This window comes from Camelina sativa, chromosome 13 (genome assembly GCF_030686135.1).
Source record: "Camelina sativa cultivar CO46 ecotype springtype chromosome 13, ASM3068613v1".
Lineage (NCBI taxonomy): Eukaryota > Viridiplantae > Streptophyta > Magnoliopsida > Brassicales > Brassicaceae > Camelina > Camelina sativa.
The window spans coordinates 21,783,224-21,854,227 of NC_141892.1; the positions used below are offsets into that span (position 1 = coordinate 21,783,224).

Consider the following 71,004-nt stretch of genomic DNA (forward strand, 5'->3'; position numbering starts at 1 on the left):
ATCTTTGCAAGGAACTCATCCTCTTGTTGGTCCTCACCCTCTGCAATCTCACTTAAGTCGCCCACAGGTTGGTCAGCTAAGTCACCTCTAAAAGCCAACTCTTGATCAAAAAATTCAGCAGCTTTATATAACTCAAAAACTTCCTCATTCCACTGAGTTGGTTTACTTTGAAATTCATCTACTGACTTCACATCTCCATGATGATACCAATCACTATGCACCTTGTATGCCTCATCCATCCCTCTTATTACAAGATGCTCAACCACAACACTGTTTAACTGTCGTACTACATTACGACAGTCTTTACAAGGACATATTATCATTTCTATGTCACCTAAAGCCGCAGACACATCCCTTACAAATTTCCAAGCTCCACTTTTATAACCAGGATCAGCTCTTCAATGGATAATTAAAGAAAAAAATCATAACTAAAAGAACATCTTAAAGTATCCAAACCCAAAATAAAACCTAATTATGAAATATAATTCCTTACCTGCATAGATGCACCCATGCCTTGTCCAACATTATATGTTATAATATAAATTTTAACCTTTATAGATAAAATAGAGATACATATTATACAAAGCTCACATTAAGCAACAATTCAGACAATACTGCACTACTTCAGACACATACAGATGCTCTTAAACCAATATCTAACTGTGTAAAATCTCACTAATCTAATCACTATTTATACGAATCAGACTCAAAGGACAAAACATAGCAATCACCAATATTCGTGTGTAATAATAATGTTTAACTATTGGTTGAGTGATACTAACCTGTTGTGTGAGTACAGAGAAATGAGAAGCTTCAGTTCCCCAACATTTCAATCACCAACACTTGGGAAAAAAAAAAATCGTTCAGTTTATGAAGGCGCAAATACTCAAATCCAAAAGCTATTTTTGAGTCAAATCTGTAAATAATCGAACCCTAACAAAACAGATGGATTCGAAACTCCACATTCTCAAAATCTGTAAATAATCGAACCCTAAAAAACAGATAACGAAATAAATCTAGATAAATCGAACCCTAACAAAACAGATAACTAAATCTGACCCTTATCGAAATCAAAAGCTGTTTGAAATCACAAATAATCGAAACAAATAACGAAATTAGGAGGAAGAAGAAAGACATGCCTCAAAAATGGATTCGAGCTATCAATTGCGATGGATATGGAGATTTAGGGCGAAATTGGGGCTTTTCACAAACGGCGAAATTGGGGCTTTTCACAAACGGCGATAAAACTGAAGAATTGATAAGAAATTTAGAAGAATTTGAGCACACACAGAGAATTTAGAAGAAGAAATCTTCTTAGGTTGAGCTTAGGTTGTAACGAGAGAGAGAGAGAGAGTGTGTCGAGTTTTTGGGTTTTTTTTTTATTTGGCGATTAAGTGAATAATTTCACTAAGTATTGGCGGACAAAAGTCACTTTTGTTTCCCGCTACATAATTTTCCTATCATAGCGTTAATAAGATGCTATTAAAAAGTAAGCGAAAAAAAATCTCATCTTTCATAGCAGTGACGGAAAATGAGCTATATCCGTCTGCTATCAATGTACATATTTGTTGTAGTGGCACCGTGATTAGTTTTTTTTTTTTATTATCGGTAAAGCGAGTTTGATGTGAAAGTTCTTTAGATGCCTTCGTACAAGCCCTTTTGTGAACGAACATGTACGAACATGTATGTAACAAAAAGCTTTGTTTCGGGTTTAAGGTTTTTAAGAACTTGGTTTGTTTTTATGAAAGTTTAGATGACTATTGCGAGCTGAAATCTTTGTGTGTCTGTTTTTATGTCAGTCTTTGTCCCCAAATTCTCCTAGACAACCATAAGTCGCTAGTGATTTATAAGCGTCGAACGCTTAGGCCGCCGACTCAATCTTTCTAACTGATTTAAATACTATTTACTTCTTAATTATTAACAAACCGACCTTATCCAGTTGGTAGAGCGGAAGCCTGTAATTGTTGCTGTAATATTTAGGTCGCTCGTTCGATTCCGGCAGGTCGGAAATTGTATTTTTGTTAATAAACATAATTCCCATTTTTCTTCTTCCTCTTTTTTTTTGTTTTCTTTTTCTTTTCTTTTTCTTAATTTTAAACCTTAATTTAGGCTTTACTCGTTCAGTATTTGTCACTGGACTAATTAATTAATTATAAATATTAAGATTTGGTACAATCTTTTTAATTACTCAAATTGTGTCCTACTATTAAGAAAAATTATTGGGTTCATCCCTAGGGTAAACAACTCTCATTCACCCTCTCTTAATTAACCAATTAGAATACAACAATATACAAAACAAATAAAAAGAAAAAACAAATTAAGGAAACAAATTATGTAGATCCTTTATTAAGGAAATTATGTTGCTTGAGTTTATAAAACAGGATTAGGGTTTAATGAATTTACTCTTCAGCAAAATATCCACGAACTTACTCTTCAACAAAATATCCACAAACTCCACTACCATCTCAATCGTTTCATTACCACTAGCTATTTACGATGGTTAAGTTTAGTTAGCCTCTCCGAATTAAACAACAACAATACAGCAAGAATGCCGCATATCAAGTTGGTGGCGGATTGCGTGAGACGAGCGAAAATGTGTTTGCTTTGATGTGTACCGCCTCTTGGGGTGTCGCTTGCAGTTTCGACCATCCTCAATCTCATCTATATCGTTGTAGCAATCGTTCTATCCGTGTCACTATCTGAGAGATGGTATAACTAATCAAGGGATGATCAAGATTCAACATTACTTATGGTTTAACTACTGCAAAATCTGATTCTTAGCTCTGTTTTCATGTTACACCATAACTAAACAACACCAATTACGGAGACGAGTAATTGTTACAATATATAGATTATAAACGTTGCAAAAGTTGGGGGATTGATCCTCACCTTCTAAAGAGAATGAGGAAACAAGTTAAATAACCATTAAATAAATGGACATATTTGAGGTTCTGAATTTCTCATTTTAATATATATTCTCTAAACACATAATAATATCGAATACTCTAAACACATAATAATGTCTAATACTCTAAACACATAATGTCTCATTTAAGAAATGAGCTGGTTTCATTATTTTACAAGTACTTCTTAATTTTCTGTTTTCTTTATGGCTGCAAAATATGAAAACTAATATGACTATTTTAAACACAAAAAATCATATCGTCTTCTATAAAACCTCCAGGTTTAATCCCTAGTATAACTAAAAGATATAAACACAAGACGACGAAGAAGATTGAATAAAGCTAAAAGGCTTTCCAGCTTTGGTCCTTTATTGGTAGTATTGATTAAAAAGTCAGACAACGAAGAAAGCATGCACGTCACGATTGCTCAAAATCCTTACCCACTCCAGCAAGAATCATGGTGTGTATATACTACTTCCTCTAATTCTCTTCTTTCTATCGCTGCTTATGGCCAAGAGGAGATGCATGCACATAGGAATTTGCCTTTCTTCTGCCTTCAAAAGGCTTGTAGAACATATATAATAAAAGATCAAAACCAGCTTTACTTCTCTCTTAGTCTTGGTTGGTACTTCAATAGTCATTTCCCATCGTGCTTGCTTGCTAGAAACATATTGGGCAATCAATACCCCTAGGCCACATCCTAAAATTATTATTATTATTATTTTTATTTTATGTTTAGATGTTTTTGTGTTTAAGTGTTTGGAACTACAAAATTGATCTTTATCGCATTTTCATCTTTTATTGTATTCAATAATTGATGCAAAAGATTGTACATTTTATTTCAACTCTAGTAAAATTCATTTAAATATTTAAATTAGACTAAGTTTTTTTTTCTAAAATAATGAAAAGACCACATTTTAAAATTTAGCTGTATGCAGCCTCTCGAACCATAAGCATCACATAACCTAAAAAAAAAATCTGTAGATTATGTTTAAGCGTGAAGAGCTAATAATTTGTTACCATTTTCAAGTTTAGTATCTAAAATTACTTTTGTTGTTGCATTTTTTTTTCTGCTATTAACGGAATTGTGACTAAAATAATACGAAAGCATAGTAAACAATATTAGTTGGACATTTAGTTTTGCGCACTGTAGCACTAATAAAGTCCCGTTTTATTTGCACCTAGAAAGCAGATACATGGATAAGACTGATATGTGGTATGTTGAGTACCTTATCTCATTTCCTAACAGTGATTTTTTGTCTAATCTTAAAGCAGTTTGATAGGGGAAAAATAGATCTGTACTGATGTGTCTGTATTTTATAGGTTTTAACCATAGTTTTTACAATTGTTTTGAGTCATTTATTGAGTCAAAGTGTGCTTTTAAAGTTTTTTAGTCGTTTGTGAGTCTGTACAGGTTCTAGGTTGCTTTTTAAGAAAACTGAGTGTTTTGGTGATGCAAACGTGCATCTGGAGCCAATTTGGTAAAGACTGATCGGACTAGCAAGCAGATGGAGCAAACACAGAAAAAGCGTCCAGGATCGACCGATCCCGTACCCGAAACAAATTTTCCTTTTTCATTTAAACAAAATTTTAGGGTTTTATTTTAGTATTTAAGCACGTGACTCGACCTCTAGAAAGATAACTTTTATTCTACGCAGATTCTGAGTACTTGTAAACTTTGGGAGAAGATCTCTAATCCTCTCTAACACTTTGGAGAAGATTTCTGAACCTTTTTTTTATTTCTTTTGCAATACAATTATGTCTTCATCATCTTTGATTTGCTGTTTCTGCCTATGTCTGAGTAGTTTCTCTGTTGAGTTTCGGGTTTCAAAGGGGTTTATAATTCTCTAACAATGGTGTTTTAGATTGAGGATTGATTTATTTTGTTCTTTATCTATTGTTGTTCTTAAAGCCTAAACTAGATTAGCTACCTAGTTTATGATCATAGGTTAAATTTATCATGGCACCAAAAGTGTTGTTGAGTTACATGAAAAGAACATAGGTGAGCAAGGTGATCCTTAGCCAACAAGAGTTGAAGTTAAGATACCTTGTGAACTAATCAAACCCGAACTTTTTAATGCTTGCTTGGTTTGCTAGATTCAAACGAGAGTTTAGGGTTTAGTAAATTCATTGCTTAGTTAGATAGTTAACTCTACGAGAGTGGATAAGCTTTACAACCATGATTTAAGTTTTAGAACGGTGTCTAAAGCGTCCCCATCTAATCACCTTAGTCCGAGAATTATATTCCTCGTAGATTCCTTTTGCCCAATATTTCCTTTTTGATTTAAAACAGCTTATTTACTTTTCGCTTTTGATAGTTACTTGTTTCACAAAACTTCCTCTTTTATCTTAGCTATATTTAATTTTCATAATTTCACAGTGCAATTAGTTGGTCTCTGTCGATTCAATCCTGGAGTGTTATGATGACACCACTAGATCGTGGTTGAGTGCACATTAGATTTTAATTGACCTTCTGATCATGTACTCATTATGCTCTCCTTTTAGCATGGTATTTGGAATGTTGAGTATCATCCTCTACGTATGTGCACACTATGGAATATATAATAGGAATTTTCCTTCTTCTCTCTTGAAAGATCAAAAGTCTCGTAGTATTGGTTGGATTTTCAGTGGTCATTACCATTTGTGTCTCTATACCAGCAATTTTAGTTAAAGTATTTTGTATTTGTATCAAATTCGCTTTGAAAACTGACATTAAATCAATATTGTATGTTGGTGATGAATTAACTACAATATTTTCAATTAATCTTAAAAAAAAAATTATTAAGTTTGTAGGGTATAGTTTTGAGATAGAAGGGTTAGTATTTAGAAATTAGAGTTTATTTTTGAAAGTTTAATTGCATGATGTTGTTTTTGAAATTTATAAATGACGTGCAAAATTTAGAAACAGAACTTATTTTTGTTGTATTTGTGAAAATTGTCTCTTTTTTTTAATCAAAACAGATTTAAATATATATTTCTCATACTTTTTTTGTTTAAGGATCTTGAAAACCTCAGGCACAATAGCCCTTACAAAATCCAACGCCTTTGGGTTCCTTCAGGCTTCCGCTTCCTTATTATAGAAATAAGATGTTGAAGCATGTGCCGAAGTTTTTTTGACATCGTCAGAAATATCTTTTAGAGTTGAGATTAGTTTAATACGTGGTACGATTTATAATGGTTAATTATTTGTGAAAAGTTAATAGTCTTATGACTAGTTAGTTATCTCTCTACTCTTTAGTAAAGTCAAATTCTTTCTCCATTTTAGTGAAGTTAAAAATCTCATTCCATTTACATGCTTACTTTTACCGATTTTAAACACACAATCAAGAAAATTTTACATGAATAGACTTTTATCTCCATCTTTTCATATCATAATAAATAAATAAGTTGTGGAGGCTTCATCTACTACAATCAATAATCTTCAGTCTCACCAACTTTTGGATAGCTGCATTTAGACTTCCAAAAGCCTGTGTAAGAGAGATTGACAAGTTATGTTCAGCTTTTCTATGTGTTGCCTCTTCTTTAAACCCTAAAAAAGTAAAGGTTGCATGGTCTGATGTCTGCTTGCCTAAGAGTGAGGGCGGTTTAGGTTTACGCTCCATCGAAGAAGCAAACAAGGTGTTTGTCCACAAGTTGATTTGGCGATTTCTTTCTGTGAAAGGTTCATTATGGGTGAGCTGGGTTAAATGAAATCTCATTAAAAGTGGTTCTTTGTGGGCAAAGCAAGAACCATCAACCTCTGGTTCGTGGATTTGGAGGAAACTACTAAAATACCGGACCATAGCAAAACAGTTATATTGAGTGGAAGTACACAACGAGAGTCTACCTTCTTTTGGTTTGATAATTGGTGCGCTTTGGACTGTCTACATGAGAAACTGGGTGACAGAGGGATAACTCTTGGGATACCACTCTCAAGTACAATGGAAGATGTTATGAAAATGAACAGGCAGAGGAGACATAGAGAAGCTCTGTTAAACCAAATAGATAAGGTGATTTTGAATCATAAACTTAGTCGCAATGGGGAGGTGCAAGACGATGCTCTCTGGAAAGGAAGAAATGATTGCTATAGCACGAAATTTATAACCAAGGACACATTGTCCTTCATCCAGGTTTCTCACCCAATTCTGGAGGCCTCTAAAGTGATTTGGTTTCCTTTTGCAACTCCGAAGTTTGCTTTTCTTACATGGCTACTAGTAAAGAACAGACTTACAACATGCGACAAAATACAAAGACGTAATCCAGGTTCTAACCCCAGCTATGTTTTTTGCAGGGATCCATTGGAAACTATTACGCATCTCTTTTTTTAGTGTCCCTTTTCACAACATATCTGGTATTGATCAATGATGTGAGATCAGTAACAAGTGATCCTGTGTCTGTACGACTGTCCGTACAACTGTCCGTACAAGTAACTAATGGTCTGTGATCCATATGAGAGTGTGGTGAAACAGAGGCCCTATTAGTACCAAGACACATTGGAATAGAAGGATCTAGATGATGGTGATTTCAGGTCGTTGTGGGCAGAATTCGAGATGGTTAGACCAAACACCATGGACCCGGCGGTTCTTAATGAGAGAAGAGAACAAGATAAAGTCTTTTCTCTCCTCCTAACTCTCAATCCAACCTTTAATGACCTTATTAAGCATATCCTTCGGGCGGACAAACTTCCTAGTCTCGATGATGTCTGCTCGCAAATACAGAAGGAACAGGGCTCGCTTGGTTTGTTTACAGGAAAAGGTGAACTTTCAATGGCAAACAAAGGAACCTATCGACATGATGAGAGAAGATCAAAGGGAGGATGTGAGCATTGTAAGTGTAAGAACCACACCAAAGATAAGTGTTGGTTTCTGCATCCTCACCTAAGACCAAGTATGACCAACAAGGAGCCCAGAGCCAACATAACCAAAGTCAAAGAAGAGCAAAGTGAAGTGGATACATCACAGACTGGAGAAGGGATGGTGTCAGGAGATTATGTGAAGAAATCAGACCTGGAAGCCTTCTTCAAATCTCTAGCTGCCAATAAAGACTCTGGTAAAATCCACTTCACTCATAGCTCAAATAGGTCTCTTGTTGTTGACTCTGGTGCATCACACCACATGATTAATAACTCAAACCTACTTGATAATATAAAACCAGCTAGAGGTAATGTCATAATAGCTAATGGTGATAGTGTTCCGGTTCAAGGAATTGGTAGCTTAAGGTTATTTGATAGAAAATCAAAAGCTTTTTACATGCCCAAGTTTACCTCCAATCTCCTCTCTGTGAAAAGAGCAACAACTGATCTAAATTGTTATGCTATATTTGGGCCAAATGATGTACTATTTTAGGATATTGAGTCTAAAAAATTACTTGGAGAAGGTGGTACCAAAGATGATCTTTACATTCTTGATGACACATCACCAAGTGCTTCTAAATCTACCTTTGCTAGTTGTTTGAATGTTTCTTTAATGCTATGTGGCATGCTAGATTAGGCCATCCTCACTCTCGAGCCCTTGAATTAATGCTTCCTAATGTTCTGTTTGATCACTTTAGATGTGAAGCTTGTATTCTTGGCAAACATTGTAAAACTGTTTTTCCCAAGTCTACTACTATCTATGAAAATGCTTTGATCTACTTCTTTCTAATGTGTGGACATCACCATGCATATCTAGGGACAGTAACAAGTACTTTTTGACGTTTATTGATGAGAAATCCAAATATACTTGGATTACGATGCTTCCATCAAAAGATCGAGTGATTGATGCATCCATAAACTTTCAGAATTATGTATCTAACCAATTTAATGCTAAGATCAAAGTATTTAGAACAGATAATGGAGGTGAATATACAAGTACTCGATTCAAAGAACACCTATCCAAACACGGCATTGTGCACCAAACAAGTTGCCCATATACTCCGCAACAAAATGGAGTTGCATAGAGGAAGAACAGACATTTGATGGAGGTTGCACGCTCAATGATGTTTCACACTAATGTTCCTAAAAGATACTGGGGAGATGTAGTGATGACAGCATGTTATCTCATCAACCGAATTCCAACAAAAGCGTTGAGCGATGTGTCACTATTCGAGGTACTGAATACTGTAAAGCCACCCATTGATCACCTAAAAGTATTCGGTTGTGTTTGTTTTGTGTTTATACCAGGAGAGCTTCTAATCAAGTTGGAGGCAAAGAGCATGAAGTGCATGTTCCTCGGCTACTCAACCACACAAAAGGGATACAAATGCTTTGATCCCACCAACAACCGTATGTTTGTATCAAGGGATATTACGTTTCTGGAAAATCAAGGCTACTTTGATAAAAAGGACTGGAGCGACTTGGAAAACTTGGCAACACCAACTGATAGATCAGCTAGTCTCAAGTTTCTTCTTGATCATCTTGGAGCCTCGTCAGGAATTGAAACATCACTGCAGATACAAGGCGACACGGTCCCTAAAATTGCAGAGGAAACCTCGACTAAGCCTCAGGAAACTCCACATAATCCACCTGCAACCCTGATCGACTTAACGGTTAGTGAGTCAGAGGGGGAGAATACAAATACAAATCCACCTGAAGAAGTAGAAGAGGTGGAGACAGCTCACCAACCATTAAGACGTAGTGCTCGTACGAGACCTCCTATGTCGACTTGGAGAGATAAAGATTTTTACTATAACAATCAAGTCGTTGCTCATCTGATCCAAGTAGTATGTTCACTAGCACGACTACCAGCTGATCATCAGGCCTTGAAGACACTATTGCTCCTGGAAAAGTGTTACAACTAAGGAAAGCTATATATGGCCTGAAACAATCCCCAAGAGCTTGCTAAGCACTACACTCCTAAATCATGGTTTCAAGAAATCTCACATGGACAATACTCTGTTTACTCTTCAAAGCGCTGAAGGTATTGTTGTTGTTTTCATTTATGTTGATGATTTAATCATCTCTGGAGACAACACAAAAGGTATTAAAGAGGTTAAGACCCATCTTAAGTCTGTTTTCGATATAAAAGATCTTGGAGAACTTAAGTATTTTCTTGGGATTGAAGTATGTCGATCTCTGGAGGGTCTATTCTTATCACAAAGAAAATATACTCTTTACTTGCTATATGAGACAGTAAAACTAGGAGCTAAGCCAGTAGGCACACCACTTCCTGATGGATACCAAGTTGAGCGAAAGGGGGAGAGGAAAGATCCATCTTATAAAGATCCCTCTCGCTACCGGCGACTTGTAGGTAAGTTAATATATTTGACTCTGACTAGACCTGATCTTTGCTATGCGGTGAACCAGGTGAGTCAGTATATGAAGTCTCCTACAACGTATCATTGGAGTCTTTTGGAGAGAATACTCCACTATCTTAAAGGAAGCCCTGGACAAGGAATTTGCATGGGAAAGAACGCTAACACTGAACTTGTGGGCTATTGCGATGCTGATTGGGGTGGTGACAAGACGGATAGAAGATCCATCCAAGGCTATTGTACTTTCATTGGAGGTAATCTAGTCACATGGAAAACAAAGAAGCAAAAGGTAGTCTCGATGTCAAGTGCAGAGTCAGAATATCGAGCAATGAGGAAGCTTACAACCGAACTCACATGGCTAAAGGCACTACTAGAAGACTTAGGCATCACGATTTCAACTCCTATTACTATGCATTGTGATAATCAAGCAGCTATCCACATCGCAACCAACTCAGTATTTCATGAGAGAACCAAACATATCGAGATAGACTGCCACAAAGTTCGAGAGAAGATTGAGGAAGGAGTTACTCTTCCCTGCCACACTCCAAGTGAAAACCAATTAGCTGATATCTTCACTAAGGCTGCAAGTCTCAAGGTTTTCTCACATATCTCCTTGATCACAAATCCTCTCTCCGTGATAATCACACTCTTTTTCCCTTGATATATTTTTGTCCTACAAGGTTTTCTATATCGAGGTTTTTAACGAGGTGATAGGTCACGGAGCTCCAAGTTTAGCCACTACTTAGGCTAAACTTGTGGGGGAGTATTGATCAACGATGTGAGATCAGTAACAAGTGATGTTGTGTCCGTACGACTGTTCGTACAACTGTCCGTACAAGTAACTAATGGGTTGTGATCCATATGAGAGTGTGGTGAAACATAGGCCCTATTCGTACCAAGACACATTGGAATAGAAGGATCTAGATGATGGTGATTGCAGGGCGTCATAGGGAGAAGTCACATGTTGTTTTGGTGAACGAGCTCAACGAGTCAAACAAGGCAACACAAGTCGCTTTCAATATGAACGTATGTAACAAGTCTATGTTCTGTCCCTTTCATTCTTAATGTCTAACAACGACAACATGTGTAGTTGTAGACTCTCTATATATGGTCTGTAATTTACAATTGACAAAAGGTTAATCTAAGTATTCTATTCTCTTTTCAGTTTCTCTTTACACAAATTCTACTTCCGCAATTCTAACATCTGGGAGACGCTAGCGAAAAAGCTTCTTCTGAACAAGTATCACACCGACTAGCAAGAGATTATGGCAATGTTTGGCGACGAGGACCTCGACAAGACCACAAAGCTTATCATCGGCTATGCTTTTCAAAACGCATTACACTCAATCTGGCTGGAGAGAAATGACCTGTTATGGAAGAGGGGCTAATAAAACTCATTGATAAAAATATCAGAAACCGGGTCCGCACCATTCAGAACGGAGAGGGTAGAGGCATCCAAATTTGGATTGCTGCAAGATTCTACTAAACATAGTTACATGAATTTTTAAGAAGTTTTAAAAGGGTTTTACCACAAGCATTGTAAAATGTTTATTTTTTTTCAATATAATTTAATATTAAATTAAAAAAAAAATAAGTTATGGAGAATTTTAGTTTTACATGTAAAACAATAGAGATAATCACTTTATGAAGAGATTTGAGCTCATTTTATACATGCGTTGCCTGTAACTACAATAATGAAACTTTCACTTTTGGCTTTGAGATGAAAATATCCTTCACAGAAGAAAATGAAAGGACTTGAGAATTTTTTTTATTTGTAAGGCTGCTAGCTATCTTAAGAGGCAAACCAAGACATCTGATAATTCCACCATAGATCTTTCATTTTCGATCCAGCTTTCAGTTCAGCTTTTTGCTTTCAAAATTTTGGTTTATAAATATATAAAAAAAAACATCCTATCTTTTGGTGCACACTCATCTTTATAAAACTTTATAAAGTCTTTATAATTTTTTTAAAAAGTTTAATCTTTATAACAGTTTTGAGATTATCTAAAAAAAAATTAACACAACTTTTTTTTTTTAAATTACAAAGTGATAAAACTGAGATGATATTAAAATTACATCACTCATTGAAACAAAAGAAAAAAGCAAAAGATGATTTAACAACGTGGGATAAGGCGTACATATAAACCACCACCGAATTGGTGGCTCTCGTTCATTTTTAATCATATTTTCATCTTTTATATTATTTTATAATTGATGCAAAAGATTGTACATTGTTTTTCAACTCTAATAAATTTCATCGTATCTATATATTTGTTGATACATATTCTTTGTTCACCTTCACATAGTTGATTACAGTATATATAATATATATAAAGGAAACATTAAGGTTTTGCATGTCTCATGGCTATATTATATATATATATATATAAGAAACATTAAAGTTTTACAAACATTAAATTAAATCTATAATCTCGATAATCATATACTCACTGAATCCGTCGGATCATTCCGATTCTCAAAACATAAACGTAAACGGTATATTGGATCAACACACACGATCGATATATATCGAAAACACCATAGACCTATTTGTTATCAACTTATTGATACTTTGTTTACACTTTTTTCTTAGACATTTCACCAATTGCTCTATTATCACTTTGTGATGACACATGACGTCATTTAACAATGGTGGAGTCACAAAGGCTAAAGAGCTATACAAACATTCAAACTTTTATGGGGCAAAAGTAAATAATTCTGATCTCCTACCACGCATGTGTATGATTGTTTCGATCCAATCTTCAGTTCAACTATTTCAATTCGCATTTCTTTATAAAAAACAAAACGAAATACATTTCAGTTTCGGGTTCATTTCATAATTAATATATTAATATATGTATATACCTGAATCCAAACATAAAGAAAAAAATATGAAACCAAAACTGACATTTGTTAGGATTCAGATCTACATATATTAATTTATGACATATATAGAGATTTTCATTAGCTAGTATAAGAAAAGAAAAACTAAAAACAAGAATGAGAGTAAAAATATGTGTATGTAGATATTTTCTTACTTATCTAATAATATTTTAAATTTTTATGTCAGTTTTTTTCACGTTCTAAAGTTGGTATTGTGGAACACAAAAGTCAAAACTCAAAACCACAGAATAACTTTTTTGTTTTTTTTGTTAAATGGTTTGCTTCAATTTATGGAATGCAGTATTACTTAAGATGTTGCTTTAAAAAACAAAGAAAAAGGAATACAGGATCACAACTGAGAGAAGTACAAAGAGAAACAAAAAAATTTCAACAACAAAAACAAAATTAAAAGCAGTGAAATTGAGCATTTACACAAAGAATAAGCGCGAAGTGAGTTAATATGAAGAGACACACGAAGGATCCTTTCCCAACCACTGCCCGTGGGAAGATATGAAGCCCAAGTAATTCCAATCAGGTAGTAACTAACATTTGGTTTGGAATCATTTATTAATATATAAACCTACTATATTGACAACTCGAATAAAATTATAATTATAAAATTATAGTCTACGTAATAAAATTATAATTCATATTATCATCTCATAATAAAGTACTTTTCAAAAGTGTTTTGAAGATTTTCTAAGAGAGTAATTTATCTCTTTTTTTCTTTTCTCAAAACATTTAGCCATGGTTTGTGTTATCATCAACTGATGTTTTTACACAATGACAATTGCCGATCGGTTGTTTTGTTTCTACTTAAGAAGGTATGTCCAATTAGAGTTTCTCAGTTGAAGACTAGACTTCTTTTGTTTCTTGTCTTAATGATCTGGTAATCACTATGTGTTGGAGTTTTAGGTCATCTTGATTAGATCTGCAAATGATTAGATAAATAAACCCAAAAAGGGAACAAACAGAAGTTTACAAAAGAAGACTACGTACAAGTGAGAAGACAACAAAACAAGGATACAAAGGAAAAATGATTTCTTTCTAGAGTGTAGGATATGATCTGGCATAACAAATAAAATATTAGAACTTTAATATTACTAATTAACCGGTGATATGCCACGAAACACATGTAGCTCGTGGAGTCGTGTGGTAACTGGTAATGAAATATGGATACACTAAATAATGATACTTAGTTTAAGAGTCATTCGACATTCACCCAAAAAGTATGCAAATTACATTTTTATTAGTTTACGACTTAGTTTACATTTTTACATTTTATGAGAACATTTAAAATGGTCTAAGACAAATGACATGAGCTGATTGGATTAGTAGAAACTGGTATGATTTATATTCAACGGTCTGTTTTAGTTAAGTTCTCTTGTGGTGAATCTCTCTTTCAAAGTGATGTTTTAACTAAGTTTTCTAGCTAAAGTTTTATAAAATCTGTGGAGTTCATTTTTGATAAGAAGCTGTGTCTTCTTCTACATAGTTCCTGAAAACTGAACCTTGATACAGTTTGATTCAATTAAAGGTTTACATACAATTAAGAAACATGCAATTAGTTTCTCTAATGAAAGGGTGATTTTGTTAGTTGTTAGTGGGTTGTTTTGATTGGTTTAATTTTGAGAAATTTAGATTGGTAATTACACCTCCAATGAATTATATAATTAGTTTAATTTAAATCGATAACGATCTCTAATTATATAATTAGTTTAATTTTTATCAATTTAGATGGGTTTCTCTAATGGATATGGTCTTATGGATATTACTACCAAAAAGAGTCATCTTTTATTCACAAGGAGTTTAGGGATTCAAGATCAAGTATCTAATTTAAATAACAGTAAATCAAATAGTAGTCAACCCAATAATTATTTAACCATCCACGTGATTTCGAAATCTTTATATTCTATTATTAAACACCAATTTCGGCATTCTAGATCAACAACCCAATTATAGGTGTCTATCACTTTTTTTTTTTTTTAATGCCCAAAGAAGGAAAGCACCTGAATTATTATGAATAAAAAATAAAGGTTCCCAAACCCCTCTTCATGCTCACAACAAAATCAGTAATACTTGCATATTGTTCTACCCAAACACTCTAACTATGGCAAAACAAATCTACAAACAAGTATTATCCTCCTTGATCTTCTTGTCTGTTTTACTTTACCAATCCAACGCCGTCTCATCTTTTCGAAAATCACTCGACCTAGTGAAACCATGCAAGCGTTTCGTCTTCCACCTCCACAACGTTGCCTACGATGGTGATAACACTGTTAATGCCACATCAGCAGCAATTGTCAACCCTATCGGACTAGGAGACTTCAATTTCGGGAAGTTTATAATCATGGACAACCCTGTGACAATGGACGAGAACTATCTCTCCAAACCGGTGGCTCGTGTTCAAGGCTTTTTCTTCTACCACGGTAAGTCGAAATACGACACTTGGCTCTCTTGGTCAGTAGTATTCAATTCAACACAACACAAAGGGACATTGAACATAATGGGGGAAAATCCGTTTATGGAGCCGACCAGAGACTTACCGGTCGTTGGTGGGACTGGTGACTTCATCATGACTCGTGGGATCGCTACGTTCACGACTGATCACATTGATGGCAATAAGTATTTCCGTATCAAAATGGATATTAAACTCTATGAATGTTACTACTAAACTTACTAAGTAATTTATGTTTTGGGTTTGATGTTTGTGTGTTGGAATTTTACTGCTTTTCTCTGCTCGTAATCCATTGCATAATCAATGTCATTATTAATAGTATGTCGAACAATTATTATGTAAGTTCCGGACAATTCAACTATCCAAAAAAAAAAAAAATGAAAACAACCTCTTAATGTACGTAGTTCACGTTCACGGTAAAGATCTCATCCCATTTTCATGATTTTCTTCTTCTTGAGGTGCATTGACGAATATTAAATTCACAACCAAGAAAAATTAGCATAAACAGATTTTCATATATGAAATAATAGTTTTGTAAATTGTAATATTTTATGGCTCACAAAGAGTAATCCTGCCATACATATAAGACAGTGGAGATACTCACCTTATTCATTACCTGCATAAAGGAATCTTTAGCAAAAGAAAAAATAAAAAAAGAGAAAAAGAAGAAAATATCTTTCATAGTAGAAAATGAAAGGACTTGAGCAAAAAAATAATTAAATAATAATAATAATAATAATAATAATAATAATAATAATAATAATAATAATAATAATAATAATAATAATAATAATAATAATAATAATAATAATAATAATAATAATAATAATAATAATAATAATAATAATAATAATAAAGTGGTGTTATTGAATCCCTAAAACATCAACTAATTTGACAAAAAGCCATAACTACTAAAAACCATAACTACTTTTGAAATGGATGGAGTAATAATTTTTCAATTATTCACATGATTTTGAAATCTCCATTCATATGTGTCATTCTCATATTTTTTTTACTTTTTTCAGCGCAAAAAATGATAGCACGTGATTATTATGACTATAAATGAAGGTCCCCAAAGCCCTCTTTCATACTCACAAAGTCACTAACACTTGCTCATATTTTCTATCTAACACTCTTAACTATGGCAAAACATATCTACAAACAAGTATTCACATCCTTCATCTTCTTGTCTGTCTTACTTAACCAATCCAATGCCGTCTCATCTTTCCGAAACCTAGCAAAACCATGCAAGCGTTTCGTCGTCCACCTCCATAACGTTGCTTACGACGGTAATAACACGGCTAATGCCACGTCAGCAACAGTCGTGAAGCCTGTAGGACTAGGAGACTTTAGTTTCGGGAATTTTATAATAATGGACAACCCTGTGACAATGGACGAGAACTATCTTTCGAAACCGGTGGCTCGTGCTCAAGGCTTCTTCTTCTACCACGGTAAGTGGAAATTTGACAGTTGGCTCTCTTTTTCAGTAGTATTCAATTCAACAAAACACAAAGGGGCATTGAACATAATGGGTGAAAATCCGTTTATGGAGCCGACCAGAGACTTACCGGTCGTTGGTGGGACTGGTGACTTCATCATGACTCGTGGGATCGCTACGTTGACGACAGATCTCATTCAAGTCCCGAAGTATTTCCGTATCAAAATGGATATTAAACTCTATGAATGTTACTATTAGAGTTACTAGTAATACATATTTCTTGTGCTTGATGTTTCTGAGTTGATAATCTTGTTCCGATGTGTGTTTGTTGGCAATTTATTGCTTTTCTCTGTTTATGTACGTTGTTCCAAGTTCCAATAAATGTTGTATTCAAATCTGTTTGCAACGGGCTCTTTAATAAAACAGTCTCTTGTTTTACCAAGTTTTAAACATGTAAGGTGTGTCAAGGGAAATAAATATGTTCTTATGTTGTGTTTGAAACTTTGGAAAATTGGAAACATATATGTTTCCAAAATATGATATTTGATGGGCCGTAACATACTACTCCACTAAAGAGCATGTTGTGATATGCTTCACCAGAAGAGTCTTATGCTTTTTTAAAAGGTAATACAAATTTTGGTCAAAAAACTAGACTAGGCTAAATCTGTCTTACTTCTGTTACATTTTTTAAAGTTCATTTCCACCTGATTATAAGTAAATTCTATTAGAAAAAGATATCTAACTTTGGAATAATGCCTACGATTGCATGATTTCGGGATCGGATTAGACAAAATAATCACATGGTGTAACATCCCTACTCATTAATGTAAAGATTCAAACCAGTGGTAGGGTTCCATTTCGTATAAGCTTTCTAAAAGACTATCTTAAAAGTAAAAGCGGACAGGTTCATAATATTCATTGATTGGTTTATTGACGTGTCCCACTTTTTTTTTGTTTCTTAAACATTTATTTTCTTATATAATATTATTATTTATTGACAGTAGAAAAAGTAATATGACTCATTTCTTATTATTTAGTAAAATAATTTCTTATATAAAACCCACTTTTTTATTTGTAACACTTGACATCATCTATTCTCTTTTGTACATCATAATTAAACGAATAAATCATTTTTTCCTTTTACAATATTTTTGTTTAATAAAATTACATCACCTTATCCTACTGTCCACCAATTTTATTTCATATTTTTCACTTTATTCATGTTTACTTTTTGTGATCACATATTATTGATCATAATTAATATCAAATGAAATTCAAATACGTAAAAATTAAATAATTTATCTAATAAATTTGGAGTTTCTCTGACGAGCAGGAGTTGAATAATCATCTTCATTTGTAATGGTTTCATAAACACCACTCATACCACCAAGAGTCGTTTGTCTAGAAAATTCGGAAAATTCAGCTTCTCTCACATTCGTATTAGTTTCACTACCCATTCGAGAAAAAGAATAAGAGGGTGTTTGAGATGAATATGACATCATCAATCCATGATATTGACAAAAATTTGGAACAGCTCACGGCATGAAAAAATTTGGTGGATATCCATAGTTTGGTATATGCTGAGAATGGTTGGGAGATTGATTTTAAAACTGATAATTATTGGGATTTGGATAGTTTAAAGGGTAATTAGAAGAATTTTGGGAGCTAAAAGGGTTATTATTAAGATCCATTTTACAAAAAAAAACGGGTGAAACAAAACAACAAGAGTTTGTGAAGGTAGATAGCAAAAATATAATAGAAAATATGGGTTTTTTGTGTCCAATGAGTTGAACCCGAATTAAATGAAACAAGTCTATATTTATAAAGAATGAAAAATGATGAATTTTGGTATTAAAGTTTTAAAATATTTTTTTTGAATTCTGTGAGGTGATCTTAGTGTAGTAGCCAATGGAACGTCCAATTGTAAAAGACACCATCACACCAAGGGTCAAGTCTCGCTCTCTACGAATGTAGGGATTTGGCTAATGGAACGGCCTGTTGTGGCCTAATGATTGACAAAAAACATGGATTTTGTAAGATAATTGATCTCAAATAATTGGGTTGGATAAAAAATATCTGAAATCTTCCCATTCAATATAAACAAAACATATTTCTTTATCTAAATATTATCCTATGATTAAAAATTAACTCTTCGGAACATGCCACGTGGTGAGCAAACTCACCACTTTTATATAAGTTTAGAAAGCTTTGAATAAAGAATAACTCTCTTTATTATGTTTAGAAAATAACTCAAAACTAAACACCAAAGCTCTCAATCCCTCGTACCTTTGATCACAACTCAATCAAAGATATTTATAGTCATAATACAACTTTGTTATTCCTATTTTGATAATGGAAAACTTCTCTTTTCCTAATCCTAATACAATTGGAACTTTTCCTTTTAAGCCTATCTTGTCATTAACCAACTTGTTAATGATATCTTGGGCTTCAAGACACAATCTTCTAGAAGCTTACCTAACAATCACCCCCTTAAGCTTCAACCTTGTCTTGTCCAAGTCTTGAACACCTAACAAACTTCTCCTTTCCTTAAACTTGATCCATGCCAACGCTTTAGTCAATATATCCGCCTTTTGTTCCACACCCGGTACGTGTTCGACATTAACAAACTCGTTCTCAATGCACTCTCGTACAAAATGATAGCGTTTATGAATATGTTTGGTTTTACCATGAAAGACGGGGTTCTTAGTGAGTTCTATTGCTGATTTGTTGTCAATGTGAATGGTGATCGGCTTAGTCTTCCATCCGGTGATCTCGCTTAGTAAATCTTGGAGCCAAATGGCTTGTTTGGCTGCTTCCGTTGCTGCCATGAACTCGGCTTCACATGACGAGAGTGCAACTGTGTCCTGTTTCTGTGAGCACCAAGTTATCGGTGACGACCCAAAGTAGAAAACGTGACCAGTAGTGCTCCTTCCATCGTCTGGATCAATGTTGTGGCTACTATCACTAAACCCTACCATCTTCTTTGATCCTCCACGATTAAACTTCAGACCAAAGATAACGTAGTCTATGCTTCATTACCTCACCTTGTGATTTACGAGGACTTTGCATATACCTGCTAGCAACTCCAACAGAAAAAGCCAGGTCATGTCTTGTATATAATAAGTATCGCAAACAACCTACATTCCTTCAGTATTTTGTCGCGTCTATCTCGATTTCTTCTTAAGCTTTAGAAACTACCAATCCAAACTCCATAGGTTCTTGAGTTGAGTTGTAGGTTTCTAAACCACCTTCCCTTAAAATTCTTTGAGCATATCCCTCTTGCTTAATTTCGATTCCATCTTCGACTTGAAGCACTTCGATCCCGAGATAGTAACTGAGTTTTCCGAGATCTGACATCTCAAACTTAGAGGACATCCCAGCCTTGAAATCACTTATCACTTTTAATGTGTTTCCGGTCACAAACAAATCATTGACGTAAATGGCAACGATAAGAAGTGTTCCTCCTTCTCCCTTGCGATACACAGAACTTTCTTTCGAGCATTTTATAAATCTCATCTCTTTCAAAATCTGATCTAACTTCGTGTTCCAAGCTCGTGGTGCTTTCCTTAAACCATACAAGGCTTTCTCCAGCTTATAAACCTTGTGTTCTTCACCTTTTACCTCGAATCCTTCGGGTTGATCAACATAAACATCTTCTCTTAGCTCTCCATGTAAGAATGTTGTTTTTACAATTAAGTGATGAATTTCCCATCCATGTGTTGCCTCCAATGCAATCAACAACCATATGGTCTCTAATCTAGCAACTGGAGCAAAAACTTCATTAAAATCTATGCCGGATTCTTGTACGTATCCTTTAGCCACAAGTCGCGCCTTGTACTTATTTATAGTACCATCTGCATTTTTTCTGAGTTTGAAAATCCACTTGAGACCAATCACCTTTCCACCACTTGGTCTATCAATTAAAAACCATGACTTGTTTTTATTGATAGAAACAATCTCTTCTTTGCATGCTTCTCTCCACTTTGTCGAACCTTTTGCTTCTTCAAAACATCTTGGCTCATTGTCAATCGAAAGTAGGAGTTTCTCACATTCTACGGCAGCTTGTAAAACGTAATCATTAAGATAAGTTGGTTTGTTTACTTGACTTCCAGACCTTCTTAGTTGAGGTTGTTCTTCTTGTTAAGGATGTTAGTCATTCTCATGTGGAATTTGCTCGTCGTTGTTCACGTCCTCTTGATCACTATCGTCATCATTACTCTCGGACTCGTCATGTTCATGATGTTGATTGTTTTCGATGATGACGGGTCCTTCTCCAGCATCTATTATTTCTCCCCACCTCATGTGAAACATCCCAGGATCCCTACTTGATCCATCTCTTGTTTCATTCCACGTCCAGCTTGCTTTCTCATCAAAAACCACATCTCGACTAACAACGATCCTCCATGTCGTTGGGTTGTAAAGTCTATAGGCCTTTGATCCAGGCTCCATTTCAAGGTGAACTAGAGGCTTCGATCGATCATCGAGCTTTGTGAGGTTCGCAGATTCAACCATCGAATATGCTAAGAAACCGAACACTCTTAAGTGATCAAGACTTGGTTTCTTCTCTTGCAAGCATTCATACGGAGTCATATTTTCAAGGGCTCTTGTTGATACCCTATTGATTACATATGTAGAGTGTCGAACCGCTTCTCCCCATAAGTAGTTTGGTATCATCATAGCCTTTAGGATACTCCTTGTCATCTCCAATAGTGTTCTATTTCTCCTTTCAACAACACCATTTTGTTGTGGGGTGTAAGATGCCGTTTGATCCCGTTCGATTCACATAAATCATGAAACTCTCTTGAAGTAAATTCTCCTCCTCTATCGGTTCTTAGTGTCATGATTTCTTTCCCAAGTTCCTTCTCCACAACACTTTTAAATACCTAGAACTTACCAAAAGCTTCACTGTTTTGTTTTAACAAGATAATCCACATATATCTTGAGAAATCATCAATAATAACAAATATGTATTTGTTATGAGCCAATTTTGATGGGGTTATCGGTCCACAGAGATCAGCGTGTCAGAGCTCTAGGGGCTTTGACGCATGATACATTGTTGCTTTTGGGAAACCTTGTCGTGTTTGTTTACCTACTAAGCACGATTCACACAACCTTTTTTCTTCTCTTACTTCGGGTAGACCGTAAACCATCTCTTGGTTGGACATAGCTTTGATTGTATTGAAGCTTACATGTCCTAACCTTGCGTGCCACCTCCAAGTATCGTCTTCTATGTTTGTGTGCAAGCATATTGGTTTTCCAACGGATAGCCCAATTTTGTACAACATATTGGCTGAACGTGTAACTTTAACCAACAATCTTCCACGAGGGTCGTGTAGAGTTAAATAATCTTGTCGCATTCGAACATCATACCCAACTTTCGTAGCTTGCCCCAAGCTAATAATGTTGCTCTTGAGATCGGGAATGTAGTAAATGTCAGTGACAAGAATTTGCTCATCCGTTTTGCTTTGAAATAGAATAGATCCCTTCCCTTCTATTTCAACACATGAACCATCTCGAAACTTAACCTTCCCTTTTATGTTTTTGTTGAGTTCGGAGAAATACGTTTGATTACTGGTCATGTGATTACTTGCTCCGTTGTCGAGATACCAAATACCGTCTTCAGCTTCATAGTTCTTTGGTATCACCTTGTCTTCGTTTAAGAACACTACTTCATGCATATAAAGTGCTGGGTCGGCTTCTTCCGTCTCAGTTTTATGCGCCTCTTTTAAGTTTTATGTTCTTTCTGGACAGGTGGAGGCATAATGACCAGGTTTGTCACATCGGTAACAAATCACTTTCGAAAGATCCTTCTTCTCCTTAGCTTGATTAGGATCCTATTGATTTATTGTTCTTTCTTGATAATTGAATCTTCCTCTTTCTCGTCCTCTATATCCTCCTCTGCCTCCTCCGCCACGTCCTCTCCCTTGTGATGGTCTGAAGTCTTGTTGTTTAAAATTGGAGAACAAAAACTTTCTTTGTGTATCTCCATGATTCTCCTCATCGAGAATTCTTTCTTCATAAGTTTTAAGTCTGCCAACAATATCTTCAAAAGGTGTTGTGTTTAAATCCAGGACTTGCTCGAGGGAGGCAATAATTTGAATATATTTGTTCTTTGGTAGACCATTGAGAAATTTCTTCACAAGTTTGACCTCCTTAATAGGGTGTCCAAGCGAGGCTGCCTTCGACGCTAGTTCCGATAACTTCCCTGAGAAGCTATCAGTTGAGTCTGTATCTTTCATCTTAATTCTCTCAAACTCCGACATTAGCGTTTGAAGTCTAGCTTCGTTGACTCGATCAGCACCAAGATGACAGGATCTAATAGCATCCCAAATCCCTTTTGGAGTATATTGTTCACCGACTTGCAGAATAAGAGCCTCCGGGATGGATTGAAATAGCAACCCTATTGCGATATCGTTCTTGTTGGAGTCCGTTGACACACTTTCAACATTTTCCCACACCTTGTTGATTCGTAACACCACCTTCATCTTCATGGCCCAAACAATATAATTTATAGCGGTAAGCATAGGACATTGAATTGACGAAGAAGCGAACTCCTTTGAACGTGGGGTATTGACATCTTCCATGATGGGTTATGTCTTCTTCTTTCGAGTCTCTTAGATCGACTAACCTAGACACTCTGATACCAAATATAAGTTTAGAAAGCTTTGAATAAAGAATAACTCTCTTTATTATGTTTAGAAAATAACTCAAAACTAAACACCAAAGCTCTCAATCTCTCATACATTTGATCACAACTCAATCAAAGATATTTATAGTCATAACACAACTTTGTTATTCCTATTTTGATAATGGAAAACTTCCTTTTCCTAATCCTAATACAATTGGAACTTTTCCTTTTAAGTCTATCTTGTCATTAACCAACTTGTTAATGATATCTTGGGCTTCAAGACAAAATCTTCTAGAAGCTTACCCAACATTTTAGGCTTCAACGGAGTTGAATGTTTTCAACTAAATTGTCTCCACCTCATCTCTTTTTTTTTTTAACATCTCCTTACATTGCTTGAATTATTTATTCAACTTCTTAAAACTACACCATTGTAAGTAGCCTTATTATTTGCAGCAGAACTCAGTTTTGTGGAAGGAGAAGATTAAATCAAATGACACAAAACAGAAGAATTACAAAAAAAAAGACCACCCTCTTTTGGGCTTAAGACCTCCTTTTCTCCTAGTGTCTTCGATTAGGTTGGAAAGTGAACTTTTAGACTGAAAAACTTGTTTCCTTTTAGCCGCAATCTCCTGTTTATTACTTTTTCATCTCTTTTCTTTGAAATTGTAGTTCTGCTGAAAGGTTTGTGTTTGATTGTTCTTATTTTCCTGAGTCAAGATCTTCGTTTTCTTTCCTTGAGCGTTGTGTTTGGAGCTCTGGTTTCTTGGAGAGTAAGTGTTTGGTATTGAGTCAGTGGTTGGAAGGTGCTATCGGTGAATTAAGTATGTCGTCGGCGATGGACAAGGCGTTGATGGCGATGTCGCTAGAAGAAGAGGAGGAGGTTCCGTTTGAGATGCCAGACCTCCCTGAGTTTATGTTTATGGAGAGAAATGCTTTGAGTCTTATTGGGAGAACTCTAAATCCATCTGTGCAATCTATGAAGGATCTAATTCGGGTTATGCCAAGGAAATGGCAGAAACCTGGAAGGATGAGGGGAGTGGCTCTCTCGAATGAAAGATTTCAGTTCATCTTCAACTCAGAACATGATCTGCTAGAAGTTTTAGCGAAAGGGGCTCATACTTACAATGATTGGTCAGTGGCAGTGGATAGGTGGTATGAACATCCGCCGGCTAATTATTTGCAAGTTATACCTATTTGGGTCCAAATTTGGAATGTTCCTATCAATTTCTATACAGTTAAGGCTATTACGGCTTTGGGGGAATTGATTGGTGAAGTAAAAGAAGTAGCTTTTGATACAGATAAACCTCAAGTGCAAGAATTTGTGAGGGTGAAGGTTCTTTTTGATGTTTCCAGACCGCTGAGGAGATCCAAGGAGGTTAGTTTACCTCAGGGTGGCTCTACTGTGGTGCGCTTTCAATATGAGAGAATTCAAAAAAGGTGCTATGAGTGTCAGAGGTTGACACATGATCGAGATGCTTGTCCTATTTTGGTTAAGAAAAAACAAAAAGAGACAGAGGCTCGGAGAACAGGGAATCCTATCCAAATCTTTGCCAAGCCCCTGTTTCTTAAGGAGTCTGATCCTTTGTTTGGAGTATTGAAAGAAGATCAAGTTGGGGTAGATCCTGCTACTGGTAGACAAAGGATCGCTAATGAGGTCTTGGAAGGAATGAGGCAGTACATTTTGGTAAATAATAATGAAGACAGGTCGATTAAGATAGCCAGGATAAGGAAGTCAATTAGTGAAGTGGAAAAAGATCTTATTGCTAAGAAGACCATTCTCATAATGGAAGCGGCCCCTTTGGTTCATCTGGATGTGAACAAGGATAAGGGTCTGGTTGTTGGTTTTGACGAAGGTGATCAAAGGATGTTGGCGGGGTCCATTGCAGGTAATACTACGAGTGGAGTAGTTCCGGATGTGAGTTCTTTTCCCAGTAAAGCTTGGGTGGAGGACTTCCATAACTCTGTGGGCAATAAAGAGTTTGGGGATTATTTGGCTTTGTCGCAACCTTTTCAGAATAGAGTAACGGGTTTTAGGGCTGGCTTCTCAGAAGCAGGTCCTTCCGGCTCTAATACAAAAGCAAAGGCAAAACCAAGGAAAAGACTTCCATCCAGATTAAGGAAAGCTAAAGCAAAGGATTCAAAGCTTCCAATAGTAGCTCAAATGGTGCGGATGGATTTAGAGCGTGGGGTGAAGGATAAAAGAAAAGCAGAGAATGAAGGTTCTAGCACTGCTAAATGTTTAAAGCTAAACCCTTTGAAGGTGATCCCAAATGAGGGATCGCCCAATGGTTAATGAGCATCATTAGCTGGAATTGCCAAGGCTTGGGACGGTCTCAAGACTTGGTGATTCCCCGTCTCAAGGAAATACGTAAAAAGTATTTTCCTGAGATCTTGTTTCTGATGGAGACTATGCATAGTAGAAATAGGTTGTTTGATATTCAGTGTCTTTTGGGTTATGATCGTTTATTTACGGTGGAGCCAGTGGGTAAGTGTGGTGGATTGGCTCTTTTGTGAAAAAGTAGTGTCCAGTTGGACTTTTTGTATGAGGATAAGAATCTGATTGACATCCAAGTGCAGTTCGGAGCTGTAAACTTTTTCCTCTCTTGCGTGTATGGTGATCCGGATAGCAGTCTGAGGGATAAGGTGTGGGAAAGAATTTCTAGATTTGGAGTTGGAAGAAAGGACAGATGGTGTATGGTAGGTGATTTCAATGCCATATTACACAATGGTGAAAAAATTGGTGGTCCGAGGAGGCAAGAGTCTTATTTCAAACCTTTCTCTCAGTTGTTGGAAGCTTGTGGGTTGATGGAGCTGCCAAGTACAGGAAATAAATTTACCTGGGCAGGAAGAAGAGGAGATTATTGGGTGCAATGCAGGCTTGATACAGCGTTTGGGAATCAAGCTTGGTGTGATGCCTTTCCTGCAGCCAATCAAGCTTTCCTTGAAATGAGAGGGTCTGATCATAGACCTGTTCTCATTTTTTTAATGGCATCTCAGGAAGTTTACAGGGGGCAATTTCGATTTGACAAAAGGTTCCTAAACAAAAAAGAGGTTAAGGCTGCTATTAAAAAGCGTGGAAGCCAGGCTTATCTAATAGGGGTTTTCTGGTGTCTCAAAGATTGAGAGATTGTAGAAAAGCGTTGAGTTCTTGGAAAAAGAAGAATAATCTCAACTCAAAACAGCGGATCCATCAGTTGGAAGCAGTTCTTGAAAATGTTCAGTCTCAATACTGGCCCAATTTACAGAGATTGCATGTTTTGAAAAAGGAGTTAGCAAAAGCTTACTTCAAGGAAGAAGAATATTGGAGGCACAAAAGTCGAAAGAAGTGGTTGAGATCAGGTAACAGAAATTCTAAGTTCTTCCATAATGCAGTTAAAGGCAATAGGGATCATAAGAGAATAGATCAGTTAAGAGATGCAAATGGAGAACTTATGAAATCTGAAGCTGCTAAAGGGGAAGTGGCATCGGCCTATTTCAATCTTCTTTTCAAATCGTCTAATCCTCAATCCTTTCAGCAATGGTTTTCTGGTTTCCCAGCCAGAGTAACAGAGGAGATGAATGATTCTCTCATGGAAAAAATATCGGCTGAGGAGATTAAGGAGGCTGTGTTTTCAATTGATCCTTCCAGTTCTCCGGGTCCAGATGGCATGTCTGGTTTGTTCTTCCAGAAATATTGGTCGACAGTTGGTGCACAGGTAATTACGGAGATCCAAGGTTTTTTCGAAGATTGTGTATTCCCTGTGGAATGGAATTATACACATTTGTGTATCCTGCCTAAAACCCACAATCTGGTTGAAATGAGTGACTTGAGACCAATAAATCTTTGTTCTGTGCTTTACAAGGTGATCTCCAAAATATTAGTCAAGAGAATGCAACCGTTTCTCCTGGTAATTGTCTCTAGCAACCAGTCTGCGTTTGTGTCTGAAAGATTGATCACTGATAATATTTTGGTTGCACATGAAGTTGTACATGGTCTCAAAACTAATAAAGAAATCTCCTCCCAATTTATTGCAGTTAAAACGGATATGTCCAAGGCCTATGATCGAGTAGAGTGGAGTTATGTGAGAGCGTTGCTAAATGCTTTGGGATTCCATAGTCGGTGGGTGGAATGGATTATGCTCTGCATAACGACAGTAACCTTCTCGGTTCTCATTAATGATCAACCTTTTGGTATGATCTTTCCTCAGCGAGGTCTGCGTCAAGGGGATCCATTGTCACCCTTTCTGTTTGTGCTCTGTACTGAAGGCCTGACTTATTTGCTCAATAAAGGACAAGAAGAAGGAAAATTACAAGGTATCAAATTCTCAGAAGATGGTCCGGAAGTTCATCATCTCTTATTTGCGGATGACAGCCTCTTCATGTGTAAGGCGGACATGGAGCAGGTGTCCTTTCTCCAAGAAGTATTGAGTAAGTATGGAGCAGCTACGGGTCAAACTATAAATCTGAGTAAGTCCTCAATTACCTTTGGTTCAAAAGTGAATCCACTTTCAAAGAGTGGTATCCAAGCAAAAATGGGTATCTCAAAGGAAGGTGGTGCATGTAATTATCTGGGTATGCCTGAAAGTTTTAGTGGGTCAAAGGTGGAGTTATTGAGCTACATCAAAGAGAGGCTAAAAGCAAAACTGTTGGGATGGTATGGAAGATTCTTATCTCAAGGAGGCAAGGAGGTTCTTTTGAAATCAGTCGCTCTGGCGATGCCGGTCTTTGTGATGTCATGCTTTAAGTTACCAAAAGCTACCTGTTCTACTCTGGCTAGTGCTATGTCAGATTTTTGGTGGGGTAATGCTGAGCATACAAAAGGAATACATTGGCAAAGTTGGGAGAAGCTCTGTCTACCAAAAGACCAGGGAGGTTTAGGTTTCAGGGACATACCATCTTTCAATCAAGCCCTCTTGGCGAAACAAGCTTGGAGAATTCTTCAATACCCCAACAGTATCTTTGCTTTGGTAATGAAGAGTAGGTCTTTTCCGGACTCTGACTTTTTGGATGCAGTGCTTGGTGTTAGTCCCTCTTATGCTTGGAGAAGTATCCTCCACGGAAGAGAGCTTCTATCTAAGGGACTAGAGAAGAATGTTGGTAATGGAAGATCTATTCAAGTGTGGATTGATGACTGGATTGAAGATGAGGGGTGGAGAGCTCCATGGAGGAAAAATAATTTCTTCAATCCAGCTCTGAGGGTGTCGGATTTGATTGACAGGGAGAAAAGGGATTGGGATAATGAATTATTGGAATTTCACTTGTTTCCAGCAGATATCATTCTAATAAAAAAAAATCAAGCCAGTAATGGAGGTTGATGATTTCTATGCTTGGAAACATAACAAAAGTGATGATTTCTCAGTTAAATCGGCTTACTGGTTAATATCTCAATCAGCCAATCCCAAGATCAGAGAGGAGGTAAACCAACAACCTTCAACTAACCCTTTAAAGTCTGAAGTTTGGGCATTGCAAACAGATCCAAAGCTCAAGGTTTTTTTGTGGAAAGTCTTGTCCGGGGCTCTACCTGTTACGTTTACTTTGAAAAAAAAAGGGATGAAGATGGATGATACTTGTCAGATTTGTGGAACTGAGGAAGAGACGATAAATCATGTGTTGTTCTCTTGTTCTTTTTCGAGACAAGTTTGGGCTCTTTCAGGTATTCCATCTTCTGAAAGGGGTTTTCAGGAGGGTTCTGTTTTTTCCAATGTACACTATCTCATGTCAAATAGAAGAAACAGGCTGTGGCCGGAGGATTTTGGTAAGATTTTCCCATGGACTATATGGAGGATTTGGAAAAACATAAATCTTGTTTCCTTTGAAGGTAAAGCTTTCACTCCTCAAGAATTGGTTCAAAAAAGTCAAGATGATCTGTTGGAATGATCTGAGGCTCAAATTCTTGATAGCGTTGAGGAAGAAGATGAAGTTGAAAAGGGTAGCAGAGACTTTGAAGGAAGGTCCAAAGAAATGAGACAAGGTAAAAAGGAATGGAAGGCTCCTCCTCTGAATTGGTTAAAATGTAACATTGGAGTTTCATGGTCCTATAGAAACAAATTGGCGGGTGGGGCTTGGGTCCTTCGAGACCACAAAGGAGTTGTTCTATTGCATAGTAGGACAGCTTTTACTTTGGTCAAAGACAAGAATGAAGCTCAGTTCAAAGGTTTAGTGTGGGCTATGGAAAGTATGCACAGTCATCGAGTTGAGAATGTGATTTTCGCCTTGCAGGATGAGTGCTTGGTAAAAGCGATTGCTAAACCTGCAGTTTGGCCTTCATTTAGATATCAATCTATGGAGGTGAGTTTTTTGTGTACATATTTCAGAAAATGGAAATTCTTTTTGGAAAAATTCTCCTCAAACAGAGGAGCTTCTCTGATAGCTAAGAGTGTGACCGAAGAGGGACGTTTTCACTCATATGTTGTCGTAAGTCATCCATTCTGGCTAGATGGGCTATTTGCTAAAGAAAGAGCATCAGCTGCTGTTTGAGTTAAAGTTTTTAGGTCATATGGTAGAGTCTTTGTTCCTTGGTAGTTTGGTTAAAAGCTAGTTGTAGTGTTTGGAGAGTCGGGAGATGAAATTTTGTTTCCTCCTGGACTAGTTGTTGTTGGATTTATAAAAAGTAACATCCTTCTAATATAATTGCAGTTGATAAAAAAAAAATTTGCAGCAGAACTAATAGTAAAATCACTTTATGCTTTTTACATGTTATCTTTAAAAGCCAAGTGACTTTAATAGTAGTGGACATAGGAGTAAGGATTTCATAGAAATATTCATTTTTTGTATGAAGTTCTTTTTAAAAAAAAAATGATTAAAAAGAGAAATGGGCCAATTGAAAATAGACAAACAGACAGCAAAAATAAAGAGATTGGTCGTGGACTCGGGGTCCCTCGCACGCACTCTAGGACCTTTGATTGGTTTTGCACTCTAGATTAATAATTGTAATTGTAAATAGTTATTTAATAAATAAATAAGTGTTTTAACATTATTACCCTCCAATAATTGTAACCGGAGCAGTCGATTAAAAGAGAATGCGTGGAGCATAATTGGTGGCAATCTACTCAGGAGTACTATTGTCTCCCACTTAAAACAAAAAGTTACACGTCCTTAAAGAATCTCAAATAAATTATGGTGACAACAAGAACTACTACTAATCCGTTTTGATTTTTGTTTTTCTTAGTTCAAAACTTTTAGATAAGAAAGATTAATATTATGTGATAGAGGTGGTTTAGCTAGTGTAGTGTACAAGCAAGCTACACACGCACACAGAGTTTCAAATTCATCAATAGTAATATGTTTTGGTTTCTAATTCGAGATATAGATCTAATTAAGTTTTATAATTTTTTTTGGTTACCTAAAAAAAATGATTTCGTTTTTACCATACTCTCAAGTCTCAAGTATGAATATATAATGTTTTCAGAAAAAGTATAATATAATTTACATTTTTTTTGGATTTAAGTAGTAGAAAGATAATTTTAGTGTATGGCTCTTTACCAAGAAGATCCTTAAAATAGAGATCCTTTAGTTATTTTAACATCAAAAGCACTCGATTAAATAGTTAAAGAAAACAAAAAATGCTATATTATAAAGATTTTTTGTGTGTGTGTGTGTGTGTGCAAAGTATGCTGTATATATAGACAAGAAGTAGAAAGACAAAGACTCTCTCTCTCTCCCCCCATTTTTAGCCATGGAAGTTTAATCAAGAACTCCCTAATTTTGGATAAAACTCAAAAGCTCTATTAAGGTTGATTCCAAAATTGGGGGAGCTTGAGCTGAACATCCATGGAAGCTTCTAGGTGGACCGAAGGGTTCCACCAAATAGATGTGAAACACAATGTTCACTCCCTGCACTTATTTAACCAGCTGTGTTTATAGTGAATCTTCAAACCGTTCTGGTTAACGCGGTGGGGTTGAACCGGCAAGTCACGGAACGGCGGATGGGCTCGATCATCTTCGAACCTACCAAGGTCTTATATCGGCTCCTTCTCTACTATCCAGGGTTTTGTTATTATTTTTTTTGTCTTTGAAATTTTCCATTAATGTTAATCTTGTTGTTTTGTCAATTTGATCGGTTGTGTTTGTTTGTGCAATTTAAGGAGCTACGATCTTTGAATTTGTTTAAAAGTTTGTATGTTTCTATGATTGTCATATATAAGAAACAAAGAGCATTTTAAATTTTAACAAAAGTGTTATATAAGTTTCTTAATAATTCGTTCAAAAAAAAAAAAGTTTCTCAATAATTATGCTTAATTTTCTTGAAGAATTAATTTTTGTAGTGATATCGATGTACAATATTTCAGATTCTTTTTGGTATTACCAAATTTAAAGAATAAAGTTGTGTATATGGTGTACTTTTATTGTCAACTGATGTGTGTTGTTGTTTGGCTGTTTGCGTTATCTGATTCTTGATTGATTTAATTTATGTAACAGAAAATACCCGTGGAAACATGAACTAATATTTATAGAAGACATATGAACTAGCAGATAACAAAATTAATGATATTGCTACATTTTTCTGTAACTAATCATATGTTTTCACTATATAAACTTTTTTTTTTTTTACAAATCATAATTTTTGTGTGTTTACAAATGATTTTGATTGTTGCAAACCATGCATTATAGAATTCATACATGGTTCTCATTCACGCAAAATTAATATAGTTACCCGAAGAATTGAACACGTTTGGAATTGGATGTTTGACATGATATGACGATTTGCCATATTTTTGCTTAAGAGAAAACATAGAGAACATGTTGTGCTGAAACGTTAAATGTTTATGACAAGGTTGTGATGAGATGGTGCTTTTTGTTACGATAATTTATTTTGGAAAACAAGAAGTGAAGTCGAACCCAACTGTATTGTTACTTATTCACCATTCTGGTCCATATTTAGCAGTTATTTTATATTGAACTGATGTTAATTGAGAAACATATACAAATCGTGAAATTAAGAAGAAAAAAAGGTTAATTACGTCTTCAAATCATTAAGCTTAGTTATATAATACAAAATTAGGCAAAAAATACTGTCAGAAGTGGGGTTTGAACCCACGCCCTCGTAAGAGGACCAGAACTTAAGTCTGGCGCCTTAGACCACTCGGCCATCCTGACTTTTCTGATAATATGCAGTATTACTAATATCTATCTAATAGACTAATACGAACGAGCACAAGCACCACCCAAAGACAATTGAAAAAACCTATTCTTCGTTCATTATGTCGGAATATAAATATTATATCATAACTAAAATTCGTAAGACACAATTATTAGTTGTAATAAAAAATCGATAAATAAATTAATATGCATATAGCAAGATCACGACTACAAATTTGGTCCTCAAATTCTCATGCCACACACACACAACACGGCAAAAAAAAAAAAAAAGGAAAAATACATGCAAAGCTGTTAGGTAAAAATTGTATTATGATATCAAAAAGAAAACTATTTTTATTGTCAGAAGTGCGGTTTGAACCCACGCCCTCTTACGAGGACCAGAACTTGAGTCTGGCGCCTTGGACCACTTGGCCATCCTGAAATTTATGACTCAACTGCGTACTGCATATATCTAGGAATTAATATATCTAATTAACATAGCTAAGATGTGTACTCTCTCTTTTGGCCTCTCGAGTAATCGAAGCATACAAGATAACAAGACACACATATTACTACACTAAAGTCGACCAAGATCAAGAATAATACATATATAGACCAAGAGAACAGCTACAAATTTTGTCCTTCTTCCCACAACACCAAAATAACCAACCACAAATCAAAATAAAAAAAAAAGGAATTTGTTAAAGTAAAATCCGGAATGAGAGCTAACACATAAACTTTTGAGATTTACCAATTCACAATACAAACCCACATTTTAAAAAAACCAGAGTATTGTGAGCATTACACTCAAAAGAAAACCCCACAAAAAAAAACCTAATCTTTCTTCTTGTTCTTCAAAGGTCCTCTTGGGATTTTGCTCAAAACCTTTGCGTCAAACACAGCGTATTGCTTCTTCAATTCAGCCATCGCTTTCTCACCGTATGGGTCTATTTTGTCTTCGTACTTATCGTAGATAAGAGGAACAGTGAAGAGCAGAACCAAAGCTGTAAAAATCAAGACCCATATATCCCATCCATCAGAACTTGTTTTGTTATAAGAGACAGAAAAAAGAAGCAATACTTAAAGAAAATATAAGTGTTACCTATGTACGCTAATGTCAAGAAACTACAGCAGCCACCCAAGATGGATAGAACCCACAATCCAAAAATTGCCTGATTCAATCAAACAGTACAGTTATTGTCAAAAGCTTAAAAGATGAGACATTACTAAGAACGGATTAAGTCCTGGAGAGTATTAAACATACAGAGAGAAACTTCTTGATATCCCTTCCAGATGCAATCTCATGAAGAGAAGAGAAACCACGGTTGATTTCGATTCTGAGACCCGAAGCAAGCTGAAGAAGAGGATCTTCAGGGATATGAATTTCAGGAATCTTTGGTGGTGACCTGAAATTGGTACCAAATAAGGGTCAAACTCATCTAAGCTTTCAATCTATGATGCAAACAAAGCAACTTCCATAAGATTTAAAGATCACAAAGAAACTTACTTATGAATAAACATGGTGGCATTAGACCATAGAAACAACACAGCAAGAGCAACGATCATCACATGACATAACAGAGTAAGAAGATGATACTCCATTAATTCAAAGAGCACCCAAGCTACTGTAGCACCACCAATTACACCACCTGACATCTTCTTGTTCTTCCACATAAATATATCCGCCGCTGCGCAAAATTAGGGTTCTTCTATAAATCAGAGAATCTCAGAAGATCATTAATTAAAATCAAACAAATCTAATACACAGATTCAAACTATAACATCGATTAAATTTAACCATCTTCTTCACCAAATCCCTAACGAAAGCAAACCAGCGATAAAATCAACAAGATCAATTTCAAATTCGTATTAAATAAAACTGAGATCGGAGTACAAAAAAACGTACGTTTTCCACCGCCGAGAACCTTATGAACAGGTCTCTCCCTACCAAACAAACGATAAACCTTCGATTTCAAAGACCTCGGAGACGAAGAAGACGATGTTTTCTTCTCGTTCTCTTCATCTGATGAAGACGAGGAAGACGAATCACCTTTGTGATGGATCTTCTCCGATAACTTCTCCATCAACGATTCTCTCTCTACAACCTCCACCGCTGGTGAAGATTCTGCATGCTTATGTTCATCCGCCATTGATTCCGATCGCAGCTTTTCCGATTCAGTCAGAAGTACTTGTTTCTTCTTCTTCTAGGGCTTTCTGGAGAAGAAGGATCTCGAAGGAAGCCTTGAAAAAATAGAAGGAGAAGATTTAGAATCGATCTGAACCGTTGAATAGATTGTTTTGATCTGAACCGTTGATTTCAAATCTCAGCGACGCTTGGGGGAAACGATTATAAATAAATAAAGACATGCTGGGGACGTATATATAAAAAAAAACGGACCGAGAGTTTTTAACGCCGTTAATAGCCACGTTGTTTAACGGTGTCGTCATTAATGTGGTGTTGAGGTGTCACGCGGCTGGACTATGAGAAAAGGTCGAACCAGTAGTATTGTGACACGTGGTGAACTTTCGGTTTTTCTATTTAAAAGACAGTGATAATTAAATTATTATATCTTGATGACGATAAATTAAAAAAAAATATTATAATTAAGGAAGTTGGAACCGTCTTAAATTTTTTGATTAACAAAGTTAAAGACGTGTTTAAGAAAAAGAATGTTCTAGAAAGTGACGAGGCATTTAATTTAATTTTTTAATTTGACAGCGTTAGGTTTATGGGCCCAAAATGAGCTGAAGACAATGATGAAGCCCAGTTGTAATTTTCTTATACAAGAAAGCAATTCAAAACCCCGTAAAGAATTTTCGATTTGATGTTACTTTTTTTTAAACGTTCACTCCAAATAATATGAAGACCGGCTTTGTATATAATAAGGAGGTTAATCTAATTATTTGCAAATAGGTGAATGGTGACAAACGGGAAAAGGGTGTTTTAATATCTGTACAGTTTTAAAAGTATCAGTTTCTACCTTTACAAATATTTAGTGTTAATTTTACTTCAACTAAAATTCAAATTTCAAATTCAATTAATATAAGTGGTGCCAATTTCAAAACGGATGCTGACTCACATGACACATATGAGAGTGAGGTGGCATTATCTTGGTAACTCAGATGACACAAGTGAGAGAGTGAGGTGTCATCGTTTGTAAAAAACGACTGTCGTTTTGATATTGCGACTTTAAAAAAAAACAAAAAAAATTCTAACAACCAAGATTTGTACTCAGATGCATTAACATTTTTTAAAAATATATATTTATATTTATAAGATATTAAGTACATAATATATTTTAAATACCAAACTTGGTTATATTGAAACTATTACCGGATAAACTAAAGTGTGAGAGCGGTGACAAACTATACACTTTTCTCTTTTATATTTCTTAATTATCTATCTGTTTATTTTATTTATGGGAAGGTTTACCACACATGATTTTCTTCTAATAGTACAATGAATTAATGTTTTTAATCATAAGTGATTTGTGTTACATACAAAATATAAAAGATTATTTTTATTTATTTATTATTCTTTGTGTATTTGTATACAAATGTTCATTTGAAACAAGAACATCTACCCAACTATCTTTTTTCTTCATCTTTCAAGATTTTTTTTCCCAATAAAACAAGAATATAAAATGTGTATGACAGCAATCTTGAACACCTTGGGAATTCCCTCTGAAAAAATTGAAGTTATAGGAGTACACGATAAATTATCCCGAATAAGATTTCCTCATATAGCGATGATTTCCCTATGTCGCTTCGCAGTAGAATGGGGCAGCATAATCGCATACAAAAAAGACACAAACTTTGTCCTTTCTCTATTTAAATATTTGGGGGTATTTGGCATATATAGTTACGTTTGTAAGTTGTTTGATTGCTTTGTTTCTCCAAACTCACCAAATTCGTGTTTTAAGTCTTTGAGTCTGATGGTTTAGTGATGGAAATACACTCAGATTGTGGGAGTTCGAAATTGTATATCAAGGGCTATCCGGTATACCGCGTTTAGGTTCATATAAGCTTAGAACGAATAAACAAATTATAGTTTTTATTACTAAAAAGGTTAAAAATGATATATATATATATATATATATATATTAGATGGTTACCCATGCAATACGTAGATGATATGTATTTTTAATAGTTTATATATTTATATTATTTTATGATTATAATAAAATCATCTATATTTGCAAATTATTTGATTGTTTGATATATTGAGTATAGTTTACATTAAATTCTATATAAATATAAATTGTATGTGTGACTGTTTATATATGGCAGCAAATTAGTCATTTTTTGGTTCTTTGAAATGTTGAATAGATATTAACAAAAAATAAGCAAAACATATGTAAAATATGAACAAAACATAAGTAAAATATTTGTACGTATATGTTTCTATAACACATAAATTAGACTCTCAGATATCATATCATTTATTTTTATAGTCATACTAGCATTTTGTTAGTTCATTAAAAATATCCTTTCGTTTAAATTATTTTATACAAGTTCTCAAATTTTATTGTGTTTTTCATTTTACTTTTAAACATCTAATACATTATATAATACTCTATTAATACAAATAAAAATATGAAATAAGAAGAATTAATAACAAACAAAAAAAAAATTCCACAAATAACAAATAAAATACATAAACACATTTTCAAACTAAATAAAATAAAATATCATGGACTTTTTAGATAAAAAGCATAAACACATTTTCAAACTAAACACATAACCTAACTAAAAAGATATATGGTCTTACAATTTTTTTACTATTTTGTGGCCTTCTTTTCTCTAAAAGCAGCCTTCTTACTGTTAGCATCAAAACCTTCACATAAAAGCTTCTTCAATGTAACAGCCAAGGACTGAATTGCAATAGCCATATAGGTACCTTCGAAGATACTAATACCATCATGGCCACAGAAGCAATCCCATTCACCATTCACCAGACCAAAGTTTATGTAGACAAGGTTTAGAAATGTAACAAGATGGAAATACGCAGAAATGACACATGTCACCAACATCCAAAACAAGAAGAGATCAGATTCTTTCTTGTTGGGAATCTTATCTTTCAATAGAGTAATAGACCACTGACCACAGGATGATAGTTTCTACAAAGGACTGAAGCAACGCAAATAAACTTCCCACCCCAGTTTGCTTTGCCATTGACATAAGGAGGGAGTACAACCTTGGTTTTAAAAAGCGCGCATGTGGCGCGCCATGGCGCGTTGCGCACTGCTGTGAGGAGATGAGGGAAACAGGACACTATGGCAAGGCGATATCCATGATGCGAGCGAAACGATGAGCCATAGCCGATGCGACCATTGCGTATGGCGAGCGCAACATGGTTTATGGCTCAAAGGTAAAAAATCATTCTGTAATATTGTAGTTTACTTATAAATCAAACGTATATTTGATTTTCTGAATAATATCTTTCATTATTGATTTTATGTAATCAAAAATCTTTGATTTGATCATTTTTTCACCCATTATATATACGAAAACCCTAGTTTATTTAGTTTCCTCATCTCTTTCATTCACGAGTCCTAAACGTGAAGACGTCAATCGACTTTACTACACGTCTACAACTACTGCAAAAGGTAATCATCTACTAATCGAAACTGTTGTATACTTGTATTGGTGGAGGAGAGCTCTTTCAAGATACTATTTTGGATCGTGATGACTATGAGTTTGAGAATACTCTGTTCGATTAGAGCCTTAGTGGTTTACTGGGTTTAAGAACTATCTCTGTTTTTTTTTTGTTTTAACTTTCTTAGTTTCTTTTGAGATGGATTGGATTGTTTTATGCTAGTTTATTCTAAAGTTTTAATAAGTTTCAGCAGAAAACCTCTTATTTTCTTTCTTTTAAACACCAAGCGCCTCATATCCATGTTGCGATGCGCCGCATGCACCATGGCGTATGGCACATTAACAGGATGTTTGTGCCACAGTGCGCTTTGCGCGATTTAAAACCAAGAGTACAACCATAAGTACAATATTCAGGACGAAGATAACAAAAATGACTAGCAGTACTTTAGAATGGAACTGCTCATGGAGGTAGAGATATGTAATCATAGAGGCTGATACAGCAGAAACGACTATAGTCAGTATTGCTAGGAACTCCATAGCCAAGTAGGTAGATACGGGTAGTACCAAAGAAAATATAGTCTTCATGATTAAGGTGCAAGGAACTTCAAAGGAAAAGGAAAAAAAGCGAGATGGGAGATGAAGATAAAGACAGAACAGAGAGACTTGGGAGATGAATGAATGAATGAATGCTACCTTCTTAAATCTGTTTTATATAGGGCTAAATCAACCAACAACATTAAAAAGTAAAACAAAGAATTAAAAAAAAAAAAAGTTGTGATTTTGAAAAGAAACGAGGTTTGTTACTTACTCATCAATGTAAACTCTTACCTCAATTCTAGTCAGCATTCAGCAATGCAGTTTGTTAAAGTACTTTTTTAAATTTCTTACTTGATATAGGGCATGAAAATATGTTTACATGCATCAGACTTATTGTTTAAGACTAACCACTTTTTTGAGTAAGTTGATTAACATTGTTAACTCGCAGATGATCCAGTTTTTCTATAACAATCAGGCTCTAGAACATTCTACTTTGAATACATAAAAGCAGGTATAAGCAATAGCTTCACACGTTCTCTCAGATATATGGCTAAAGAGTAAAGACTATAATAATTTGATTATTAAGCTTATCTCTTTTGCATTGCAATATAAATCTCCACACACAAGAAATATAAAGAGGGGTAAAGTTATAGGATATCGATACTACATATTAACCTCTCTATTTGGTATCTTTATTAAATTATACTTCTCTGGTACTTACTAATCAGAAATAGTAAAGTTTAGAGGATTGATAAAAAAAAATTATAATAGATTTACAGAAAATTTTGTTAATGATCAATCTACTATATCAATCATACGCAGAGCCGGCCCCCTCAGCCTGTGCTTGCGGCCCGGAAATATATGTAATATTTCGGCCCTCAATTGTTCTTGTAGTCTGCGGTTCGAACCATATCAACACCAAGTTTTACAATTTTTTTTTCTTTCTTTGGTCCACTAAAAAACCAGCCTTAACATAGCTTTGGGCTTGTGGCCCCAATATATTGTGCGACGGCTTCATACGGCCTATAGCACCACTAGAACATGTTAAGTTACATAACAGCAAGTATAAGCACACGTTTGACTATTAAGCTCATTTTATCGTTTTTGCATTACAATAAAATAAATCACACATGAGAAAGAAAAAGAGACGGTGAATTTAGAAGAAGATTGATACAACTAACCTCTTTTGGTATTTCTTGCATATACTTCTCTGTCTTTCCTTTATACTGATTGTCCCTATAGTTTACCTGTCAGCATTATCATCAATGTTAGTCACAAAAATTTTGAAGTGTAAATAAAAAAAACTATGATTTTTTTTATAAGTTGAACTTGTAAAACAATACATGTTATTTCATATCGTATTATGCACTGCATTGCATGCCTTTAATATATATATATATATATATATATATATATATATATATATTTAATTTTATTATTATTAAAGCAGTGACATGAGTCACACAGTCACTGCAGTGCATGCCTTTAATATATAGATCAAATAACTCTGTTTACTGGAATTTTTAACAAAGAAAATGTGATAGGACATTGGTTAATTAAAAAAAAAAGTATGTGAGGCTAACAGTATGATCAAAAGTGCACAGCGCGAGCTTTGCAAAATCCATCAAGCAAAAAAAAGGAACTAGACTCGCTTAGGGAGAGAGATTGAAGAAGGCTATTTAAAGCAGAGACCCATAGAGTTCATTGGCTTCAAGTGAGTGATGCAAAAGATGGCAACGATTTGGGAAAGCAAAAGATGAAGATGACGATGATGATGACTATCACGTGTGACTCATGTGACTGACTCGTTTATATGGGCTTGGGCCTTTCGCTAAATCTTCTTTTTTTTTTTCTTTTCTTTTCTTTTCTTTTTTACTCATTGTAATTTTCTTTTTTCACAATACAAAAAGATGAACCAAACTAATTCATACATACAGTATAGAGCTTTTGTATGCCTCTAAATTAGTGTTACAACATTATTAACCGGTTATAGCTCCTGTGATTGACCAATTATCGGTTTACCGGTTTACATCAAATGGTTAACATAACCAAATTCAATCTAATAAAGACTCGTCTTCCTCATAAGTTTTTTTATTAAATTGTTTTATAAAGCTTTTGTATACTACTTCTTTGGCTCATATCAACTTGGTACCAGATCGTCCTGATAGGAAAAACTAATTCTGATGACGTTGGCAAGTAAAGAAAAAACTCTACTTTGAAACCATATACAAATAGATTACTAAAATCATCGAATTATAGAAATTTGACAACAACATGATTTGTTCAAAAAAACAACAAATAATAATCATTCGTAAATCATCTGCCATTTGTGCGAACTTCTCTTTTTCTATTTGTCTTTTTTTCACAAGCTTTAACTGTGATTTTTTAAAACATTTTTCACAGTCCTACTCTAAGATGAAATGGTTAAAAGTGTGTGATACACCAAATGAAAAGAAAAAAAAACAACAAGGATATGAGAAAAGAACATTGCATGAACAATTTACATTTATTCCTTGATTCGATTTCATTCAAAAACAATAAAGGTGAGGGACGACTATATATTGTTTTTTTTCCTTTAGAACTGTTCTTTGTGGAACTCGAACCTGGAGCAACCCGTCTGGTTAAATTCATGGCAGAGTGTTGAAAGTTCCTTCCCCAAACTCGGTACTCCACAGTAGAACACTCCTAAAAGAACAAATCAGACTAGGAAAATATGGACCACGATATCGATTATTAATTTTATGAACTGATTTTTTGTATGTTTACCTATTCTTGCGTTCCTATGTTTGGTGCTAATCTTTGATAAAACCTTCTTCCATTTCGGCCTCCCAAAATGCGTCCTTACCTATAATAACCAAAACTTGTTATTATATGCAAGATCACAAAAGTGTTTGTAATTTGTAATAAAGTAATCGTTAAATTAAAAAGATCATTGCCTTGGTTCCAGAAAATATGTCTACGCCATTTTTAGCATGGTTTAGCGTTTGGATCATGGTGAGAAGATTTGACCGAGTATCTCCTTCTTCGTACACACTAGTCAAGTAGTTGTGCATCTCAATAACACCCTTTTTTATTTGTTTACAATACAAATATGTTAGTAAATAACGTGAAAATGTACAATCTATTGACGTTAAGGATAAGTGGTATGTTACCTTTATATCCAAATCAGCAATTTCGTTCATGATTTCTTTAAACCAATCGAAGGAACCTTGTTCTCGTGTCACCCAGTAAAAATAAGCGTTCTTGGTCATCAATGTCCTCGTTTGATTTTGTGGACTTCTAATCCGAGCTTCCGAGTTTAAGCAACTAGAACTGTGATCCGACGAGATGTTGCTGTTACTACGACTACCTGACATACTGATCACAGCTTGTTCATTTTGCTTAATAATGTTGTTGAGTAGATCTCTCAAAATGCTAATGAAAGGTGTTGCCCCGATTCCAAGGCCAACTAGTAATACCACATCATACTTCCAATGGTCTTGCGCTGGAGCACCATAAGGTCCATCTATCAACAGCTCTGGCAAACTAAAATTTCAAGAGAGAGCAATCAAAATTTCACATTCTGAAAATGTAATAATATATATGGAAACAAAATTCTAAGACATTATAAATGTACCTTCTTTGGTTTGGTCCGTCTGCTCTGAGAAGTCCACTTTTTCCAGGTTCGGGAGCTTGACATACCACTGAGAATGCCTTCTTAATCCCTTCTGTCCAATCACCAAGCTGACGAATGTGGATGCTGAGATAATCATCTCCAGGGGATGAAGTAATGGAAAACGGATGCCTGTAGATGGAAGCTTTGAGTTTAGTCTTTGTGTTGTTCAAAGAACATAGTGTTTAGGTTTTGTTTGGGCTTACCACTCAAATTTTGATACTGCAGGACACTGGACATATATATATTGTCCACTCTTGTAATCAAATGAAGTAGGCTTAGACATACGTAGCACAATAACGTTTCCGGGATAAATTACAACCTGAAACCAAATAATTTGAGTTGGTCTAAAGATACCAATATCCTTTTTTCTATATGGCTTTATCCAATATGTAAGACATACCTTGCAGATTTCAACGGTGTAAAGCCTCGAACGAAAGAATCTAAGTATCCTTTCACCAGCATAGAGTAAAACTGGCACAGAAAGATACATCCATATCTGCAGGAGGTAGCATTTGTTATTATTTGAGAACAAAAAAAAAGAGTAAAATGGCCAAGTGTTATATGGAATTTACCGTTTTGCGGTACCATTTATGCTCGAGATATAAGGAAAAACCGTGGATGACTAAAAGAACATAAACCATTAGAAGTAAGTGATGTGAATACCAGAAAGCATTATATCCTGTAAGTTTGTCAAATGGTTTTGGCAACTTAGTAAGGTTCCGTCTGCATCTTCGGCTGGCTAATGTGAATGCAATTACCATAAAAGCAACCATTATAAAACCAGTGATTCCCACTGGAGTGTTCACCAAGTCAAAGTATGTAGGTCTGATCACACCAAAGTAATGAACCAAGTATCTTTTGTAATCAGCTTCTGTAGATGTTAGAATCCTTGGGAAATCACAAGCAAGGTGGCTTGATGAATGTATAACCATGGCAACAATGATTGCTAGAGAGATCGTCTTGCAAAAACGAAAAAGTTAAGGATTCAGCTGAAGCATGTATAGTCTCTCTCATATGAATGGTAAGACAAAATGGTTTGTATATTAACCTTGTGGAAGTTGATACTCTCATCGAAAGGCACTGCGTAGGACAAACCAGTGGATCTAAGATAAGTGATGGTGTTTCTACAGACAGGCAAAAGGATAAGAGCCATGTTGAACTTCAAAGTCTCAGCTGCACCTTTTGCCACGACAAGGCAGTAACCCATTACATGGAATGCGTCTTTGTTTTTGTACTGAACACATTTCCACATAAAGAACCATGCCATGATCACTAACCACAATGTCAAAACCCAAATCCTCTTCCAATTGTCTTGCAAAGAGTAAAGCAAGCTCCTGATTATTCCCCATCTTTTATCTTTTAGATTTTGACTTAAGGCTCGGCTTGTTTGGCTGTACGGTTGGCTGTAACTATGAGATATGTCCTTCTCTAGTAGTAGCATCTCTAGGTCCTTTAACTGCATCGTTTCAAATCCATAACATAATACATCACATTAGAAAATGTGTAACAGAGTTCCTCTGTTTAAAACTTAAGTGTCCAAATAGTATTCTACTACCCATCTTGTGTATGTCTCTCAGAAAATATTTGTTATTATTACTCTTAAGGTTAAGGTTTATTATGTGTGGACCTCTACTTCTTTGCTTCGTCAAGGTTTTATTCTATTAAAGTCTTCCTAATAAAAATGAAGCTTCAATATCATTGGGTCTTTGACTTAGTCAAATGTCCCTATCAGAGAACTTTAAAGGTAGGAGAGAGCTCAACGTCGTCATCAATCACTAAGGTCAAACTTAACAACGAACCCTTCTACTCTCCCTCATTGAAAAGGACTGATCTGCCTACTATATCAATTTAGTATTTAAGCATGTTTTTGTGTTATGAGCTTTTCACAAGATGACAAATAAAAACCATGCACCTCTATGTACTGAGAGTCGAGCCCATCCGGAGCCAATTCTTCCATGATCAGTGCTGCATACTCTTCTGCTCGTTGTCTCAACCTTGATAGATTATTTGCTGATGCACTTAGTATAATTATCTATATGTTGTCAAAATCATACACAATAAAATTAGTTAATGCCATAATTAAAGAAGCTTCTGCTTAGAAAGATTCAACGTACAAAACTTAGTGGTTATATAGAAATATCATATCTTTGATTGGTAGTTACAACTTAGAAACACTACTTCTACAAGGTCAAATCGCAGAAAACAAATAGCAACTCAAAAGTTTTTATATTCTTGCATTGGTTTAGAAAGGGAGACATAAGAACTAATTATATCAGCAAGAGGGATAATACAATACTAAAAAACATAAGATAATGGGACTCATGTAAGATTCATTATTACGTAGTCAACAATTCAATGCTGATTAGAGAATACTAAAACTAGGAAGATCGATGGAAACATAAGTCATCACCTCTTTTACTTCTTTCTCTGTGATTCTACCATCTCCATTTTTCACCCTGCACGTATAATACAAATGTTATACCAAAAAAAAAAAAAAAACAATCAAGAACTAAACTCATGTTGAATAAGTAAGTAATCAATATATACATGTTAAAGAAGATTTGTAGCCGAGAATCGAAGCTATCGTCTGTAATCTGATACCAAAACTCATATAGTTCTTGAAGATTGATCTTGTCAACCATTAATCTTCTTCTCCTACACAACGCGTCGAACAACTCTTCTCCAAACTCTTTTGAATCCTCATTCTCATTCTCCATCCCTTTTTTTTTTGCAACACAAACACACAACAAATTCGTCGTCAAAATGTGTCACAATCTAATGCATATGATTTGATTATAAGACAGAAATGTGAAAATCATGTTTTTCAAACCTATGCAAATAGCGAAATCACTTCGGCTAATATGACCATCTTTGGAAAGATTGACGAAATTGTTTTGAACTTGTCTCCAATCCGCGATCCCGTTATCTTTACTGCTTATGAATTTCAAACCATGAATCGCTCTCTGCGTTGACGTTCCAATACGATTGGTGAATCGTTGTGTTAAAGTTCGACATAGAATAGCATGATCGGTAACATTAGGAACCACAGGCTCCGGTGCAGACCGAGAAGAATAGCCTAATGAGATCCTTTGAAGCTTTTGTTTAAGATCTCTCGAGAACTTTTTGGCTCTTTCAACCGTGTGAAGCTCTGAGTTCCGATGACTAGACGACGCGCTCCACCCTAAGCTACGAGACATTGTTCCTGAGTTAGAAGCAGAGCAAGAGGTGATCATCTCTTGATCGGTGGTTGTAACAGAGTCGATGTTTAGTAATACGCCGCTTGGGAATTCGATTGTTACTTCCACGAGCTCTTCACCGGAGGAGGAGGAGGAGGAGAAGGGTGAGTATGGTGCAGGCAATGATTGAGAGCTTTGTGTGAATTCTCCGGCGGAAGCTAAATTGGATCCCCAACGATCGTCGTCGTGAGTCCCGCCGGAGAATGACATTGACATTTTCGAATTTGTTGAGGGAGAGAGAGAGAGAGAGAGAGGAGCGAATAAATAGAATTTTTGAATTACCAAAGCAGAGTTGAACCATGAAACGAAATATTAAAAATAGGAGTTTTATTTTATTTTATTTGGTGTTGTTAAATATACATATACTAGTATATGCCCGTGCATACGCACAAAATTATTATTTGTCATAAAACAATATATAACTAATCGTTAATTGGAAAAAAGTAATAGTAATTTACAATTTCATTTGGTTGAATATTAGCAAATTTTGATGTAACTACTAAAAGTAAATTAATATTTTAAATACTTTATAATATAATTTGGTTGAATAATTGTATTTTTTTATGTTACTACTAAAAGCAACCGTAGTAGTAACTATAAAAAATATAAAATAAAAGTTTATAATCAATTAAAAGTCAAATAAAAGTAAATGTAGAAAATGAAAATGTTGAGATAACAGTTTGAATGTAAGTAACTCAGGTGAATTACATACATAACAAACTAAATCATCGGAAGGTTTTTTTTAAAAATGTAATACTTAATTAAAAAGAAATGAGAACTGAGTTATATACAGAGGAAAGAAGAACGAAAAATAGAGCATCACAAGGAAATAATAGTGTCTAGCAAAAATGCAAAATAGAGTCTCACCTCCTGGTTGAAGATGGTTTCAGGCAGGGGTGGGCAAAAAAACCGAAATCCGAAAAATCGAACCAAACCGAACCGAAATAATAGGTTTGGTTTGGTTATGATTAAATTTAAAAATCCGTTTCGTTTTTATTTTAGTTAAGCATTTGGTTTAGGTTTGGTCTGGTTAAAAACCGTAAAACCGAATGGTTTTTTTAGTTTTTAAAAAATATTTAGGATAAATTAGATATAATTAGTTTCTCCGACTTATAACTTTATATTGTATAACAATATCAATATTTTTTTCTTTATTGGGCTTATATTATTGATCTCTTAGTAATTTATCGAATTACAAAACCCTAATCCTAGGTCTTTATTCCCTAACCTATATATATTCATAATTACTTGTGGTCATTGTCTTTGTTCCCTACGTAGTACGTGCGTCTCCTCCTCTGCAAGTTCTACAATTCAAATTACCAAAGGTTTTTGTTTGTTGTCTATTTCTCTCTGTTTTTTTTCCGATAGGATTTACTTTTTAAAGTCTAAATTTCATTTAAGAACTTGGGTTTACAAAACTAAATTTGGATTCTATTTTTTGAATTATGTTTAAGTTTTACTTTTATGCTTATTTTTTAGCTATGTATCAACTATCTAATCTTTAAAACATGGCATAACCGTTAAAAACCGGAACTAAACCGAAACCGAACCAAACCGTGATACATATGTGTTGGTGTTGGGTTTCGCAGATATGGGCCGGAAGACAAAGCCCGTTAATAGGTAGTTAATGGGGATTTCGAGCTCGGCCCACGAGAGGCCCAGTAAGCATAAGACGATTGAAGAGGATTCCGAGTCAAGCGAAGAGGGGGAGCTCGAAGTGGTGGAGGAGATCTCAGAGCGATGAGACGAGACTCAAGGAGGAAATTCAGGGCGTGGTTAGACATGGCTTTTTGATATATAATTGGCTTCTCTCTCGAGGGAGAGGGCACTCGATGTAACACGAATCAAACCTACTTAAAACAAAATCCAGTTCGCAGATCTTTACAGTTTCTATCGATTTAAACCGAAAGTCCGCCCATATCTTATTTCATAATCAAATCAATTTAGTTGTTGTTTCCTGATCCAACAATTTGGCGCCGCCTGTGGGGACTTATGTCTTTCTATTCTCAAAAATCGATCACTTTAAAGATATCTAGGCGAAATGGATCCATCTACAACCGACGCAATCGCTTCCGAATCTAGCCACGAACACACCAGCATCATCACGCCGCCAGCGACTCTCTGAGAACATACAGTCGCTCCCGCTCGAGGCGAGCAAATCCGAATCCACTCTGATTGAGAGATCCAAAATTCGGCCAGATCTAGGACGGACCCGCTGCCTAGCGACACCCAGACGCCGGACTTGGATTCCTCTGATCATTCGGATCTCGCCCGCCAGAGATTCATTCCGGCCCAGGATCCTGGCTTCCCAAACCAGGAGATCCCCATCGGGGTTACCTTCGATCCCCACGATCCCGTCGGGAAGCAGAAACTAGTCATGGGTGTGGATTCGCTCTGAGAACAATATAACGAATCGACCCGGGCAACATCCGACGCCCCTACCATCCTCAGGGGCTCCCAGCGGGACCAATCTCTCAGAGATACGAGGGATGCTCGCCGTTTTGATCGATAAGACTCAAAACCAGGATGCGACGAATCGAGATCTCATGAGCCATATCGAGCGGCATGAGCAGGAGCTCGCCTTTTGTGGAAGCCACGACTTCCGTCGGGAAACCACACACCCTTCAGAAACAATCTCAACTGATTCCGCGGAAAGAGCGCTGCCTCAAACCCGCCTCAACTTTGAGACAGTCCACATCACCCCACCTGGGCTTAGAACATTATCTGTGTTCGCGACCTCGGAAATCCGTGAGCTCCGAGCTTAACAACCTTCAACGAGCCAGCGAGCTCTTGACCTGCTGACCAGCCTTCGGTCGAGAATATTGGGTCAGCGGCACGCGATGTCAGCAATTCAAACGCTCCAATGAATCCCCCAGTCAGGACAAACCCAGGTTTGACCGAGGAATTCGTGGACGGAATGTCTCGCCATGCGGCAGCAGACAACTTCGGTATCCCCGGCCCCCCGAGGAACGACGCAGTCAGCGCCCAATTCCTCACCGAATACATGAATAAAGTAAGAGCCGAGATGGCCCAAATCCGTTTAAAGGTCCACCTGGCCACGAGCGCTGCGCCGGACATCGATCGCGTGATCGCAGAAACAAGGCGCACCCCATTTACCGATCGGATTGCGAAAGTTCGCCTTCAAGATATGAATAAACTACGCCTCCCCGAGTATGCAGGCATGTCTGACCCCGGAGCACACCTCCGGGCTTTCAGATTGGCAATAACCAAGGCTTACCTCACCGATGATGAATGTGAGGCTGCCTACTGTCGATATTTCGCCGAAAACCTAGTTGGACCGGCACTTGAGTGGTTCGCGTCTTTGGAATCTAATTCCATCGACTCCTTTGACCAACTCATCGCCGTTTTCTTGAAGCAGTACTCAATTTTCTTCCAAGCCAAGGTGACCGAATCCGACCTATGGCTTTTGGTGCAAGGGAAGGATGAGTCGCTTTGCGAGTACGTAACTCGCTTCAAGGAAGTCAAGGCCAGGATATCAAACTTGAACGACGAGGTTGCCCTAGCGGCCCTCCGACATGGCTTATGGTACACGTCAAAATTTCGAGAGGAGCTCACTGTCCGACAGCCTCCTTCGCTTGACGACACTCTTCATAGGTCAATAAACTTCGCTAGAGCCAAAGAGGAGCGAGCTGCCATGGCCGAACTCGATAAGTCAGCGAAAACTCCCTTCAACCCCTCTAAGAAACCCTTCTGGAGAGATCCGCTCGAATCCGGAGTCCACACTTTTGCGGTGGACTCCGCGTCCAGACCCAAAAATCCGAACTTCGATCCCGAAAAGTTTTGCAAGTATCACAAGATACGGGGTCACTCGACCAAGGAGTGCAGAACTGTAGGACACCTCCTCGCAAGAAAACACGAAGCAGGGGATCATCACCCCCTCCAGCCCCGAAGTAACGTATCGATCTCGTCTTCTAAGGTCTCACCCTTTGCCGCACTTCATCTAAATCAGTTTATATGCCGCCTCCGGCTCCTCAAAAACCCGCGAGCTGCTGACCTCCCATATCCCGATGCTTTGGGAATCTCGACAAGAGCCATCGGGTCGACTACATCACGGGAGGATCCGCCTTGTGCCGCATCTCTGTTAATTCAATCAAAGCGTACCAACACAGGGTCGAGAGTTACCACCGGGAAAGAAAGCCACGCTCTGAACCCGACTACGAAATTACTTTCTGGGAGAGCGAAACTGCCGATCTGGACAAGCCACACGACAACGCTCTGATCGTCAGGCTAGACGTTGGAGGGTGCGAGCTGTCTCGCATAATGATAGACACCGGTAGCTCGGTCTACCTCTTGTTCTACGACGTTTTTAAACGAATGGGATATTCGGATTCCGAACTTAAAGGGGGCAAAACCCCGCTCATGGGATTTGCCGGAGACACGACTCTGGCCAAGGGCACAACCCATTTAATCGTAGAAGCCAGAGGGGAACGAAGTTTAGTCGACTTTGTAGTCGTCAACCACCCCGCTCCTTTCAACGCCATCCTCGGCAGACCATGGCTCTACGGGATGAAGGCCGTCTCGTCCACCTACCATCAATGCCTGAAATTCCCAACCCGAGGCAGAATCGCGACTATCTATGGAAGCCAACGCGCCTCCAGACAGTGTTATAGGGGCGGGTACGACTTAATCAAAAAGTCCAATCAATAGCAATTAATGATCAACTACGAGGTTCAAGCTCGTCAGCTCACGGGTCGAAAGGATCCGGTCACCAGAAGTCCATTGACGACCAAGGTCGACCAAATTTCTATCATGGAAGGCCACCCCAACCAATGTGTCGGAATTGGAGCTGACCTGAACGTCAGCACAAGGGCCGAACTGATCCAGTTTTTGGGGCATAATTGCGCGACTTTCGGCTGGTCTTCGTTGGACATGAAGGGAATTGACATAAGCGTCACTTCACACCAACTGAATGTCTACCCCACTTATAAACCAATAAAGCAAAAGCGTCGTAAGATCGGCCGCAAAAGGGCAAAAGCAGTAAACGACGAGGTGGATCGAGTGCTGAAGATTGATTCCATTCGCGAGGTCCAGTACGCCGAGTGGCTGGCCAACCCCGTCGTGGTCAAAAAGAAAAACGGGAAGTGGCGAATTTGCATCGACTTCAAGGATCTTAACAAGGCTTGCCCAAAGGACAATTATCCCCTCCCGCACCTCGACCGGCTGGTCGAAGCAACCACCGGGCACGAGACCTTATCCTTTATGGACGCGTTCTCGGGGTACAACCAGATCCTTATGGACTCTGCCAACCAGGAAAAAACCGCCTTCATAACTGGTAGGGGTATTTATTGCTATAAAGTGATGCCCTTTGGGCTCAAGAACGCTGGAGCAACGTACCAACGACTGGTAACAAAATGTTCGCCCAACACCTCGGGAAAACTATGGAGGTCTATCACGTCTCCCATCTCGAAGTAGATCGTGAAACTGAAACATCAGGAGATTCCTCGAATATTCGCCTTTAACTCGACCTTCGAGTTAAAAGGCTGTGGGGCAATTGTTGGTGTTGGATTTTGCCAGATATGGGCCGGAAGACAAAGCTTATTAATAGGTAGTTAATGGGGATTTTGAGATCGGCCCGCGAGAGGCCCAGTAAGCATAAGACGGTTGAAGAGGATGCCGAGTCAAGCGAAGAGGGGGAGCTCGAAGTGGTGGAGGAGATCTCGGAGCGATGAGACGAGACTCAAGGAGGAAATTCAGGGCGTGGTTAGACATGACTTTTTGATATATAATTGGCTTCTCTCTCGAGGGAGAGGGCACTCGATGTAACACGAATCAAACCTACTTAATACAAAATCCAGTTCGCAGATCTTTACAGTTTCTATCGATTTAAACCGAAAGTCCGCCCATATCTTATTTCCTAATCAAATCAATTTAGTTGTTGTTTCTTGATCCAACAATATGGTTTTTATATGGTTACATTTTTGGTAAAACCAAAAAAACCGTAAACCGAAACAACCGAACTGTAACCAAACCGAATTGCATATGGTTTCCTTATAGTTCAATTTTTATAAAACCAAAAAAACTGTGAACCGAAAAAACCGAACCGAAACCAAACCGAAAAACTGAACGCCTACCCCTAGTTTCGGGGAATAATTGAAGCTTCTGGTTGGAGACGGTTTAAGAATGTGTATGACGCAAGTTTTGGATTGATAGCGTCAGGGATGAGTCTCGATGTACCGAAATGGGTGGCTAGATTGTTGACGTCGGACGTCCGTTTCGTTCTCACAACATGGGATAGCTCGTTGCTTGGAAGAGCAGCCTGGCCAGAACCATGTCAATACGATGAAAAGGTGATGAGTATATTGAGGTTGTGAAGCGTGGCCGTACACAGTCCGGATTAGTTCTTTTGCCAACTAATTGGTCTTGGAATTCATCTGCTTCACCACAAAGAGTACATGCCTATACTTGACCCCATTTTCATGGGGAGGATTTTGCATAAGAAATATATAGAAGATTCAGAAACAGAACAAACTAATAAAAGGTAACAAAAAAAATTAATAGAATATTAACAAAAAATTGTGAATAACAATAATTTTAAATTTTAATTGTAGACATATTCACTAACTAAAGAGTTACCTCGAGGAATTTGTCTGAGTTTCTCAACTGAAATTCTAACACAAGAAAAGACTCTACGACGTACATAATTACATAATTACGAGTATTTATAGAAGGTTAATTAAGTCTGAAACATGTCAATTTAGAGAAATAGTGGGGAAGTTAAGAAAGATCATGAAAATAATCATTTTTCATGATTGTGTGGGAGTTAAATTAGGAGTTTTCAAATATACAAATTAACGACTTGTTTATTATTATTACTGTTATTTATTTATTTATTTTCCAACTGAAGTTATTTTTCTGAAATTGTTCAATTGCTCTTCTTTTCCTTTTTTTTCCTTCTTTTTAGCATGAAGCGTGTTCTTTTTTTTTTGGAAAGAAATAAATGATTTAACATAATTTATTTATTGTTTTGTGACGAATAATTTTTTTTATAATAATTAATTAGTTTGGAGAATTAAATTATTAATAACTCATAAATTTAGAATATTTTTTTTCAAACTATATGGTGGAAAACGTAAAATTAATAATTATGAGTTGATAATTGAGAGTGATTTTAGGACTCTTTAATTAAAATCATGAGGTATGTTATAGTGTTAAGGGATTTATAGCAAAAGTATTATATTTTTTAACATTTATTTTTTTGGTAGAAGTTTGTTTTAATATATATTTGAAAACTAAAAAGTACTAATATACATTCTTGTTCTACGGTAAATTAGATATTGGTTTTTTCTTTCAGAAGTTGTGTAACCGTATTCTTATTTACTTTTACTTTTTTTTTAATTACTTAAATTATGAAATAGAAATCTATGTGATAATATTTTATTGGTGAAGTGACTTGTGCTTTATAGTATAAAGGATACATTTGCATGGTTTAGTGTAGACAAAAAAATATAAAACAAACTTGTATTTTTATATTTTATTCAAAGATTAACGTAAATGATTTAGTGCCTTTATATCATTCTTTTTTTTTTCTTTCTTTCTAGATTTCAACATTTTTTAGATATTTTTTTCCATACTAAATATACCAGCACATACATGTATATACACTAATACAAGTGTATATAATTATTTATTTAAAGTATATAAGTATTAATGCACGCATGGATACAATTCTTAACAAATTATAATGTAATCACTATATAAGAATAGTCGATAAATATAACAATTCAAAGTTTTTTTCTACTATTAATAAGTTTTTTACATGATAAGTTTTGGTTATATGAAACATTTTTTTATTGGTTATTTTTTTTAAGAAGCATATAAATACTTTATTTTCTTATTAGTTAAAATTAAAATTATTTTTAAATTAAATTTTTAATACAAAGTGAATAATCTAACATACAATTTGCAAAGAATCACGTGCCAAAAAAATGTATAACAAAAAAGAACTTAATCAGTCCAAGAATGGTTAGTATCATTTATTATTCTTATTCCCTGTAAAATAACTTTAAGATTGGTTAAAACTTATGTAAAATCTAAATACTACACATATATAAATCTAAAATATTTGATTTCATAAACTATTTGGGCACCCAAAAAATACTCATCAACTTTGAAATTAATTAAGCACAACAATAAGTATATTTACATAGCTTTTTTTTACCTATTGAACATATGCAAAATTAAATACAAAATCTCATTTTCTCTCTCTAAACGAATATTTTTATGCTAGAAGAGAAACAAAACAAATGTTAAAAAGTACTAAATGATCTATAATGTCCGTTTGTTACAAAAGAAAGCAATGTATCTCAATCTATATATTAAAAATTTGAACTTCGTAATAATCTAATTTTAAATATTAAATTTATTTTGGTAAAAATAATTCGTATATAATACTTACTAGTTTTATATTGTAGTTAAGGTTTTTAAAACAAATTGGAACTATAGAAAAATCTTCTCATCATGCCTAGTATGTGTGTTTAATGTGTACGAGTTTTATTCAGATATAAAATTACTAGATAACAACCAGCACCATGTGCGGAGTAAAATAATTATTAAATAATTTGTTTGTGTAGTATTTATTTTTCAATTTTATTTGAATATACAGTTTTTTGTATAATAGTAAAGATTTAACCGTATGAATTATTACAATATCAGTTTTATATTATCATGCCATATACACCAAAAGTTCTTAAAATTCATTTATTTTTTATAAAAATATAGTTGAGGGATACATTTGAGATAGAAATATAATATAAAATTTAATTTTAGTTGTTATTTACTTTTTGGAAAATACAATGGTATATAGATGTAAATATTATTAAAAACTGAGGGCAAATTAAAAAATAATTTGTCGAACTCTCTAGCCACAACACATAAACTTTTCTCAAAAAATATTTTTCTATTAATATAAGAATGCAAATGTATTTATATGGTCCCGTGTCGAAAGATTCCAAAGGTGATCATGAGAATCGAGATGATTGTGAGAAGAGAGACAATAATATAAAACTAGATAACAACCAGCACCATGTGCAGAGTAAAACAATTATTAAATAATTTGTTTGTGTAATAAATATTTTTTAATTTTATTTGAATATATAATTTTTTTGTATAATAGTAAATATTTAACCGTATGAATTATTATAATATCAGTTTTATATTATCACACCATATGAACCAAGAGTTCTTAAAATTCATTTTATTTTTTATAAAAATATAGTTAAGGTATACATTTAAGTTAGAAATATAATATAAAAATTTAATTTTAGTTGTTATTTACTTTTTGGAAAATATAATGGTATATAGATGTAAATATTATTAAAAACTGAGGACAAATTAAAAAATATTGTGTCAAACTCTCTAACCACAACAAATAATTTTTTTTCAAAAAATATTTTTTTATTATTATATAAAATGCAAATGTATTTATATTGTCCGATGTCGATAGAGCCCAAAGGTAATCCTGAGAAGAGAGACGAGCATTAGGAGGAAGAGAGCAAATATGATGTAAACATTTCGGAAAAGGAAGATGAGAAAACAAATTGTAAAAGCTGAATTCTGACTATGATTTGTAGAATGCGAATGTATTTATACTGCTCTTTTCCTCTGTTTCTTGGCTTTTATATTTCAACAATAATCACTTAAAAAGTATTAAATTAATTTACATCTTGGCTTTATATTTTTGTCCAAAAAAAATTAAAAAGTATTAAATTAATTTACATCTTGTCTTTATATTTTTGTACAAAAAAATATGTTTACATCTAGATAACTAATACGTCGTCCGTCTCTTCTTTCTCCTCTTCTTTGTTCCCTGACTAGGTTGAAGCTTTGTACTCGTTGACTGTTGTTTTCCATTTTTACTTTTATGGGGTTTTTATTTATTTCTAAGGACTTGAATATTGGACATGATATAATTTATTGATATTTAAAGAATAATTATAGTTGGATACAGTGAGCTAAGACAAAGTCAATATTTTCTCATCAATGTGATAAAACCGTTGAAGTTAATTTTCTAAGTTAGAAAATCTTTATCTGAATTTTATCTTATTATTAAGAATTCATTGTCTGAATTTCAAAATCCCTGCAATATACTTTAGATTTAAATGTAATAATTTACTCATGAAATATCAAGATATTTCTTTCGATTGGCTTAATATACATTGAAGATTTTAAAAGCTATTGAGTTTAAATAACACTAAGTTGTAATGAAGTATTTGAAATTCTAATTGAATGACACTAAGGGGGATTGTGATTAATGTAGAATTATGATGATTATAATGATTGCAGAGTTTAATTTTTTTTAGAGAGTTTAAGAAAGATTTCACTTGTATTTTCTGGAGAGAAGATCGACCACCTTACCATTTACTATCTTGAAAGTCCTTAAAAATTGTTTCAAATGAACAAAAACGTTTTATAGTCAATCAATCAATAACTTATATATAATTTGAGGAACTATTGGTGTCCTCTTGGAGGAGTGATGTGACGACTCCAGTGGCTTTGAATGCTTTTAGGGATGCTTTGAAGAAATGAATAAGGAAGTGTTTGGAGATGTTAATAGGCGTAAGGAGGAGTTATTGACTGAGGTTAAGCGAGTACATGATGAGTTAGATCAGTACCAAACAGATGATCTTTTGCGAAGGGAAGTGGATTACTAAGGGGGATCGAAATACCCAATTTTTTCATATATCAACAGTGATTTGAAGGCGTAGGAATCGCATTGAATCTTTGAAGGGTGATTATGGTAGATGGATAACAGATCAGCAGGAGTTGGAGCAGCTTGCTATGCAGTATTACCAGAGGCTTTATTCTATGGAGGACCTGGAGGAGCGGGTGGAGGGACTCCCACGAGAAGGGTTTCAGAAATTAACTGATGGGGAGACACGGGGGTTGTGCAGACCGATTGGTGGGTCTGAAGTTAAGGTTGCCTTAAGGAGTATGGGACAGTTTAAAGCCCCTGATCCAGACGGCTTCCAACCAGTATTCTATCAGCAGAATTGGGAGGTTGTTGGGGAGTCTGTGATGCGGTTTGTGATACAATTTTTTGAAACAGGGGAACTCCCACCAGGAACAAATGATGCCCTCCTGGTTTTGATTGGTAAAGTGGATAAACCGGATAGGATAACACAGTTTAGGCCGATTAGCTTGTGCAATGTCCTGTTTAAAGTAATCACGAAGGTGATGGTGTTACGGCTAAAAGGGTTGATGTGTAAGCTGATTGGTCCTGCACAAGCTAGCTTCATACCTGGGAGGTTGAGTTTAGATAATATAGTAGTGGTGCAGGAGACTGTCCACTCTATGAAGCGCAAAAAAAGAAGGAAAGGGTGGATGCTTCTGAAGTTGGATTTGGAAAAAGCTTACGACCGCTTCAGATGGGATTTTCTGGAGGACACGCTTCAAGCTGCTGGTTTGTCGGAGGTCTGGGTTAGATGGACTATGCAGTGTGTTACGGGGCCTATGATGCATGTACTCTGGAATGGGAACAGACAGAGGGGTTTAAGGCGTCTAGAGGTTTGAGACAAGGTGACCCCTTGTCACCATACCTGTTTGTTTTATGCTTGGAGCAGTTGTGTCATCAGATTGACAAGGCTACAGCTCGAAAGGAGTGGAAACCAATCCGTTTGTCGCAGGGTGGTCCCTTCTTGTCTAATATTTGCTTCGCTGACGATCTGATATTGTTTGCTGAAGCTTCGGTTGCACAAATTCGGGTAATAAGACGAGTGCTGGAGAAGTTTTGTTGTGCTTCGGGACAGAAAGTGAGTCTTGAGAAATCGAAGATCTTTTTCTCCACTAATGTGACTCGAGAGCTAGCCACACGTATTAGTAATGAGAGTGGCTTCAGGTTGACAACAGAGTTAGGAAAGTATTTGGGAATGCCAATTTTACAGAAGAGGATGAACAAAGAGACCTTCAATGAGGTCTTAGCACGGGTATCGTCAAAACTGACTGGGTGGAAAAGTCAGTGTCTAAGTTTTGCTGGGAGGATGACACTTACAAAAGCAGGTTTAACCTCCATTCCTGTTTACATTATGAGCATGATTGCTCTGCCTAAGTCCCTGTTAAATGAACTTGAGAAGGTATCTCGTTTGTTTCTCTGGGGTGCACACGAGAAAAAAAAAGAAACAACACCTTATAGCTTGGGAACGTGTTTGTTTACCTAAGCAGGAGGGTGGACTTGGTATTAGACGGGCATGGGAGATGAACCTTGCGTTATTGGCAAAAGTGGGTTGGCGCATATTGCATGATAAAGAGAGTCTATGGGCTCCTATGGTGCGAAGTAAGTATAAAGTGGGAGATATTCAGAATTTGGATTGGTTGGTTCCTAAAAGTACTTGGTCCTCGACCTGGCGTTGTGTGGGGCTGAGTATGCGAGAGGTTGTTGTTTTGGGGCTGCGTTGGGTGATTGGAAATGGTCGTGATGTTAGATTTTGGGAGGATAGGTGGCTGCTACAAAGGCCACTTGCAGAGTATTTAGTGACACATTTACCGGAAGAGAAACAAAATGAGCATGTTCGTGACTTGTGGAGGGATGGAGTTGGTTGGATTCTAGATCAGATTGTTCCTTATGTGTCTCAAGAGGTCTGTTTACAGCTTTACTCGGTGGTACTGGATAATGTTACTAGAGTTTAGGATAGATTGTCGTGGGGGGGAGACGAGTGACGGGTTATTCTCTGTTACCTCAGCCTATCATTTGATAACTCGGTCAGGTTGTCAGGGGGTTAACATGAGTATGTTTTGGTCACGAATATGGAGTGTTCAAGTTCCACAGCGAATAAGGACCTTCTTGTGGTTAGTGGGGGCAGCATGCTGTCATGACCAATGCAGAGCGTTTTCGGCGGCATCTTTGTGACTCTGCTACCTGTGTTGTGTGTAAAGGAGGGGATGAGACTCTCATTCACCTGCTGAGAGATTGTCCCGCGATGGCGGGGGTGTGGAGAAGGTTGGTTCCAGTGAGGAAACATACACGGTTCTTTACTTTGTCTTTATTGGAATGGTTATATGCAAACTTAAGCAGTGAGCATTATGTCATGGATTTGCCTTGGTCGATTCTATTTGGGATAGCAGTCTCGTGGGGGTGGAAATGGAGATGCGGGAATGTGTTTGGTACAAATGGGAAGTGTCGGGATAGGGTCAAATTTCTCAAGGATATAGCGAAGTAGGTTGTTGAGGCTAATACTTCTATACAGAGGCAAGGCGCTGGGATTGTGAGAGCGGAACGGTTGATTGCTTGGGTTCCTCCAAGGGAGGGTTGGATGAAGGTTAACACGGATGGTGCTTCTCGGGGCAATCAGGGATTGGCCACAGCTGGTGAGGTTTTGTGAGATGATATTGGTAGTTGGGTTTGTGGTTTTGCTTTACATATTGGGATATGTACGACAGCTCTGGCAGAATTATGGGGTGTCTACTATGGCTTACGAATAGCATGGGAGAGACGGGTCCGACGTTTGGAGTTGGAGGTGGATTCAAAAGAGGTGGTGGATTTTCTTGTGACAGGGATCAGTGAGGCTCATCCGCTGCCGTTCCTGGTACGGCTGTGCCATGACTTCATCTCACGTGACTGGATTGTCCGTGTTACTCACACGTATAGGGAGGCTAATCGTCTTGCAGACGGATTAGCAAACTATGCCTTTTCTTTGCCCTTAGGGTTTCATCCGTTTGGTACTGTTCCGAGTGGTATGGAGCTGATTCTTTCGGAGGACGCTCGGGGAGTTGCAGTCCCACGTCGTGTCTGTCTTTAGTTTATGTTTTGTTCAATAAGGGGGACCTAGTCCCCTTCCCTCACCAAATATATATATATATATATATATATATATAATTTGAAAGTTAGTTCAAGTATTTTTTTTTATTTTTTAATCCAGTAACGCATGATTTTGAATGAATTTCTAAAATGATAAATTCAATAACACATCACTTTTAATGAATTTAAGCAACTTTTTATTATTGAACCAATAACATATAATTTTAATATAAATTTTATAAGTCAAGATTGATTACCAATAAAATTTTCAAAAGTTATACCTTTTTAAAAAACACAAAAGGATGATATTTAAATTTCTTTAATTTTTTAAAAAAAGAATTCCTTACTTGAACAAAAAAAACATGGAAATCTTCTCAAATCCTGTAAAATCATTAAAAACAAATCCTCATAAATGTTTTCAATAATATTAGATTTTCAAATCACTAATTCAACAACAATGAATTTTATTAAACTTTTTAAAATCTTTAATTGAATAACATATAATTTAAATTTTAGATCAATCATTTAAAATATTACATTCAAATAATGTACATCTCCTTAGTTTTTTTTAGACAGGTCAGAAATTACCGGTCAATTCAAGGAGCTTTGGGTAAAACCGTAAAAGTTACCAATCCGAACCATACTCGGTAGATAACTAGTTCTTAACCAGTTCTATGATCGATTATTCAAACCGACCCTAACTACATCTAAACCGAATTTCTATCATAACCAAATTGTTCCTAAACCGTTTTAATACCCGAAGTTCCAAAACTCGAAATATGGGGAAATATGTGAACCGGACCGAACCTGATTGATACCTGAATGTGGTTTAGATTTAACCTGATTGATTGATACCTGAATGCGAGTCCCCTAATTCCTAAACTTAAAAGCATCTCATGTGAGATTGATACAATCACACGTGCAGATGAGAACTTGTCACGTGCGGGAACCAAGTAGGTCTCATCCTCACCCCTCACGCTCCTTCTTTGGCTTTTGAGTTTTGTGGATGATTAAAAATGAAAATTACCGCCTTTATTAAAAAATTTCTAGGGTTTACAAAATTTTTCTCTCTCTCTCTCTCTCGCTACTTAAATCTCTTCTTCCCCGTCAACGATACGATATCCAGAGACGCCGGCGGTTATATAAATCGTCGGATCTCTGTGGATTCTTCAGCCGACAAGTTTCCGGTTTCTAATTTGTATGGTGTGAGAGTAAAAGAGAGAGAGAGAGAGAGAGAGAGAGAGAGAGAGAGAGTAATTAGGGTTTTTGGGGTTGTTTGCTTCGATGGACGAGACATTACTTGACGATATAATACGGCGGCTTTTAGCGACGAATAATGGAAGAACGGTGAAGCAAGCACAGATAACTGAGGCGGAGATACGGCAGCTATGTTTGGCTTCCAAAGAGGTTTTCCTCAGCCAGCCTAATCTCCTTGAGCTTGAGGCTCCTATCAAGATTTGCGGTATATTATCATGACTTCGTTTTTGGGTTGTGGGTTTTTGAAAAAATGTGATTTTTTTTTCATGTAATGTTTGGCTTTGTAAGTACTGTTGTTGGAGAAGCTTAGCTTTGTGAGCTTTAGGCTTTACTTTGAAATGATTTGAATATGTGTATGTTGTAAGTTAGTTCATTGCTCTTGCTGTTGAGAAAGGACCTGTTAGCTATATGATGCATAACCTGAAATTAGAATCTCTCCTGACATGTGACTATAAGGAAGAGCAGAACTTTTCATTTGATAGCCAATAGTTTTGTTTACTAGTGTCTGAATTTGGTGTATGATAATTATCTTCCACTGTGCTTACATTAAAATTTAAACAACACTCTCTGCTGCTATGAACTTTATGGTTTATAATTGTTTGAAGATTTTAAGTTTATATGTTGATGAGCAGGAGATGTTCATGGGCAGTTTCCAGACCTCTTGCGATTGTTTGAGTATGGTGGCTATCCGCCAGCAGCAAATTACTTGTTTCTTGGGGATTATGTTGATCGTGGTAAGCAGAGCATTGAGACGATTTGCCTTCTTCTTGCCTATAAGGTCAAATACAAGTTCAACTTCTTTCTTCTCAGAGGCAATCACGAATGTGCGTCAATCAACCGTGTGTACGGATTTTATGATGAATGCAAAAGAAGATATAATGTCCGCCTTTGGAAAACTTTCACTGAGTGCTTCAACTGTCTTCCTGTTTCTGCTCTCATTGATGATAAGATTCTCTGCATGCATGGTGGACTATCGCCTGATATTAAGAGCTTAGATGATATCAAGAGAATTCCTCGTCCTATTGATGTTCCTGATCAGGGAATTCTTTGTGATCTGTTATGGGCTGATCCTGACGGAGAGATTCAAGGCTGGGGGGAGAATGACAGAGGTGTCTCATATACATTTGGGGCTGATAAAGTTGCTGAGTTTCTTCAAACTCATGACCTTGATCTTGTATGCCGAGCTCATCAGGTAAAGCTAATCCACAAACAAGTTAGTCATTAAGTTTGAATAGAAAATGCTTGTAATGTTTAGGTGATATTGAGTATTTTAGGGGGGTGTTCTGGAATTCATTCATCCCTAGGGTTCTCTCAGAAAGCATAAATCAGTTGTCAAACCATATCAAATATATGATATAACTGCTGATATTAGGACACCTTTAGATTCATGGACAGTCTCGTTAGCGCAACGGTTTGTAATTTGTTCAGCAAATCATATTTTTTTCACATACTGATTGTGCAGGTTGTAGAAGATGGATATGAGTTCTTTGCAAAGAGACAACTGGTGACAATATTCTCTGCACCCAATTACTGTGGCGAGTTTGACAATGCTGGCGCAATGATGAGTGTTGATGATAGCTTAACATGTTCATTCCAAATCCTTAAGGCATCTGAGAAGAAAGGAAGATTTGGATTCAACAACAATGTTCCTAGACCAGGAACCCCACCTCATAAGGTAATCTATATACTATCTCCCTCGTTATAGATCCACTTTGGTTGATCGATTTTTTCAATAGAGATATCAGGTTGATATGTTAATTTTTTCTTCAGGGTGGAAAAGGTGGTTAAGTCATCATCATATTAATGTGGGAATCAATTAAAGAGTGAAGCCAATGGGTTCGAAGATTGCAACAGTTTGTTTGTTAGATTGTTTTTTGTTTGGTTGAGGCAACAGTTTGTTTTGTTTAGATTGTTTTGTAATATTGTGGAAAATGTACACAGCATTTTTCAACTGAAGAAAGTTGGGTTTATACATCTAACCTTTTAGACCACAATGCAAGAATTTTGATAAGTCTCTCGATGAAAGAAAAATGTACCAATACAACAAACTTGCGAGATTAGTTTTCTAATACAAATTCAAAGTATGGGAACGTTCTTTGAGACCACAACGCAAGAATGGAGCGACAAATTCAAGCAAAAGACAAAAGAAACCTTAACAGTTCAAAAGATTTGTCATAATTTTTTTGACAAAAACTAGAAAAGAAGATTATAAAAAGATCAATACTCCCACTTCTTGAGCTCCATGCCATCTGGTGGAGTGCTTTCCACTTTCTTAGTCCCAACTTCTTTCCAGTTTGTCGACAGTACCGTCCCGTTCGACTCAGCCTGTCAAACACAAAAACCACCCGAGCAGGCAGGCATATCATCAGTCAAAAGCAAAGGAGAAAGTTATTAAACCAAAAAAGTAAGGACCAAAGATTAGATTTGCTCACAAATGATTTGTTCATGGCTCGCCTCATGTCCTCATCCGCACTTGAGTATATGTCGCTGAAAAATTTGTTCATAGCTGCATCTCCATCAAGCTTCTCATCCTTCTCCTGCAAAATTCAAAAGTGATAAGCAGAAAGAATAAAGTAAAGCAAAGCATCTAGAGTTAAGAGACGGACCTGTTTCTTCACTTCAGCTTCCAGCTTGTCCCAGTCTTTTGCTGGCTTAGAAGATGGGTACACTGGTCTCTGCGCCACTGCTGCATATTTACACATAATTAAACGAGATAAGAGACTATTTTCAGTTTTGTTTAAGGTTATACAATAGTGGTTAAGAATAAATAAATTAAACGCTAGGAATGGTATGTTCTGAGATGAACCTGATGAGACATTGGGTTTGGGCAGAACACCTTGCCCTTTGCCATATTCAAGGGAAGCCCACGTGATTATCTCTGCTTTTGCAAGACGGATCTCAACTTTGGTTGACAATACTTCGTATCTGCACTTCTCTGGGATGATCTGAATAATTAAATGAAGAAAGATTTAGTAAAGCGCATATGAAATGACCACAAGACATCATTTGTCAAATTAACATACCTTCCCGAATAATCTCGGCTGAAGATGATAAGCTTCCTCACCAGCAACATCAATTACAACACTCAGCTGCACACATAAAAGTCCAGATAAATATCTCAAGTCAATACAGAGAGTGAGATTACAAGAGATAGGTTCAGTTAAAACTTTAAAAGTAATGAATTCATCTAATTGCAGGATACTCACAATCTGCTCACCAAACTCGACAGTTACTTTCTCCTTTGGTATTCCTTTAGCAAATATTGTCACAACCGCTTCCTCTGGCTTCTGGTAAAACTCATGTCTGTAGAGACATAAAGATATGAGTACATAGTGATTCTCAAAAATTAAATTAAGAATTTACGTGTTCAATAACTAGACTACCTGAACATGGGCTTGGCAGGTGCTGCAGGAGTTGGAACAGGAGGAGCATCAGCTTCTGTAGCTAGTGGTGTTGAAGAGCCTGAAGGCAAACTCGGTGGCACTGGTTGAACCAAATCCTTCTCTTCTTCTGAACACGGATAGAAAGACTATTATTATAAACCTAAACTCAGGAGAACACAAAAATCGTTAAGTACTTAAATTCTTAAGCTGTGGAACATACCTGCAATGCGAAGATCACATTCATCAATCATCTTCTTAAACTTTGAGTCATTAGGTGCAACAGAAGCACCCTTTTCCAGGGCTGCTTTAGCAGTACTGTACTCCTCAAGCTTCATACAAGCAGTTCTGCAACAATCAGAAGATAAGAGCATGATTCCAATTAAACTTAAAATACAAACATCAAATCATCATTAAACATTGATACAGAGAGCTCATGACAATAATATCATACCCCTTCCTGAGGTAGGCTTTTGCCAAAGTAGGTTCCAACGCAATGGCTTTGTTCGCATCTCCAACAGCTTCTGCTCATTGTAGAATTCACAAAAGATATTAAAAAAAAATTATAACCAGATCACTCAAGCAAGAAGCAGCAATAACCAAAACAGTACAAAAAAAATACTCAAATCAATCAATTGAGTAGAAACCCTTATCCGAATCAAGGAAACACAACACATCTCACAAACAAAACCCTAAAACTAAATCAAAATTGATTCCACTATGAACAGATCAAAGCAAGTAACAACAACAAAAACCCAAAACCCCAAAAAGCGTCAACGAGGCAAGAGGAAGACGAATCCTTCAATAAAGGTTCATCCTTTTATACGATGAGAAGGAAGAAAGAGTAGTAATATGTACCAGTGAAGCTATTGAGTTTGATGTAGGCTTGAGCACGATCGGCGAAGAAGGCGGCGCAATTGGGATCCAAGTCAATGGCTTTGGAGTATAAGTCAACAGCAACATCGAAGTCATCATCTAGAAAAGCTTCTGTAGCTTTATCAGCCAATTCCTTCGCCATTGAATCTGATCAGAGGATTTGAGAGAGATACGCACAAGACTAAAGAGAGAGAGAGAGAGAGAGAGAGAGAGAGATTATAGAAGAAGAGATTCGTAGACCTTTTTGTTTTGTGTTTTGATCTTTTTTTTTTTGTTTTCTCTTTTGAGTTACAACGTTTTTGATATATACCACAATTAGGTCATACAGAAAAGAACAAAAATTAGAAAATTAGACTTTTTTTTAAATACAGATATTTTTTTAAAACAAAAGACAAAAGATAATAATACAGATTAAAAGAAGAAATAGTAAATTTAACTATAAAGGACTTACCATAATCTAAAAGGTAATAATACTTTTATAAGAAATAAAAACGGGGTTTGTGTCAAAATAATAATAATATATACACTATGTATATTTTAATAATTTATAAGAAAAAAAGATTAAAATATACTATTATAATCATTATTTCACAATCTGTATATATACTATCTCTAGTTGATAATAATTACTTTTCAGTTGGTGTAAACACAATAGATAGTCTTTAATAGTCTTTACGGAAGACAAGTTATATATAGTCGTTTTGTTTAAATAAATGATAAAAAAAGGTTATATAGTTTTTATTAACTTATTGAGCATTCTATATGATTAATGTAATGATTGACAAAAGAAAAGTGTGATCGATGATGTAATGATCTGAGGCATATATATTTACAAAACGTACAGATTAATAAAATTTGCAAATAGGGATATATACTATATATAAAAATTTCAGAAATATAGAAAAACTATTACTGAAAATAGTTTATATATTTATATATCTATATATATATATATATATTAATTGATAACAAATGGAAATGTTATATAGAGACACATGTAAAGTATTTGCTCAAATTTTTAAATTTTATATGTCTAATTATAAAATTTATATTAACATTTTTGCACCAGTTTTGGTAAAAAAGCCTTGGAGTTGGGATATATTTACATCTTATGCCATTGTGATTAAGATATTTAAAAAAAAAAATTATGAAATAAGCAAAAATCGGGTATGGAAATATATGTTTTCTTAAAATATCTGAACAAAATTAATTTCTATTTTCCTTTCTAATTACAAATTTTAAATCTATATATAAATAAGGTATGAAATTTTAAAATTGTAAGATAGATTACTAAATTGATAACCAATTGAAAATTCTTGATAATAAAGGTATGTAGTTAATTTAATTAGGGCACTTACACTCATAACTGTTAGCATATTCCATAATAATTTTCTAAATCCTACAAAACATATCCGAAATGATGATAACTTTAAGATATTTTTAATTTTCTAACCAAAATTTTCGGAAATCACTCATAAAAAATTATATCATTTTCGTAAACCATTATAAATACTTGTCATAAGCAAACCAGTTCTTCTAAACGCCAATGAAAAGGTGATTTATATGCTACTTATTATGTCTCCATTACTTTTCCTGTTACTATTACTTTTCTGTTTTCATATTTTATCCTCTCCAATATAGTTTTTTTTCTTTTCTATATTAGGTTGTTAGGATTTAGGATCCATGATTCTGTCAATAATTTAACCAGCAAATAAATTTTTATTATCATATGATATGTTGCCTATTTCTAGGGTACTTTTAAGAAAAGTTAGAAACCCTTAAAAACAAACAACTAATGTAGGTTTCAATGAGGTGTTTCAAATCAAGACGACTAAGAAAATGATCTAGGAATGACTCTGGAAATTTACATTTATTTTATTTTGGTTTTTTGCCTATTTTAGTTATGGTTTGAAAAAACTCAGTCCATATTGTATTTAGAACATGCTGCATTTTTAAACTGTAGGTGACTCATTCCCAAGATATTGAAAAGGAGTACAATTTGAAAAAAATTTACCATCCAAGTTACAATCATTTGTTCTATTATTTTTAATATGTATGTTTTAAGGATTGTCATATTCGTGATTAAAGTTATTGATTTACATTATACTTTGATATAACATCCTCATTTATTGTATTTTTATGTTTTTCTAATCATTATTCCACATACTTCATAGGTTTAAAGAACAAAAATTGTCTCATGGTACAACACGGGGTAAATCCTAGAATGCAAACCTATGATGATTTACATGTTGACAAATTTAAAAGATATACAATTCTAGATCGATAAAAAATTATTATGGACGGGGTCAAATGACGAGATAGATTTTGGTCAACTGATTAATATATCACTAATTCGTCGTTACAATACGGGTAATTCATCATTTCATTTGTTTGTTTTACTGATATTAGAATATTATATAAATAATATTAAATTGATTAAATTACGATTATGTAAATAAAAAAACTTTTGTGCGGTATACTATGTTCAAATCCTAAAATTAACAATCAAAATATAATTATATAAACTTAAACACTAAATATATATATATATATATAACTTAATTTTTTTTTAAAATTAGTTAAAAAATCGTTCCGCGGTGTACCGCGGGTTAAAATCTAGTATAAGTAGTAATTTACTACTAATAATAATGACTAAATATGATGTTAACCACCCTAATCAAAATTAAAATTAAAATTTTTTAATTTATAATAATTTGTATCTTAAAATTAAAAGTTTTGTTGTTGTTTGAATATTTTTTTTTTCTTGTTTGACTATTTTAGTTTGGAAACAAAAGACGTAAGGAGTAATGAAGTTAGGAACTACAGTAATTAAATAATTAAAGTTACTACACAAAAACAAGGAACTATGAATAGTTAAAAGAATAATTAAAAGAAATGAAATTAACTAATTAAAATTTCCAAAAAAGAAAGGAAAAATACAACAAAATTGATGCTTTTTCATATATCATTTTTACATTTGAATCACACCCCAAAAAAAAATTACAGGAAAAATACAAAAAATAGGTGCTTTTAATATATTTATTTTACATTTGAAAGGTCTATAAAGCGAAACAAACCCATTTAGGCTCTTCTATTTTTTTATATATTAGGATTAAGTCCATGAACAAAACGAAACAAACAATGTAGGACCATTTAGAGTCGCCTTTCCTTTCAATTATTTCGTCGATATCGGAGCTGCAAACTTGGCGGGGTGACAATAGATTTATATTCTACAACATCGTCGGTTGGTTCGTACTCTATTAGCACAGACGCTACAATAATATCGTCGGAGGTTGATGATACAAGGTTCATAGTGGTAGAAGGATCATACTCAAATCTTATTCATATTATCAAATGTCTTTGATTTTTTTAAAATTATACTATAAAAATTTAGGTAAAACTCATAACAATTATTACTAATTTAACAAACAAGGCTCATCACGTGATCTCTGACCCGTTGGATATATATCTTGGAGCTGATAAATCAACGTCTCTCTCCCTTTTTTTTATTACTTTGGTTAATAATACATAGCTTTCGATCCTTAATATCGTTCTAGTAAAACTTCTATACATTAATACTCGATAGAAATAAATCTAATAAAATTTTAGTTTTGTTAGTCTTAAATTGGACTAATGTAAAATTAGCAAAATTTAATAATATAATAAGATAATAAGTTTTTGTAAAATTGCTATGCAAAATATAGTCTCAATGATACAATAAATTAATAATTATAGAAATTTATATATATATAAGTTGATATACTAATGTACGTTTTTTGTTTTTTTAATAAACTGACTTTTCTCCTAAAACTCATCTCTTTAAAAAGAAATTCTTATATATTTTAAACTATAACGTTGTTGTATACTATATAACATATCATAAAATAGCCCAAATTTTCTTTAATTTTCAGCTTTTTAAAACATATGCATAATTTTCATTTTGAAAGTCTTACAGATTGTTAAAATACAACAATTAATATCATTATAAATTTAAATTTATGTATATCATGTTTATAAGTGAATTTATCTAATGTATTTGTAATTTATCATTGATCATTTTTATAACTATTTAAATAACAATTTCAAAACTATAAATATATAACATCCAATTCATATTTTTCAAGAATTTGACCAATTAAAAATTATTAATTTATACTATAACATAATATATATTAATTTATAAAAATCGTGGTCCCAAAATTATTAGTTTATAGAGATTTTACTATAAGAGTAAGTAATGAAATCTTCGCACATTTCCATTAACATTTAGAGGCTTTCCATTTATATTAGTTAACGACAACAGAAAGTGCTTCTCCCTTTCTAAAATTAATATTTAAATAAGCACTCATAAATATATTAATTACTATTTAATGTTTTTTTTGGGGGTTTTCCAAAATCAAACTTTTGTTTCAGAGTTGAGTGAAGAAAGTATTGAAAAAAACAAACAAAAAAAAAATAATACCAATAAAATTACAAGTATTCCAAAAAAAAGAAAGGAAAGACACAAAAAATACTTTCTAGGATTCAAAAAAGAAAGGAAAGACACAAATTTGAATCACACCCAAATGCTAAAACAGAAAGGAAAATTACAAAAATAAATTGATGGTAATTCAACAAAGGATCATGATCTAAGTCTAGGATTCGCCAACTTGACTTTAGCGACGGCGTTTAGGAAGTTTGATATGACGGCAAAGAAATTGACCATGGCGTTCAGAGTCCGGTGTCGATTAAAGATAACCCAAAGATAAACGTGACAAGAGAGGCAACAACTAGAATGATGATAGAGAAGATGAGTAGTATAGACATTTCTGAAATAGAGTGAAAAGAAGAAGATGAAAGAATAGTGAAAAGTGAAAAGTGAAGATTGTCCAACTGTGACTCTGTTTTGTGCATAAAGTGAAGTGTATTAAGTGAAATTTTAGTCGTACACGGTACATCTAATATAGTTTCAAGCATCGCCGGACTATACATTGGTTGTTTCGGACGCGTGTTTTGTGATACTTGTACCACACACTCATGTCTGTTGGTGCCTTCTCTTTCGTGGATTTATTTTCATGCAAACGCTCTCTCTATTGTTAATGGCTACTATATTTAGGGTTCTTTTTATTTCATTTATATTCCCATGATTTTTTATTGGAAATTTCTAAGTTATATTTATAGAAATTTTATCTGATAATGCAATATACCAACTTCTTTAGTTTAGTAATTGTAAAAAAAAAATCTCAAAAAATACCATTAAAATATATTTTTTCTGAAATATATATACCACATCATTAAACTAAATTTTTAACATTACAAAAGTATATTTTAAACCATAAAGAATATCCTAAACCCTAATAACTAAACTCTAAATCCAATATAAACAATTAAAAATCATTTTTAGTGTTTGTAAAAACAAAAACAAACACTAAAACAAAACCAAAAGAGATTGCAACTAATTAAAGTCAAATCCAAATGACTATATATATATATATATATATATCAATAAATGTAATAATAATGATACAGATTTAAGTATAGCCACGTCGGTTATTATAACTAATTACTGTATTTTACTATATTTCCCGACCTAAAATCTCAAAAACTCATATATTGCCATGATCACTAATACGGCATCGACTCTTCGTTCTCTTCTTTCTTGTTCTTTCACTATGAGGACATCTCCAACCCCACTCTATTATATGTTAGATAAGATATGAATATATCCAAAATTTTTATTGTTGTATAGAGTATATTTAGTTGTTAGGATATTCATGTAAATTATGTATAATCAAGATATCAACAAAACGAACGGTTCGCCTTAGCCTTCTTTTCTCTCTGGCACAACCATTGAGGTCAGCTCCCCCGGCGGCGCTGAACCCGATCGGCGTCGCTGAGACTTGGTTTCTTCATCTCTGTGGCCTCCTTTTCCTCTGTAGTCTACTCGCTTCTAGTTTCAGCTTTCTCAAAGATATATTGAGATTCCAGATCTCATATCCACCACTGCATCAGCTTCAATCACTTATTCCGCCTCTGTATCTGGTTATTCACCTTGGTGAATCCTTTACATCGAGTTCTCACCGCTTTGGTATCGCTCGAGAGATCCATCAGTGCCCCTCTAGGCTTGGTCTCCGTCTGTCTCATCGCCCCTTTAAGCCGT

The 71,004-nt window shown here is 35.3% G+C and overlaps 7 protein-coding genes, 2 non-coding genes and 3 pseudogenes across 11 annotated transcripts; 7 read left to right on the top strand and 5 right to left on the bottom strand.

The window, feature by feature from the left end:
- Nucleotides 1-14,963: 14,963 nt before the first annotated feature.
- LOC104737119 (dirigent protein 13 pseudogene) lies at nt 14,964-15,868 on the top strand (annotated as a pseudogene). Its single transcript, XR_015578776.1, has one exon. The product of XR_015578776.1 is annotated as a dirigent protein 13 pseudogene (transcript).
- Nucleotides 15,869-16,545: 677 nt separating this feature from the next.
- Nucleotides 16,546-17,333, top strand: LOC104737120 (dirigent protein 13 pseudogene; annotated as a pseudogene). The gene has a single exon (XR_015577757.1). The product of XR_015577757.1 is annotated as a dirigent protein 13 pseudogene (transcript).
- A 7,009-nt stretch (nt 17,334-24,342) lies between these two features.
- On the top strand, nt 24,343-25,812 carry LOC147929830 (uncharacterized). Its single transcript, XM_087480861.1, has one exon. The coding sequence runs from the start codon at nt 24,343-24,345 to the stop codon at nt 25,810-25,812; it is 1,470 nt and encodes a 489-aa protein (XP_087336987.1).
- LOC147929831 (uncharacterized) lies at nt 25,812-26,642 on the top strand. The gene is made up of 2 exons (XM_087480740.1): nt 25,812-26,004; nt 26,092-26,642. Exons 1-2 carry the CDS (start codon nt 25,812-25,814, stop codon nt 26,640-26,642), a joined length of 744 nt encoding a protein of 247 aa, XP_087336866.1.
- A 431-nt stretch (nt 26,643-27,073) lies between these two features.
- Nucleotides 27,074-29,975, top strand: LOC147929832 (uncharacterized; annotated as a pseudogene).
- A 2,535-nt stretch (nt 29,976-32,510) lies between these two features.
- TRNAL-UAA (transfer RNA leucine (anticodon UAA)) lies at nt 32,511-32,594 on the bottom strand. Its single transcript has one exon. It is a non-coding gene; the product is annotated as a tRNA-Leu (tRNA).
- A 340-nt stretch (nt 32,595-32,934) lies between these two features.
- On the bottom strand, nt 32,935-33,018 carry TRNAL-CAA (transfer RNA leucine (anticodon CAA)). The gene has a single exon. It is a non-coding gene; the product is annotated as a tRNA-Leu (tRNA).
- A 149-nt stretch (nt 33,019-33,167) lies between these two features.
- Nucleotides 33,168-34,956, bottom strand: LOC104737121 (reticulon-like protein B2). The gene is made up of 5 exons (XM_010457225.2): nt 34,483-34,956; nt 34,084-34,264; nt 33,841-33,982; nt 33,679-33,748; nt 33,168-33,580 (listed from the first exon to the last, which is right to left on the bottom strand). The coding sequence occupies exons 1-5, from the start codon at nt 34,724-34,726 to the stop codon at nt 33,411-33,413; spliced, it is 807 nt and encodes a 268-aa protein (XP_010455527.1). The 5' UTR covers nt 34,727-34,956; the 3' UTR covers nt 33,168-33,410.
- Nucleotides 34,957-40,989: 6,033 nt separating this feature from the next.
- LOC104737122 (putative respiratory burst oxidase homolog protein I) lies at nt 40,990-45,884 on the bottom strand. The gene is made up of 13 exons (XM_010457227.3): nt 45,197-45,884; nt 44,914-45,085; nt 44,777-44,822; nt 44,279-44,398; nt 43,415-43,822; nt 42,939-43,325; nt 42,767-42,862; nt 42,570-42,685; nt 42,328-42,495; nt 41,864-42,236; nt 41,648-41,776; nt 41,478-41,556; nt 40,990-41,396 (listed from the first exon to the last, which is right to left on the bottom strand). Exons 1-13 carry the CDS (start codon nt 45,816-45,818, stop codon nt 41,287-41,289), a joined length of 2,826 nt encoding a protein of 941 aa, XP_010455529.2. The 5' UTR covers nt 45,819-45,884; the 3' UTR covers nt 40,990-41,286.
- Nucleotides 45,885-49,883: 3,999 nt separating this feature from the next.
- Nucleotides 49,884-50,270, top strand: LOC147929834 (uncharacterized). Its single transcript, XM_087480742.1, has one exon. The coding sequence runs from the start codon at nt 49,884-49,886 to the stop codon at nt 50,268-50,270; it is 387 nt and encodes a 128-aa protein (XP_087336868.1).
- Nucleotides 50,271-60,273: 10,003 nt separating this feature from the next.
- On the top strand, nt 60,274-62,603 carry LOC104737123 (serine/threonine-protein phosphatase PP1 isozyme 6). The gene is made up of 4 exons (XM_010457229.3): nt 60,274-60,814; nt 61,242-61,801; nt 62,072-62,284; nt 62,380-62,603. Exons 1-4 carry the CDS (start codon nt 60,637-60,639, stop codon nt 62,395-62,397), a joined length of 969 nt encoding a protein of 322 aa, XP_010455531.1. The 5' UTR covers nt 60,274-60,636; the 3' UTR covers nt 62,398-62,603.
- An 8-nt stretch (nt 62,604-62,611) lies between these two features.
- LOC104738374 (protein SGT1 homolog B) lies at nt 62,612-65,314 on the bottom strand. Its single transcript, XM_087480964.1, has 10 exons — nt 64,848-65,314; nt 64,444-64,513; nt 64,213-64,337; nt 63,993-64,119; nt 63,816-63,912; nt 63,633-63,698; nt 63,416-63,554; nt 63,216-63,295; nt 63,042-63,146; nt 62,612-62,934 (listed from the first exon to the last, which is right to left on the bottom strand). The coding sequence occupies exons 1-10, from the start codon at nt 65,005-65,007 to the stop codon at nt 62,827-62,829; spliced, it is 1,077 nt and encodes a 358-aa protein (XP_087337090.1). The 5' UTR covers nt 65,008-65,314; the 3' UTR covers nt 62,612-62,826.
- Between the last annotated feature and the right edge of the window lie 5,690 nt (nt 65,315-71,004).

Bases quoted from the DNA above. Each gene is read 5' to 3' on its own strand.
- LOC147929830 (XM_087480861.1), top strand. From the start codon at position 24,343: ATGTCGTCGGCGATGGACAAGGCGTTGATGGCGATGTCGCTAGAAGAA.
- LOC147929831 (XM_087480740.1), top strand. From the start codon at position 25,812: ATGAGCATCATTAGCTGGAATTGCCAAGGCTTGGGACGGTCTCAAGAC. The intron at 26,005-26,091 runs GTAAGTGTGGTG...TTGACATCCAAG, and splicing joins ATTTACGGTGGAGCCAGTGG to TGCAGTTCGGAGCTGTAAAC.
- LOC104737121 (XM_010457225.2), bottom strand. From the start codon at position 34,726: ATGGCGGATGAACATAAGCATGCAGAATCTTCACCAGCGGTGGAGGTT. The intron at 34,265-34,482 runs GTACGTTTTTTT...AATTTTGCGCAG, and splicing joins GGTTCTCGGCGGTGGAAAAC to CGGCGGATATATTTATGTGG. The intron at 33,983-34,083 runs GTAAGTTTCTTT...TACCAATTTCAG, and splicing joins GCCACCATGTTTATTCATAA to GTCACCACCAAAGATTCCTG.
- LOC104737122 (XM_010457227.3), bottom strand. From the start codon at position 45,818: ATGTCAATGTCATTCTCCGGCGGGACTCACGACGACGATCGTTGGGGA. The intron at 43,823-44,278 runs GTGCATGGTTTT...GAAACGATGCAG, and splicing joins TCGACTCTCAGTACATAGAG to TTAAAGGACCTAGAGATGCT. The intron at 41,557-41,647 runs GCAATGATCTTT...TGGTTATTATAG, and splicing joins ACATATTTTCTGGAACCAAG to GTAAGGACGCATTTTGGGAG.
- LOC147929834 (XM_087480742.1), top strand. From the start codon at position 49,884: ATGATAGACACCGGTAGCTCGGTCTACCTCTTGTTCTACGACGTTTTT.
- LOC104737123 (XM_010457229.3), top strand. From the start codon at position 60,637: ATGGACGAGACATTACTTGACGATATAATACGGCGGCTTTTAGCGACG. The intron at 60,815-61,241 runs GTATATTATCAT...GTTGATGAGCAG, and splicing joins GGCTCCTATCAAGATTTGCG to GAGATGTTCATGGGCAGTTT. The intron at 61,802-62,071 runs GTAAAGCTAATC...CTGATTGTGCAG, and splicing joins TTGTATGCCGAGCTCATCAG to GTTGTAGAAGATGGATATGA.
- LOC104738374 (XM_087480964.1), bottom strand. From the start codon at position 65,007: ATGGCGAAGGAATTGGCTGATAAAGCTACAGAAGCTTTTCTAGATGAT. The intron at 63,296-63,415 runs GTTCATCTCAGA...GTAAATATGCAG, and splicing joins CAAACCCAATGTCTCATCAG to CAGTGGCGCAGAGACCAGTG. The intron at 62,935-63,041 runs GTGAGCAAATCT...TGTGTTTGACAG, and splicing joins GAGCCATGAACAAATCATTT to GCTGAGTCGAACGGGACGGT.